At 43.3% G+C, this 62,695-nt stretch overlaps 1 protein-coding gene across 1 annotated transcript; it reads left to right on the top strand.

The window, feature by feature from the left end:
* The first annotated feature begins 28,981 nt into the window (after positions 1-28,981).
* On the top strand, positions 28,982-62,014 carry LOC311515316 (lysine--tRNA ligase-like). Its single transcript, XM_084618308.1, has 14 exons — positions 28,982-29,040; positions 34,590-34,665; positions 40,891-41,056; positions 43,283-43,376; positions 44,806-44,992; positions 46,399-46,524; positions 50,184-50,303; positions 51,179-51,341; positions 51,758-51,931; positions 55,526-55,611; positions 57,092-57,177; positions 58,059-58,185; positions 59,668-59,811; positions 61,361-62,014. The coding sequence occupies exons 1-14, from the start codon at positions 29,003-29,005 to the stop codon at positions 61,427-61,429; spliced, it is 1,656 nt and encodes a 551-aa protein (XP_084474434.1). The 5' UTR covers positions 28,982-29,002; the 3' UTR covers positions 61,430-62,014.
* The last annotated feature ends 681 nt before the right edge of the window (positions 62,015-62,695 follow it).

Below are 62,695 nucleotides of genomic sequence, written 5' to 3'. Positions count from 1 at the left end.
CCAGTAAGTTTCCACTGCTTCTACCTTCCCCCTCCTTCCTCAAGAGGAATCATCTAAACCGTTTTTTCTAACGGTACAGCTGCTTTTTAAAAATAATCTCTGTGAGGTCTAAGTACCGTTATTAATCTTAAGTATTTCCCTTTGTATTAGCTGGTCTCTGTGTACATGTTACAGACTATGTCAGCAATGGTGGATCCACATATGTATAGGCACTCATAATAGAGCAGTATTTCATCATACAACTTCACAATATCAATCAGAATTCATGAGTTGTACAGATAGAGCCCCATTCATCACAAGTAGTAAACCTGAGCTAAATTGCAAGATCTCTCTCTCCTCTCAATCTCTTCCCCCTTCTCTCCCTATATATTTTTGTTTGAAAAAATGGAGTACCATATAGAGAGAATGCCTCAATTATTAATGATTTGGAGTGTGACTGATACCTAATTCAGAATTGATTTGAACACAATTCCAGCCTCCTTAATACTTTAAGTTTCTCAAATATTGGCTCTCAAAAAAAGAATTCATAATGATTCAAGTAGATTTAAGTAACTTAATACAATTTGTCTAAAAAACAAATGAAACCTTTTAAAATGCAACACAATTAAATATAAACAAAATAAACATTTACAACTATTAAAATAAACTGAAAGCCCTCTCCTAAATTCCTTGTGTATCCAAACTTGTAGTGAAATCAGTGAGAGTATTTGGTGCACAGAGAATGCAGGATCTGGATTTTTGGAATACAGTGCTGGCTTGATACTAAAAAAGGAAAACTATGAGAAATGTAATGAACAGAAGTCACCATCATTGGTGATCCCTTGATTCAAGGATAATCTCTCCCATGGATTTACATATGGGCTCTGAAATGACTCAGGAGCCCAATCCTGGAACCACAGATCCGCCCTCAGTAGTAATATTTCAAATCCTCTAAAATAGTTTGCCATTTATCTTTTCTGGTGCGGGAGAGGCAGGGCTGGTTTGTTGCCAAACATGCAGATGTTTCCTGGAGGCATAGGTGCTGGAACAATTTTTATAGAGGGGCTGCTGAAAGTCATTGAACAAAACTGTAAACCCTGTATACGATAGAAACCATTCTGCTGCACCCCCAAGACCCTAGTTCTATGCCTGGTGGGTCAGCTGCCCACTGAAAGAAATTTTTTATTCTTCCTTCCTTCTTGCTCTCTTTTCAGCTTCGAGGGCAAGGCACTTTTCCTCAAAGCAGCCACTGCCTGATGGAGGATGTGGGGCCATTGAGGTTGGTTGGTGGTTTGCTCCTCCCAGCTTGTGATGTCAAGAAGTAACCTACAGTATGCGTCAAATGACCTATGTGTGCAAAAACAAAATAGGCATGTGAGTAGAAATCGCATACCTCATGCATTCATATTTACTTTCATATAATACAACTTCTGAAAAGTTATTCTAGGAAAGAATTTCTGTCCCATCTGGGAGTATATTCAGCTGGTTTCTAGTCAAGTATTCCCTGCCCTCTAAAACAGTTTGCAATATATCTTTTCTGATGGGCGGCAGGGCTGGTTCCACTGTTGCCAAACTTGCAGCCAAACCACACCAGGGACTACTGGAAATACTAGTGTGGTGGTTGCTGTCCATGCTGTCGTGCCACATGGTGCAGAGAATGAACTGTTTTGTGCTGAGGGCTCTGGAGTGATAACTTAAGCCCAACTGGAGAATCAGGATATCTCTGCATCTCTTGTGACTCTCACACAAATGGTAAGTCCTATCCTCTTCCTGTGTAACAGAAAAGCTCTATTCACTGTTTCTCTTTCACCGTAGTCACTACTTGTACTGCTCCTGGTTATTGTCATCCTCCAATTCATTTCCCTATCCCTGAGTGACATTCGGAGGGGTTTGCCCAAACAGTCATTCCCAACATATGCAAAGGAGGGTTATACAAGTTGTGGACCAAGGGCATGTCTGCATGGAGACACTCAGGAAAGTTAAGCTGCATTAACTAAAGGTGTGATGTTAATTTGGTATTAAGCTCCTGGTGGGTGCTTTCATTCAGAAGTAAAGTGGCCTTAGTTTGCTGTAGCTGAAACTAAAGCAAACTTAGGCCACTTGAATGAGTATGTCTGAATGAGTGTGTCTACACAGGGATTTAATGCACTTTAAATTCACACTTTAATTTGGCTTTACTTCCTATGTACACAGACCCCTGCAGCTCCGCATGGGTCTAAGACAGCTCTTGGGGTGGTGAGGTCTTTGACATTTATCCTTAACTTGAGGCTTGTTTTGGGGATTATATATAAATGCATGCTTTACCCTTCTACCTTCAACAGGGCAAGTTAAGGCAATCCAAAGCACTATGTACTCCACAATGTTCTGTCCCTGCAGGCCTGCTTGCATGCTGGAATAAGTTTTGGCCCCATAGCAGGAGCCCCGCAAGCCTGCGTCACTTGATACAGGCTCTGAGACTCTGCTGCAGGTTTTTTACTGAATTATAGACATCCTTTAACAAAACCAAACATTTTGTCAACATATTAAACTTACCATGGCACAGGGAACCTGAGTAGAGTAGAGGGGACATTACCATGTGTGGACGTGAGGGTGACAGTCTGTCATAAATATAAAGGGAAGGGTAAACCCCTTTGAAATCCCTCCTGGCCAGGGGAAAGCTCCTCTCACCTGTAAAGGGTTAAGAAGCTAAAGGTAACCTCGCTGGCACCTGACCAAAATGACCAATGAGGAGACAAGATACTTTCAAAAGCTGGGAGGAGGGAGAGAAACAAAGGGTCTGTGTCTGTCTGTAGTCGTCTTGGCCGGGGATAGACCAGGAATGGAGTCTTAGAACTGTTAGTAAGTAATCTAGCTAGGTATGTGTTAGATTATGATTTCTTTAAATGGCTGAGAAAAGAATTGTGCTGAATAGAATAACTATTTCTGTCTGTGTATCTTTTTTGTAACTTAAGGTTTTGCCTAGAGGGGTTCTCTATGTTTTTGAATCTAATTACCCTGTAAGATATCTACCATCCTGATTTTACAGGGGGGATTTCTTTATTTCTATTTACTTCTATTTTTTATTAAAAGTCTTCTTGTAAAACACTGAATGCTTTTTCATTGTTCTCAGATCCAAGGGTTTGGGTCTGTGGTCACCTATGCAAATTGGTGAGGCTTTTTATCCAACATTTCCCAGGAAAGGGGGGGTGCAAGTGTTGGGAGGATTGTTCATTGTTCTTAAGATCCAAGGGTCTGGGTCTGTAGTCACCTAGGCAAATTGGTGAGGCTTTTTACCAAACCTTGTCCAGGAAGTGGGGTGCAAGGTTTTGGGAAGTATTTTGGGGGGAAGGACGTGTCCAAACAGCTCTTCCCCAGTAACCAGTATTAGTTTGGTGGTGGTAGCGGCCAGTCCAAGGTGTAATATTTTGTACCTTGGGGAAGTTTTGACCTAAGCTGGTAAAGATAAGCTTAGGAGGTTTTTCATGCAGGTCCCCACATCTGTACCCTAGAGTTCAGAGTGGGGGAGGAACCGTGACACAGTCCTACCCAAGTCTTGTAAAATAACTGTTGGCCAGTGGGTCAGATTCTGGGATATGTCTGTCTCAGGTCAACTTGTCATACAGGGTTGAGATGCAGTGGATTTCAAGCCTTAAGCTAACTTTCTATTCTACAACTGAATAGGAGAAAAGGAATACACTGAGTTTTCAGCAGAGGGAGCCATTGGCACAATGTGTAACTCTGAAATGGGAAATCCAAACAGACTATTTATTTTTTCAGTAGTATGCCATAATCATGTGCTATACCGCATCTGGTCTCTTAGGCCTTGTCTACACTACGAAATTAGGTTGAATTTATAGAAGTCGGTATTGTGGAAAGCGTTTTTATACAGTCGGTTTTGTGTGTCCCCACACAAATGCTCTAAATGCATGTAGTCGGCAGAGTGTGTCTACAGTACCGAGGCAACTGTCGACTTCCGGAGCATTGCATTGTGGGTAGCTATCCCATAGTTCCCGCAGTGTCTGCCGCCCATTTGAATTCTGGGTAGAAATTCCAGTGCCTGATGGGGCGAAAACATTGTCGCGTGTGGTTCTGGGTACATATTGTCAGGCCCCCCTTCCCTCCCTCCCTCCATGAAAGCAAGGCCAGACAATAGTTTTGTGCCTTTTTTCTTGAGTTACCTGTGCAGACGCCACACCATGGCAAGCATGGAGCCCGTTCAGGTAACCGTCACCGTATGTCTCCTGGGTGCTGGCAGACGTGGTACTGCATTGCTACACAGCAGCAGTTTATTGCCTTTTGGCAGCAGACAGCGCAGTATGACTGGTAGCCGTCGTCAATGTAGTCCAGGGTGCTCTTTTAACCGACCTTGATGAGGTCAGGGGCTCCTGGGCAAACATGGGAGTGACTAAGCTAGGTCATTTCCCTTTTAAGTTTCGTCTCATGGCGATTCAGTCCTAGCGGCAGAGCACTGTCTTTTTGAATCTGCAGCCAGCAGAAGACGGTGGCCAGCAGTCACACTGCACCGTCTTCTGCCGAGCACCCAGGAGATGACAATGGCTAGTGGTCATACTGCACAGTCTGCTGCCAGCAAGATGTATAAAGATAGATGAAAGTGGCTCAAAACAAGAAATAGACCAGATTTGTTTTGTATTCATTTTCTCCTCCCTCCTTCCGTGAAATCAACGGCCTGCTAAACCCAGTTTTGAGTTCTATCCTTCAGGTTTTACATTCTATCCTTGAGGGGGCCATTCTGTTTCTCGCAAAGCCATCCCCTTTGCTGATTTTAATTCCCTGTAAGCCAACACTGTAAGCCATGTCGTCAGTCGCCCCTCTCTCCGTCAGAGCAACGGCAGACAATCGTTTCGCACCCTTTTCCCTGGATTGCCCGAGCAGGAGCAGATGCCATAGCACAGCAAGCATGGAGCCCGTTCAGCTCACCACAGCAGTTATGACCATTGTAATTGCCTCGCACATTATTGTGCAGTGTATGCAGAACCAGCACCTGAAAAACCAGAGGAGGAGGTGACGGCATCCCGGTGATGAAGACATGAACACACTTTTCTCTAAAACCTCATTCCCCTGCAATTTGGAGATCATAATGTTAATGGGGCACGCTCATGCCGTGGAACGCCGATTCTGGGCCCGGGAAACAAGCACAGAGTGGTGGGACCACATAGTGTTGCAGGTCTGGGATGATTCCCAGTGGCTCTGAAACTTTCACATGCGTAAGGGCACTTTCATGGAACTTTGTGACTTGCTTTCCCCTGCCCTGAAGCGCAAAAATACCAAGATGAGAGCAGCCCTCCAGTTCACAAGCTAGTGGCAATAGCCCTGTGATAGCTTGCAAAGCCAGACAGCTACCGGTCAGTCGGGAATCAATTTGGAGTGGGCAAATCTACTATGGGGGCTGCTGTGATCCAAGTAGCCAACGCAATCACTGAGCTGCTACTATCAAGGGTAGTGACTCTGGGAAATGTGCAGGTCATAGTGGATGGCTTTGCTGCAATAGGATTCCCTAACTGTGGTGGGGCCATAGATGGAACCCATATCCCTATCTTGGGACCGGACCACCAGGGCAGCCAGTACATAAACCACAAGGGGTACTTTTCAATGGTGCTGCAAGCACTGGTGGATCACAAGGGATGTTTCACCAACATCAACATGGGATGGCCGGGAAAGGTTCATGATGCTCGCATCTTCAGGAACTCTGGTCTGTTTAAATGGCTGCAGGAAGGGATTTACTTTCCAGGCCAGAAAATAACTGTTGGGGATGTTGAAATGCCTATAGTTATCCTTGGGGACCCAGCCTACCCCTTAATGCCCTGGCTCATGAAGCCATACACAGGCACCCTGGACAGTAGTATGGAGCTGTTCAACTATAGGCTGAGCAAGTGCAGAATGGAGGTAGACTGTGCATCTGGACGTTTAAAGGGTCACTGGCGCAGTTTACTGACTCGCTCAGACCTCAGCAAAACCAATATTCCCATTGTTATTGCTGTTTGCTGTGTGCTCCACAATCTCTGTGAGAGTAAGGGTGAAACGTTTATGGCAGGCTGGGAGGTTGAGGCAAATCACCTGGCCACTGAATAAGCACAGCCAGACACCAGGGCGGTTAGAAGAGCACAGCAGGAAGTGCTGCGCAGCAGAGAAGCTTTAAAAACCAGTTTCATGACTGGCCAGGGTACTGTGTGGCACTTCTGTTTGTTTCTCCTTGATGAAAACCTGCCCCCTTGGTCGATTCTCATTCCCTGTAAGCCACCCGCCCTCCCCCCTTCAATCACAACTTGCTTGCAAAGGAAATAAAATCACTATAGTTTAAAAAACATGTATTCTTTATTAACTGATAATAAAAATAGGAAGATAAGGGTGTGGGAGGAGGGTAGGAGGGAAGGAAAAGGCCACTTTAAAACTCGTTGAATGACAGCCTTCTGTTGCTTGGGCTGTTCACTGGGGTGGAGTTGTTGGGTGCCCGGAGCCTCCCACTGCGCATTCTTGGGTGTCTGGGTGAGGACACTATGGAACTTGGGAAGGAGGGAGGGCGGTTAAGCAGGGGCTGCAGCAGCAGTCTGTGAACCTGCTGCCATTCATGAACCTCCACCAGATGCCAGAGCACGTCCATTTGATCCCACAGTAGCTCCAGCGTTTCCTCATGCCTCCTCTGATCTTCCTGCCGCCACCTCTCCGCATGTTCATCGGCCACCGTCCTGTACTCTGCTATTGTGTCCCTCCACACAGTTCTGTCAGTGCCGAACGACTGCATGAACTCAGAGAACATGTCATCGCGCAGGCGTTTTTTTCACCGCCTTATCTGAGATAGCCTTTGGGATGGAGGAGGGAGGCTTGAAACATTTGCAGCTGCTGGAGGAAAAAAAGGGAGTGAAGTATTTAAAAAGATACATTTTACAGAACAATGGCTATACTCTTTCATGGTGAACAACACTACTCACATTACATAGCACATGTGATTTTGGTACAAGGTCGCATTTTGCATCTTATATTGAGTGCCTGCGGCTTTCGTGTTAGAGATCACACACGCAGGGTCGGGCAACAGAATTCGGCTTGCAGGCGGCCATGGTAAGCCATAGTCTTTCAGCTTCTGCAACCTTCATAACAGCAGCTCCCTCCTTTCCCATACCAAGCAAAGCCCGTTGAGTTGGCCATTTACTGCTGCAGTTTTCCTGTTAACATGCAGCAGCAGAAACCAAACTAACCCCCTCCTCCCGATCCAATTCTCTGGGATGATCACTTTTCCCCTCCCCACACCGCCGGGCTGGTATCAGGGAAGATCCCTGCTAGCCAGACGCGAAGAGCTCAGCGCCAATGGCACCCCCTCCCACCGCATGTCTAACTGTGGGGAGGATTTCTTTTCAGCCACCGGCAAACAGCCCAGCAGGAACACCCATCTCTCAATGTCTCCTTAATAAAATTCCCCTATTTCAACCAGGTGACCATGAATGATATCACCCTCCTGAGGATAACACAGAGAGATAAAGAATGGATGTTGCTTGAATGTCAGCAAACACCGGGACCATACGCTGCCAGGCTTTGTCATGCAGTGATACCAGATTACTTGCTACTAGCATGGCGTGGTAAAGTGTCCTACCATGGAGGACAGAATAAGGCTGCGCTCCCCAGAAAAGGCTGCAAAGGCTTTTAGAGTACCTCCAGGAGAGCTTCATGGAGATGTCCCTGGAGGATTTCCGTTCCATCCCCAGACATGTTAACAGACTTTTCCAGTAGCAGTACTGGCCACAAATGCATCCCGAGTCCTCAGGGCTACTTAATCATTAAAAAAACACTTGCTTTTATAACATGTATTATATTTAAAAAGGTACACTCACCAAAGGTCCCTTCTCTGGCTTCGTCGGGTTGGAGGGTATTTCAGTCAGGGTGATAAAAAGATCCTGGCTGTCGGGGAGAATGGTGTGCTGTGTGCTCTCCCCAAGCTCGTCGTCATCCTCCTCATCTTCCCCATCTGCAAAATCCTCAGCCATGGCGGACAGTATCCCATCCTTGGAGTCCACGGACAGGGGTGAGGTAGTGGTGGTGGCCCCCCCAGAATTGCATGCAGCTCAGCCTAGAGGCAGCATGTTTGGGGCTCTGTCCTGGAGCATCCGTTTGATTCTTTGGTTTTCTGGTACGCTTGTCTGAGCTCCTTAAGTGTCACGTGGCACTGTGTTGCGTCCCTGATGTAGCCTCTGTCCCTCATGGCCTCTGAGATTTTTTGACTGATAGCACAGATTCCTCTTCCCATACAGTGATCAGATCTAGTACCTCCCGTTCAGTCCATGCTGGAGCTCTTTTTCAATTCTGGGACTGTATAGTCACCTGTGCTGATGAGCTCTGCATGGTCACCTGTGCTGATGAGCTTGCCTGGCCAAACAGGAAATGAGATTCAAAAGTTCCCGGGGCTTTTCCTGTACACCTGGCCAGTGCATCCAAGTTGAGACTGCTGTTCAGAGCGGTCACAATGGTGCACTGTGGGATAGCTCCCGGAGGCCAATACCTTCGAATTGTGTCCACACTAACCCTAATTCGAAATGGCGATGTCAATTTCAGTGCTAATCCCCTCGTTGGGGGGGGAGTACAGAAATCAGTTTTAAGATCCCTTTATGTCAAAAAAAGGCTTAGTTGTGTGGACAGGTGCAGAGTTAATTCGGATTTAACACTGCTAAATCCGACATAAACTCGTAGTGTAGACCAGGCCTTAGTCACCCACCACTTTTTCCACCCTCTCTCTCTCTGGGCGTGTGTCATAAATATAAAGGGAAGGGTGCCCTCCCGGCTAGAGGAAAAATCCTCTCACCTGTAAAGGGTTAAGAAGCTAGGATAACCTCGCTGACACCTGACCAAAATGACCAATGAGGAGACAAGATACTTTCAAAAGCTGGGGCGAGGGACAAACAAAAGAGTCTGTCTGTGTGTGTGATGCTTTTGCCGGGGACAGAACAGGAGTGGAGTCTTAGAATTTAGTAAGTAATCTAGCTAGATATGTGTTAGATTATGATTTCTTTAAATGGCTGAGAAATTAAGCTGTGCTGAATAGAATGGATATTCCTGTCTGCGTGTCTTTTTGTAACTTAAGGTTTTGCCTAGAGGGAGTCTCTATGTTTTGAATCTAATTATCCTGTAAGGTATTTACCATCCTGATTTTACAGAGGTGATTCCTTTTATTGTTACTTCTTTTTTACTATTAAAATTCTTCTTGTAAGACCTGAATGCTTTTTTCATTGTTCTTAAGATCCAAGGGTTTGGGTCTGTGGTCACCTATGCAAATTGGTGAGGATTTTTACTAAACCTTCCCCAGGAAGTGGGGTGCAAGGGTTGGGAGGATTTTGGGGGGAAAGACGTTTCCAAACAACACTTTCCTAATAAAATAAACCCAGATAGACGTTTGGTGGTGGCAGTGGAAGTCCAAGGACAAAGGGTAAAATAGTTTGTACCTTGGGGAAGTTTTAACCTAAGATGGTAAAAGTAAGCTTAGGAGGTTTTCATGCAGGTCCCCACATCTGTACCCTAGAGTTCAGAGTGGGGAAGGAACCTTGACAGTGTGTCTGTGTTTCTTTGAGCTACATTATTCTTGAACATAAATATATAAAAATGAGAAACAGACAAATATTTAAAAAGCAAGCAATGCATCATTATTTTTTTTTAAAGAAAATCTCTAGGACATTTCCAGGGTGCTTGTTAGTGTGATTATTAAACAGTGTTTGTACTGAACAACATCAAAACAATGACAATAATATCTTGATAGTACCCCTTGTAACCACCTACATTAATTTCTATATGTTGTACTGCAGTCATTGTGAGGAAAAAAGAAAAAGGTGATTGTTTTCATGTTCATTAAATGTTTGTGAAAATATATAACACAATAAACACATCTATTTAATTTAAAAAATACTGAACATCTAATTCCACCATTAAATATTTAAACAACTCTGGTAAATTTTAATTGTATGAAAGTGAATGTAAAACTGGTCCCTTCTTAGGATATGTCTACACTACGAAATTAGGTTGATTTTATAGAAGTCGATCTTTAGAAATCAATTTTATACAGTCGATTGTGTATGTCCCCACTAAGTGCATTAAGTTGGTGGAGTGCGTCCTCAATACCGTGGCTAGCATTGACTCACGGAGCCGTGTGCTGTGAGTAGCTATCCCACAGTTCTCGCAGTCTCCACTGCCCATTGGAATTCTGGGTTAAGCTCCCAATGCCTGATGGGGCAAAAACATTGTCGTGGGTGGGTTTGGGTACATGCCGTCAGTCTCCCTTCCCTCCCTTCATGAAAGCAATGACAGAATCGTTTCGCACCTTTTTTCCTGGGTGACCCATGCAGACGCCTTAGCATACCAAGCATGGAGCCCACTCAGCTCGCCACTGCTGTTGTGAGCATTGTAAACACCTTGCATGTTATCCTGGAGTATGTGCAGAACCTGGCTAAGAAACACCAGCATGAGGATAATTGTGAGGAGGACATAGACACAGACATTCCTGAAAGTCCGGGCTGTGGCAATTGGGCCATCATGGCGGCAGTGGGGCTGGTTGATACAGTGGAACACCGATTCTGGGCCCGGCAAACAAGCACAGATTGGTGGGACCTCATAGAGTTGCAGGTATGGGATGATTCACAGTGGCTGCAAAACTTTCGCATGCGTAAAGCCACTTTCCTTGATCTCTGTGAGTTGCTTTCCCCCACCCTGAAGCACAGGAATACCAAGATGAGAGCTGCCCTGACAACTGAGAAGCGAGTGGCGATAGCCCTATGGAAGCTTGCAACGCCTGACTGCTACCGGTCAGTCGGGAATCAATTTGGAGTGGGGAAGTCTACTGTTGGGACTGCTGTGATCCAAGTAGCCCATGCAATCACTGATGTTCTGCTATCAAGGGTAGTGACTCTGGGAAATGTGCAGGTCATTCTGGATGGCTTTGCTGCAATGGGGTTCCCTAACTGTGGTGGGGTGATAGATGGAATGCATATCCCTATCTTGGCACCGGACCACCTTGCCAACCAGTACGTAAACCGCAAGGGGTACTTCTCACTGGTGCTGTAAGCACTGGTGGATCACAAGGGAGGTTTCACCGACATTAGTGTGGGATGGCCGGGAAAGGTGCATGACGCTCGCATCTTTAGGAACTCTGAGCTGTTCAAGCAGCTGCAAGAAGGGACTTACTTCCCAGATCAGAAAATTACCATTGGGGATGTTGAAATGCCAATAGTTATCCTTGGGGACTCAGCAATTCACAGCAGGAAGCAATTCACAGCAGACAGCACATGTGCTTTAGGTACCAGGTTGCATTTTGACTTTTATATTGAGCGCCTGCCAGTATGGTGACACATCACACACGGCTGGGGAACAGAATTTGGTTTCCAGGCAGCCATGGTAAGCCAAAGGGTACGCAGGGTTGGCTTCTTATGCCTTCATAACATGTGGGAATGATTTCAAACTGCAGCGCTCTCCTTTCCCATAGCAAGTAATGCTGGTTGGGTTTCACATTTAAAAGGAGGGGCTGTGGTTTTCAGGCGGATGTGCAGCACACACCTCTCTCCACCCTGCCGTGTGGCTATTCTCTGGGATGATCCCTTTTAGCCAAGCGCAAACAGCCCAGCATGAACGGGGTCCTTTTACTATTCCCTTACAAAATTTCCCCTATTTCAACCAGGTGACCATGAATGACATCACTCTCCTGAGGCTAACACAGAAAGATCTAGACCGAATGTTGTATGAATGTGACCCAGGACCATTTGTTGTCATGCTTTGTGCTGCAATGATTCCAGACTACTTGCTACTGGCTTGGCGTGGTAAAGAGTTCTACCATGGAGGACGAAATAAGGCAGCCCTCCCAGATAGCTCCCAGAGGTCAATAACGTCGAATTGCGTCTGCACTACCCCAAATTTGACCCAGCAAGGTCGATTTTAGCACTACTCCCCTTACTGGGAGGAGTACAGAAGTCGATTTGAATAGCCTTTTAGGTCAACAGAACGGGTTTGGTTGTGTAGATGCATTCATTTAAAAATTGACCTAATGCAGCTAAATTCGACCTAACCCCGTAGAGTAGACCAGGGCTTAGTCAACAGATCTGCTCCTAGGACGTATGCAGAGTCAGTTCTGCTTAGTTTAGCAATTGAAATAGATTCTCACTGCTTTTTATTCCTGTCATAATCACAGCACCAACATAACAAAGGTCCCATTTCAGTTAGGGAATCTTAGCAAAATATTCCCTCTGATGAGATCATTGGTTCAGATGCTAACTCCTTCAGCCTTGACGTAGAGAGCTTCAGGGCTCCAGCAGCTCATTCCAACACCATGTCGGAATAAACCTACTCTGAGCTGCAATAGTTAGAGTAACAATGGGTTTGGCTAAAATTCCTTGTGCAGTTGCTGTCTAAAAGAAAGAGAGGACCGGAATTCTTGCTTAAGTATTAATAGAACTGAGTGCTAAGGGCTTGACCCTGAACCACTGAAGTCAAGGGGAATTTTTTCCATTGAATTTGGTGGGAACAGAATCAAGGCTTTAATTGCAATTATGATACCAGGGAAATATATCCAAGCAGAGCTATGGTCTTTACTGGCATCAGGGGGCAGAATTTGGACATAATAGGTTTACACAGATAAAAATGAGGTAATTTGTCTTGCAGAAATTAAATACTGATGATGCAAGAGAAGGAAAGAACCCACTATGATTTTCAGCTTCCTGGTTGAATTGCAGGGCTGACAATTGAGATAAAATCTATTTGACCTTTTAAACTCAACAAATGTGCTAAGGCAATTGAGAGACAATCACAGCTCTCCAGTATATTTATCGAAGTCCCTTTTTAAAGATGTTAACATTTTAACATACTTTCATATTTACATTATATTACAAATATTACAAATATATTATGTGAGAGAGACACACAAACACATTTGCAATGCTGTTATGATTTAAAAAAATACAAGAATTGTTCTATCAAAATAATTTTGCTTTAGGGCACACTCATGCATTCCTTGCACAGGCAAACTCTCACTGACTTCAAAATCCTTTCTCAGTTCAACTTTAAACTTTAGATGCAAGACGCCAAAGCATCTTTGCTTCTTTTGTCTGACTATTGCTAGAAATAAATTGGACTAAAAATGGACCACAAAAGCTTTAGGAAAAGGAAGAAGAGGAAGTCTTTTGTTAAATGGTCTGCCGATGGATAGTTGGTTGTGTAAGTATTGTAGGGCATGTAAAACTGACTTAAGTAAAAAGAAAAGGAGGACTTGTGGCACCTTAGAGACTAACAAATTTATTTGAGCATAAGCTTTCGTGAGCTACAGCTCACTTCATCGGATTCTGTAGCTCACGAAAGCTTATGCTCAAATAAATTTGTTAGTCTCTAAGGTGCCACAAGTACTCCTTTTCTTTTTGCGGATACAGACTAACACGGCTGCTACTCTGAAACCTGACTTAAGTAAACAACTCCACAGATGAATGGGTCCTCCTCAGAGCCCATTACAGCATGTTTCTCTGAAAAGGAAGCAAAATGAAGCAGGGTAGAAGGTAACCTGAAAGGATTAATCATGACCAGTCCAACTGAGGTAGAGAATCCAGAAGGAGCCCTGTCTGAACTCATTTTAGATGACAGCCTATCATATTTCTCAAGACTATCTACTGCCAGATAGCCTGACAATTGATCACTGTTGGCCTTGGAGCAAATCAAAGTGGCTAGAAACATAAAAGAAGAATATGTTTCTTGGCCCAGATCTATCGTGTCAATCAAATGTAAAAAGATACAGCACACAATTTTTTTGGTTTGAGATTTATTCTCCTTCCTCTCTCAGTAAGCTGGCTGCCTTCCTGAGTCTTGATGGAAGTTAGAAGTACTGGACCAAGGCAACTGCTTAACTCCAAGGGGCATAGTGGAGTGAAGATTAAATGTTGCAGATTTTTCTTTGTTGTTTGGCAGCACATACAACTGCAGTTCAGCTACAGAGGGGGCACATTTTTACAGCAGCTGGCCAATAGAAGTTCATGGTGAATTTGAAATAAACTGTTCACTGCACAGGAAAGAATCTCTCTTCCTGCAGTTGCAGACAGTTATTTGGGGTATCAGAGCTATGAACTCAGTGCAGAGGGTTTGCAGCCAGAAGGACTAATTTCAACTTCCTAGGAAGCAGTTGATGTTCATCATTAGTTGGCATGAATATTTAGGGATGCAAAGTGAGTTTGTTCACAGCTGAATAGCACAAATCATACGTGTGCTGCAGAGTGTGTATTGGAGTGAGCCCCCTCTGAAATGCACCAAGGGACCAACGCTGCTAGATACTGAACTCTTCCTTGCAAGGTGCTGAGCGTGACTTCAGTGGGATTTGAAGGATCTCCTTATATTACCTAATTTAGACTGCAACTTCAGGTGCGCATAGATACAAAGCTATGACTAGCCTATGTTAGCTGCCTCAGGCTCGCAGGGTTTGGGCTATGGGGCTTATGATGGGTGAATTAGGCCAATTAATCTATAGGCTGCACCTGGAGGAAAGCCAGTGAGTGCTAAAGCCTAATCTGTGGCTGAAATCCAGCTGTGGGAGAAGTTGCACTGGATTTATAAAGCCAGGAAGCCGGTAACAAAGGGTGGTTGTAGTTACTATCTAGGAGTATGTTTGAGGCTATGGGCTTCAGTAGTTTGTAGTTACCCCTGAGGCGGCTGCGGCGGGGTAACTAGCTGTAGGAATGAGTCCAGGGAAGGTGCAGTGAACAGTTGCCAGGGTCCCTGGACTTGAACCTGGAATAGTGAGTGGGCTTGGGTCCCCTACCAGCTACTGGGGAAGTGCCAGAGAAGACTGCCTGAGACCAGTTGTGTGGAAGAACTTTTGTATGCCAGAAGGAGAACATGCGCTGAGTCACCTGGCTGGAGTCCAGAGTCCTGAAGAGGAGGCACGGGTTTCTGGAGCAAGAGAGGGGCCATAGACCATGAAAGCGACAGTGTGTGGTGGAGTGCAACCGCCAGAAGGGGTGTCAGCTGCCCAGAACTCATCCCCCAAACCCCCAGGAGCTGGAGGGGGTGCCATCTGTGGTGAGTAGAGTGCCCTGTCACAGGGCTGTTTAACTGCAGTGTGGATGTTTGGGTTCAGGCTAAGGCCCAGGCTTGGAAACCCTGTGAAGTGGGAGGGTCCCAGAGCTTGGGCTGCAGCCCAAACCCCTACCCTGCAATTAAACAGCCCCTGAGTTAGCTGGCATGGGCAAGCCATGTATGTCTAATAGCAATGCCCTCAGTTAGTATCTGCTATACAGCAGTAAGACATGCTAGCAGTGACTCATGATCAACTGATAACTTCTGAAATAGCAGAAGTTTAATAATAAACCATCTGCTTTTCCCATGAATACAGCGATTTATCTTTCAAAACTGAAAGCAAATAAGCTGTTGAGTTTTATAGCTACTCTGTGCCTTGATTGTGTTTACTGCCAGAACCTTTTCAAAGGAGTACAAATTATTTTAAATTAGCAGGCCTGGGAGCAGGGCACATTAAGGTTGCTCTCCTTGTGCCCCACCCCTGGATTGTCTAAAGTTCACTCTCTCTGGTGAGGAGATGTGCAGAGGGTCAGCTTACCACTTGGCATGTCCCTGTGGCTGTGTGTAGCTTGATAGCTTCCTCTGTTTCTCAGAGCAGCACCTGTAGTTTGGCATTTAGCTAGGTCACTTCCCAGTCTCTCCCCTCATTAGGAAGTCCACAAACAAAACATGTTTCAGAGTAACAGCATGGGGAAACTAACACAAACAGCCCATAGGAGGGGCAGGGGACACTCTCTCAGGGTGCATCTGCAGCAGGTCCTCACTTCCTTAGAGATGACAACCTTTGGGTAGCTGTCCTTTGGTCCTTCTTTCCTGCTCTATCCCCAAGTGAGCTGTTCTGCTCCCTTTTAACTCCTCCTCCAGCCTGTTCATCTTTTGCAGGTGTGGCAGGTCAGGGCTGGCTGAGCCCAGAGCAGCCTATTAACCCCTCATTGCCTACTGTGGGGGTTTGTATACCCCATTACAGCAAGTCATTCACTCCTCAGTGAAGAGGTGGTACAGCATTACCAAAAGAGGAGGTCCTGCCCCATCCCCCATCTCCTCCTCCTCCTGCACTTGAGGCCCCACCCCCGGCTTAGCCAGAGCAGGCTGGGAGCCTCAGACTCTCTATCTTCCCAGGGTGGGGGAGCCAAGAGAAGCCCTGTGGACCCCCTCGCCCATGGCAGTTGGGTCTGTGGCTCCCCACAGCTGCCCGTGTGTCTTACTCCAACCTGAATCTGGCTGGGGAGGGGGGCGCAGCCCAGCCATGGTAAGAGCTGCACAGGCAGCTGTGGGGAGCCGCATACCCTCCACCTGCCAGGTGTGGGGGCCTGAAGTTGGGAGATGGGCTGGGGGTTGCTCTTGCCCACTCACCCCAGGCAGGTGGAGAGTCTGCGGTGCGGCATCCCACAGCTGCCTGGACTCCCCAGCTGGGCTCCAGCCGCTGGCCTAAGCGGGGCCTCAGTGGGGAGAGGAGGAGTGGGGCCTCTTGGCAAAAAGTGGATGGGCCAAGCCTCCCAAAAAGTGGGAGGACCCTGGCGCCGCCCCCTCCCCCCATTCCAGCCACTGCTTCAGTGCCTGTGTGCCCACCTACTGTGCTCATCACCATGGTATCCGAGTGCCTTGCAAGAAAAGAAAGGAAGAAGTTCATCCTTTGCCATGTGTTTTTTCTCATAGCTGCCCTGTGCCAGTGAGAGGTACTTTGTTAGCTCTTGTGGTGGTGGTTTTGTTGTAAATCACTGAAGGAAAGCTACGATATAAAGATGGGTCTTGTTCGGAACAGCAAAGCATACGATCACCCTCCTCTCAGGAAGGGAGTTCAACAGCCATAGGCAAAAAGAAAACGAGTACTTGTGGCACCTTAGAGACTAATTTGTTAGTCTCTAAGGTGCCACAAGTCCTCGTTTTCTTTTTGTGAATACAGACTAACACGGCTGCTACTCTGAAACCAGCCATAGGCAGTTGCTGCAAAGCTCTGTCCTCGGCCATCATTAGTCATACTTTGTGTGGATAGCTCCATTGCTGAGGAGCAGAGTTGTTGTCGTGGTTGGTCCTGACCTGCTATAACATAAGGATAATGCTTTCTCTCTATATATAGGGTTTTTATAAGGCTTCCCAGCACTGTGATGAGTGCCTGCCTAGTGGGTGTTATAAAATTCTGTAAACATTTGCAAGTACTGATTGTGTAGTGCCTTTCCTATGAAGCTCCTAAATACCATGGAATTTTCAAAAGCCAATCTTGTCTTCAGAGGCAGTGTTAACTTCAATGGGAAAAGTTAGGTTGACGGTGAATGCTTTTTAAACCCCCACTTACAATATATTGTATCCCTGCAAACCTCAATGAGCATCAATTATATGTTGCAGGTATTTTAACAAGGGCACCCACAAAAATGTTACCTGTTATCTTCTGATAAGCACTGTGACCAGCAGGACACGTGCTGTAATCAGGTGTATGAGGGACTGGGAAATCAACAGTTTAAATGTAAACATTTTCTCAAAAAAGTGCTTTTTATCTTGGCGGTTTATGATAGGAAGGAAGACCTGTGGGCTAGCAAATATATGTTAACTAGCTTTTGCCGGAAATATTCTGTTTCCGGAAAGTACATTGACAGTATATATTCAGCCTGAACTGTAGGGGGCTGTAATGGGGCATGCTCTGTCCCCACCCTCTGATACACAGAAACCTTTTAGCAGCTCCAGTGAGTGGTACCTCTGTTATTAATTTACATTCCCATCACCAGCACCAATAGTCTTGTGCAGCTAAGTATTTACACAGGTTTCTTGCCCTTTCCTATAGGGCTACAGAGATCTCCCTTCCTTAAGATCTTGGAGCATACTGAGCTCAGCTAACCCAATCCTCTCTTCTTCACTGCCTTTCTATGGCTTTGTATAGCCCTCAGCTGATGGCTAATTGGTTCATCAGCCCCCAGACTGATCAGCTAATTAGCTGCATATTTCCCTATCAGCCTTCTCTAGGGGAACTAATAGGTGCCTAAGTGATCAGAGGGTTGGCTTACTAATTAGCCTCCAGCACTCTGTCACAGAGGCTAAAGAACTATATGGGATCCAAGGATATTCCCCTGTTATGTAACTTCAAAGGCAAAATATTTGCTCTTCAGCAGTACCATTGAATCCAGGGTTAAGTCCTTTCCAGCAGAGATGATTTAATATTATCCAGTGATGGAGTCAGCTCCTTGGAGGCCGGGAAAACATCCCCACCTTCCTGTCACAGAGTGGACTAGGCCTTCTAAGAGAGAACTGCTCTAGCTCATCTGTACTTCATTAGCAGCTTTGATGGGTCCTCACAGGGAATAGGTCTTCCTATCAAGAGCCAGAAGGGAAAAAGAAACAGTAAGACACTGTCACTGAGAGAAGATGGGCAGGAATTCCAATCACCTGAAAATACTTTTGTGACTCAACCACCTTTCAGCTCATCTATTCCTTGGATAACACACAAGGAGAGATGCCAACCATCTTGGTCTTTTATCATTAAAAGAATTGACCCTCAATAGTGCTGAAAAACATCAGATAACCAGTCTCTATCAGTTTAATCAAAGTTAGCCTTATATGTTACGAACCTTGAGAACAGGCTTACGGTGACTACATCGTTACTCTACTCCAAATTATGAGCTCAATTTTTCTTATTTATATTTGTCTTGTTCAGGACAGATCAACAGTTCTACAGACCTTACACACTTTTATCTAGGTTTTGTATCTAACATTTTAGATGTTAGTAGACCATAGCGTACAAGTAGCATTAGACCATAGTGACCTTTCCACTAACTGTACATAACACACAGTTCATATATGGAAAACCTTAACAGAGCACACCTTGCGTCTAACAGATTTCATATGTACAAAAGTTACAACAATTTGACTGCTAGTAAATTTTCACAATAAACTACAAGGTGTTCTGGGAATACAGTTTGTTATACAACTTAGCCTATAGACAAAGCATTCTGGAAAGAGAAACTCTGCCCATGTCCTTTTGACTGAAAATGAAAAAGTAGCTTATATTCCATAAAGCCTTTAGAACCTCTCCTTTGAGGTTGCAGGATTCTTTTCTCTTTGGGTACCAATTGTTTGAATAGAAGGTGCAGAGTTGGTTCTGAGTGGGCAAAACAATGTTAGCTCTCCTGAGTTTTACTACTTTTATGGAAAGTGTGACATGATTGATGCAACTGTTTGCAACTCGAGGCAAGTGAAGTCAAAAGTAAAATGTATGCTTACATTTCATGCTCTGGCTTTTTGAGCTGGCTTTTGTTTTACAAATACAATGAAAAGGAAAGGTACAGTTTTGAAAGGCCTTTAATGATCTCAGCATGTGTTTAAAACTTCCTGAAATAGTCCCCAGTCCTTGCCTCCGGGGTTATCCTTTGCAACAGAATGTCTCAGCTCACTGACCCATTTACTTATCTTAGGTTTCAGAGTAATAGCCGTGTTAGTCTGTATTCGCAGAAAGAAAAAGAGTACTTGTGGCACCTTAGAGACTAACCAATTTATTTGAGCATAAGCTTTCGTGAGCTACAGCTCACTTCATCAGATGCATTCAGTGCAAAATACAGTGAGGAGATTTGGGAGGTCCTAGTGGATCACAAACGAAACATGAGTCAACAGTGTAATGCTGTCACAAAAAAAGTGAACATCATTCTGGGTTGTATTAGCAGGAGTGTTGTAAACAAGACATGAGAAGTACCGGTAATTCTTTCACTCTACTCAGCGAAGAATAGGCCTCAAGTGGAATATTGTCTAGTTGGGGGTGCCACATTTCAGGAAAGATGTGGACAAATTGGAGAAGGTCCAGAGAAGAGCAACAAAAATGATTAAAGGTCTAGAAAACATGACCTATTACAAAAAATGGGGGAGGGGGGGAAATTGGGTTTGTTTAGTCTGGAGAAGACAAGACTCAGGGAGATATGGGGACATAAAAGGAGGAGGGAGGGAAAAATTGTTCTCATTTAACCCGAGGCTAGGACAAGAAGCAATGGGCTTAAAGTGCAGCAAGGGAAGTTTTAGACTAGACATTAGGAAAAGCTTCCTAACTGTAAGGGTAATTAAACACTGACAAATTGCCTAGGGAAGGTGTGGAATCTCTCATTGGAGGTTTTTAAGAACCGGTTAGACAAACACTTGTCAAGAATGGTCCTCCCTTGAGTGCAGGGGGACTGGACTAGATTTCTCAAGGTCCTTTCCAGTCCTACACTTCTATGACTCTAATCTATGATTTACAAAAAGCAAGATAACATTGGACAAGATAGGCCAGGACCATAAAGATGTACCTGGCCACATGTGAACAGAGCACACTGTACAGAGATTTGTTCCTACAAAGTAACCAAGTCAATCCCCAAATGTGTAAAGTAGGGCTGTCAGGCAATTAAAAAAATTAAACTGTTAAAAGAAAACCATTATCTTAATATTTTTGGATGTTTTCTACATTTTCAAATATATTGATTTCAATTAAACACAATGTACACTGCTCACTTTATATTTTTTGATTACAAGTATTTACACTGTAAAAAACCTGAGTATTTTTCAATTCACCTCATACAAGTACCATAGTGCAATCTTTATTGTGAAAGTGCAACTTACAAATGTAGACTTTTTTGTTACATAACTGCACTCAAAAACAAAACAAGGCAAAATTTTAGTGCCTGCAAGTCCACTCAGTCCTATTTCAGGCCTGTACTCACTTTCCAGTGACACTGTAAATAAAAGGGAAGCATTATCTCCTGTAAATGTAAACTAACTTGTTTGTCTTAGCGATTGGCTGGACAAGAAGTAAGACTGAGTGAACTTGTAGGCTCAAAAGTTTTACATTGTTTTTGAATGCAGTTATGTAACCAAAAAAATCTACATTTGTAAGTTGCACTTTCACACAGGGATTGCACTACCATACTTGTATGAGGTGAATTGAAAAATACTATTATCATTTTTTACAGTGCAAATACTTGAAATAAAAAATACACACTTTGTATTCTGTGTTGTAATTGAAATCTATATATGAAAATGTAGAAAAAATCTCAAATATCTAATACATTTAAATTGGTGTTCTAGTTAACATTGTGATTAAAACTGCAATTAATCACTATTTTTTTAAAAAGTAATCACGTGAGTTAACTGCAATTAATTGACAGCCCTAGTGTAAAGCAATGTAGAGTAGATGCAATGTGATGTGTAAATGTATATAAAAGAAGAGGGTTTCTGTGTAACTTTGGATCTGTGATTTACTTTGCATCCACTCCTTGTGTTTGAATCTGATCAACTCAGCATAGCCTTGGTGTATGCCAAATAAAATACATAAGTGACAAAATCTGGAGCCAAACTAAGCATTTGGGAAGGAATCCCAACACACCTTAGCACCTCTCCTTTTGAGGTTGATGGATTCTTTTCTCATTGGACAGAGTGATTGTACTTTCACCCAATAGTAGAATTCCTTAACATGCTTTTATGAAAAGTAGAGGGGGAAAAAGGAACTAAACCCAAAGAAATGGCTACTGTATCTCCTGTATACTCCTCTTAAGCTAAACTAGAGAAGGTACTGTCAGCTTAGTTATAGGAAAGCCTTGGGTCTTTTAAAGAGCGAGTTCCAGCTTTTCTCTCTCCTGAGGAGAGTTAGTGTCATGCTATGTATGTAAAGAGAAGTATTATCTAATTCCTGCTGCTCGGTCAGCTTCCGGCTTGCACATGCCTTTTCCCTTTTTATGTTTGCTTGCAGTGAGACATGAAATTTTAAACCTGCCTATTTCTATGACTGAAGGAAAGTTTAACTGGGTGGAAGGCCCTGAAGGGATAATATTGATTACTGGTTAAATGGATTCAGCCAGGTTTCACTAGCATCAGGCTAGTCACAGATCAATTGCTGGTAGAGGAAAGAGAATCTCTGCCCAGCTGATGATTATCAGGCCCCACTTCTCTTGAAAATTAGCTCGAAACAAGGTCATCTTATCATATGCAGCTTGTGCAGAAATGAGCCAACTCTTAAACTGGTATAATGAGTAATATCCCCAACCCTTATCACCTTGAGCATGCAACCATGAACCTACATATAAGGGAGGGGGTCATTCAAATGTATGTACATCCCACAAGGAGATGTGGTGGCTGGGCCCTGAGAAATTCAAATGGAAGCACTAGTATATGCTCTCATACTTCAGGCCTGGTTTTCAGCACCTAGCAGAGAGGGGAATTAGAAAAGTGGTTGAAAGAATCATACCATTTCTAAGTACATTTACTATTTTTTCCTTTTGTACTTATACCAATCTCAGTAATTAGAAAATCTCTGGCCAGCTGAGCTATTGATCAAGCGAGCTAGGTAGCCATTTTATACATACATTCCTATTATATGTCTGTCTTTTTAACATTCACAGTTGTATGACTTTGCTTTGTACATTGCTTGTGAATACTATAACTTAAGTACTCTGCTATTTTAGTCTCCAATGCTTTTCTGGAGATGTTACCCTTAAGTGAAACAATTGCTCATGGGGAAGATCTTTCTAATCCCCTGGACCTGGATAGAATAGAAACTGTTTGACCATGCTGGTTTACATGAGTTTCAATGGAGTTATGCTGATTTATGCCAGCTGAGGATCTTCTCTTCCCTCCTCCCTTCCCCCCAGTCTCTAGTGTATTGTGATGTGAATACTTGTCTAATTCCAGAACAAGCTGAGGAGACTGCTTGAAGAGTGCAACTCACAGGGTTGCACCTCTAAGGATATGTCTACGCTACAGAACTAGGTCAAATTTATAGACGTTAATTTTTTAGGAAGCGATTTTATACTGTCAGTTGTGTGTGTCCCCACTAAGCGCATTAAATCGGCGGAGTGCGTCCACAGTACTGTGGCTAGCGTTGACTTTAAGTGCATTGCACTGTGGGTAGCTATCCTGCAGCCTCCGCCACCCATTGGAATTCTGGGTTAAGCTCCCAATGCCTGATGGGGCAAAAACATTGTCACGGGTGGTTTTGGGTACATGTCATCAGTTGCCCCTCCCTCCTTGAAAGCAACGGCAGACAATCGTTTTGCGCCTTTTCCATGCAGACGCCATACTGCTTTCAGCAGACGGTGCAGTAGGACTGCTAACCATTTTCATCGAACCACAACTTCTGCTGCAGCTTGGCTCTCCTGGTGCCATGAATCCACCTTGCAGGTCCTCTATATGACCGTCGTCATCCACTGCTTCTGCTGCAACTCTGCTCTTCTGCTCTTGTCTTGCCATACCACAGCAAGCATGCAGCCCACTCAGCTCTGCTCACCGACACAACCACTGTTGTATCCTGGTGGTGCTGGCAGCAGACGGTGGAGTAGGTCTGCAAAACTGGTTCTCTAACCACTGCTTCTGCTGCAACTCTGCTCTCCTGCTTTCATGAATCCACCTTGCAAGTCCTCTCGTTGTTCTCTATAAATATCTATTCTCATGGCATCCATCGTCAGCCACCACTGCCACTGCAACTCTGCTCTCCTGCAGATGCCATACCACAGCATGCATGGAGCCTGCTCAGATCACTGGCAGTTATGACCATTGTAAACACCTCGCACATTATCCTGCAGTGTGTTCAGAACCAGAACCCGCAAGAGGAGGCAACAGCAGCATGTGACGAGAGTGATGAGGACATGGACACAGACTTCTTCTCTCAAAGCACGGGCCCTGGCAATTTGACCATCCTGGTGGCAATGGGGCAGGCTTATGCCATGGAACTCCAATTCTGGGCCTGGGAAACAAGCACAGACTGGGACTCCATAGTGTTGCAGGGCTGGGATGATTCCCAGTGGCTGCAAAACTTTCACATGCGTAAGGCACTTTCATGGAACTTTGACTTGCTTTCCCCTGCCCTGAAGCGCATGAATACCAAGATGAGAGCCGCCCTCACAGTTGAGAAGCGAGTGGCAATAGCCCTGTGGAAGCTTGCAACGCCAGTCAACTACCGGTCAGTTTGGAGTGGGCAAATCTACTGTGGGGGCTGCTGTGATCCAACTAGCCAACGCAATTACTGAACTGCTGCTATCAAGTGTAGTGACTCTGGGAAATGTGCAGGTCATAGTGGATGGCTTTGTTGCAATGGGGTTCCCTAACTGTGGTGGGGCAATAGATAGGGATATGCATGCTATCTTCAGACCAGACCACTAGGGCAGCCAGTACATAAACCACAAGGGGTACTTTTCAATGGTGCTGCAAGCACTGGTGGATCACAAGGGACATTTCACCAACATCAATGTGGGATGGCCAGGAAAGGTATATGACACATCTTCAGGAACTCTAGTCTGTCTGAAAAGCTGCAGCAAGGGACTTACTTTCCAGAGCAGAAAATAACCATTGGGGATGTTGAAATGCCTATAGTTACTCTTGGGGACCCAGCCTACCCCTTAATGCCGTGGCTCATGAAGCCATACACAGGCATCCTGGACAGTAGTCAGGAGCTGTTCAACTACAGGCTGAGCAAGTGCAGAAAGGTGGTAGAATGTGCATTTGGATATTTAAAAGCATGCTGGCGCAGTTTACTGACTTAATTAGACCTCAGCAAAACCAATATTCCCGTTGTTGTTACTGCTTGCTGTGTGCTCCACAATATCTGTGAGAGTAAGGGGGAAACATTTATGGCAGAGTGGGAGGTTGAGGCAAATTGCCCGATTGCATGTAGCCAGACACTAGGACAATTAGAGCATAGCAGGGCACACTGCGCATCAGAGAAGCTTTGAAGACCAGTTTCTTGACTGGCCAGGCTACGGTGTGACAGTTCTGTTTGTTTCTCTTTGATGAAAACCCACCCCTCTGGGTTCACTCTACTTCTCTGTAAGCCAACTGACCTCCCCCACCCCTTCAATCACCTCTTGCAGAGGGAATAAAGTTGTTGTTGTTTCAAATTCATGCATTCTTTATTAATTCATCACACAAATAGGGGGATAACTGCCAAGGTAGTCCAGAAGGGGTGGGGGAGGAGGGAAGCACCAGGTGGGGTGGTGGAGGGAGGAAGGAAGCACAAGGCCACACTGAACTTCAAAACTTATTGAATGCCAGCCTTCTGTTGCTTGGGCAGTCCTTTGGGGTGGAGTGGTTGGGTGCCTGGAGCCATACCCCCCATGTTCTTGGGCGTCTGGGTGAGGAGGCTATGCAACTTGGGGAGGAGAGCTATGGAACAGGGGCTGTGCTCCTGCTGCCTTTCCTACAGCTCAACCATATGCTGGAGCACCCTCCAGTAGCCTCAGCATTGCATCCTCTCCTCTTGCTCCTGCTACCTCTCCTCTCACACATCCCTCCTGCCCTCGCATTCATTTTGTGCTTTCCTAGACTGACATTGCTTGCCTTCACGCATTTTACTGAGCTCTTTCAGTGCGGGAGGACTTGAGCTCAGAACATTTCATCATGAGTGTGGTTTTTTCACTACCTTATCTGCAGTAGCCTCTGGGATGGAGATGATAGGAGGAGCGTTGAAACATTTGCAGCTGCAGGAGGGGAAAAAAGAGACACATTTTAGAGAACAATGGGTAGACTCTTTCACGGTGAACCAAGCTCTTAACATTACATAGTACATGTGCTTTCGGTACAAGGTCACATTTTGCCTCTTATAGCGAAGGCCTGCCGGTATGGTGTGAGAGATCACACACACACACACACAGGCCTGGGCAGCAGAATTCGGCTTGCAGCCATAGTCTTTTGGCTTCTTTAACCTTCATAATATGTGGGAATGGTTTCAAACAGCAGCGCTTTCATTTCCCATACCAAGCACCCCTTGAGTTGGCCATTTAAAAGGAGGGGCTGATGTTTTTGGGCTCATGTGCAGCAGAAACCCAACTAAACCACCCCCACACACCCAATTCTCTGGGATGATCGTTTCACCCCTCCCCCACCATGTGGCTAACAGGGGGGATGATTTCTTGTCGGCCACAAGCAAACAGCCCAGCAGGAACGGCCATCTCTGAATGTCCGCTTAATAAAATTCCCCTATTTCAACCCCACCTCCCGCATTCTTGGGCATCTGGGTGAGGAGGCTATGGAACTTGGGGAGGAGGGTGGTTGGTTACACAGGGGCTGCAGTGGTGCCTTTCCTGCACCTCAATCATATGCTGGAGCATATCCGTTTGATCCTCCAGTAGCCTCAGCATTGCATCCTGCCTCCTCTCATCATGCCGATGCCACTTTCCTCTTGATCCCGCCACCTGTCCTCTCACGCTTCCCTCCTGTCCTCGCATTCATTTTGTGCTTTCCTGGACTCTGCCATTGTCTGCTTCCACACATTCTGCAGGGCTCTTTCAGTTTGGGTAGACTGCATGAGCTCAGAGAACATTACAACAGGAGAGTGGGGTTTTTTTTCACCTTCTTATCTGCGCTAGCCTCTGGGATGGAGATGCTAGTGGCAGCGTTGAAACATTTTCAGCTGTGGGAGGAAAAAAAAAAAGACACATTGGCCATTTAAAAGGAGGGGCTGATGTTTCCGGGTTCATGTGCAGCAGAAACCCAATTAAACCACCCCCACACACCCAATTCTCTGGGATGATTGCTCTACCCATCCCTGCACTGCATGGCTAATAGCAGGGATGATTTCTTTTCAGCCACAGGCAAACAGCCCAGCAGGAACAGCCATCTCTGAATTTCTCCTTAATAAAATTCCCCTATTTCAACCAGGTGACCATGAATGATATCACTCTCCTGACGGTAAGACAGAGAGATAAAGAACAGTTGTTGCTTGAATGCCAGCAAACACCAGGACCATACGCTGCCATGCTTTGTTATGCAATGACAACTGGCCTGTGTGGTAAAGTGTCCTACCATGGAGGAAGCAATAAAGCTGCCCTCCCCAGAAACCTTTTGCAAAGGCTTTGGGAGTACCTCCAGGACAGCTTCATTCAGATGTCCCTGGAGGATTTCTGCTCCATCCCCAGACACGTTAACGGACTTTTCCAGTAGCTGTACTGGCCATGAATGCATCCCAAGTCTATAGGGCAAATTAATTATTAAACACGCTTGCTTTTAAACCGTGTATTATATTTACAAAGGTACGCTCACCAGAGGTGCCTTCTCTGCCTTCAAGGTCCGGGTTGGGAAGGTATTGGCTCCAGGGTGATAAACAGTTCCTGGCTGTCAGGGAGAACAGTTTCATCTTCCTCCTCATCTTCCTTGTCCCCTAAATCCTCACCCCTGTTGTGTTAGACTCCCCCCTTTTTAGGAGTCCATGTACAGGGGTGGGGCAGTGGTAGGGGCACCCCCTAGAATTGCATGCAGCTCATCATAGAAGCGTCTGGGGCTCTGACACGGAGAGGCCATTTGCCTCTTGGGTTTTTTGGTAGGCTTGCCTGAGCTCCTTAATTTTCACACGGCACTGCTGCCAGTCCCTGTTATAGCCTCTGTCTTTCATGCCCTTGGAGATACCTTCCCCCCACCCCCCAATATTTTGGCATTTTGTCTTTTGGAACAGAGTTCTGATAGCACGGATTCATCTCCCCATACAGCAATCAGATCCAGTACCTCCTGTTCGGTCCATGCTGGAGCTTTCTTGCAATTCTGGAACTCCATGGTCACCTCTGCTGATGAGATCTGCATGGTCGTGCGATGCTGGCCAAACAGGAAATGAAATTTAAAAGTCCCTGGGGCTTTTCCTGTCTACCTGGCTAGTGCATCTGAGTTGAGAGCGCTGTCCAGAGCAGTCACAATGGAGCACTCTGGGATAGCTTCCGGAGGCCAATACTGTCGAAGTGCATCCACACTACCCCAAACTCGACCTGGTGAGGTCTATTTCAGTGCTAATGCCCTCGTCGGGGAGAAGTACAGAAATCAATTTTAAGAGCCCTTTAAGTAAACAAATGGCTTTTTCGTGTGGACGGGTGCAGGGTTAAATCGATCTAACGCTGCTAAATTCGACCTAAACTCGTAGTGTAGATGGGCGGTGAGTTATATACACTCGTGGTGCCTGGGCTCAAGCAATATTCAGGGCATGGGAGCCCAGCTCCACCGGCATTTGGGACCGGGTCTCTCCCCAGGCCCTGCATGCTGCCTCCCCGCACCTCCCCTGAGTGTTCCCCTGGCCCCCACTTGCTGCCCACGCTCACCTCCCCAGGCCTCAGAACCTGCAGCTCATGCTGACTCTGCTCCCCCAGCTCCCCTCATCAACTGCTGCCACAGGGTCCTAGTACCCCCCATTCAGTAATGGCAGGGCAGGCTGCCCTTCCGCCTTAGCCCTGAGCCTCTCCAACACCCCAGACAGAGCCCTTATCAACCCCTCACCCTAATCCTCTGCCCCAGGCCTGAGCCCCTTCCCACACCCCAAACCTCTCATCCACAGCCCTCACCCCTGCACCCCTCCTGCCCCCAAACTCCCTCCTAGAGCCTGCACCCTTCACCCCCTCCTGCCCCATCCCAGAGCCTGCACCCCTCCTGCACCCTAATCCACAACCCAAGGCCTGTACCCCAGACCTCCTCATCCCACCCAAACTCATCCCAGAGCCTTAGGCAGGTGGGGGGAGACTTTGGGGGGGGGCTGGGTTCTGGGTACCTCCAAAATTTCTACAAACCTGCCACCCGTGAGTGTAGACAAGGGCTAAGAGTCAGAGTAAAACATAATTCCTGTAAGCATTTAACAACAGGAAGTATGTTTCTTCCTACTCCTCTGAGCTGAATACGTAAAACAAACAAACAAAAAAAAACCCTGGCACTGTGACACCACACTGTATTGAATTAAAGGAATCGGACTCTTTTCTGGTAAATGGGTGGTGGCTGCAAGTCTTTAGATAAGTGTTTATATTTGGATAGGGAAGGTGAAAGAGGAGATATTTTAAACCTGAGTCATTTGGACCCCAATTAAAAATCCCCTTATATGTATTATCCCCTCATTTTCAATTCATTAATCTTTATAGGTGCCCATATAATGTCTTAAAAAAACAAGAGCAGTCACAAATCTAGGGTAGAGCATGAAGTTTAACTTTCACTTTCTAAATTTCTGACACTCACGTGACTACCTTCAAGTGTCCATATAAAGCTAAGTGAAAGAACAGATCAAGCATTCCATGCTGTAACTTATGCTGTAACTTCATCTGCTCTCAGCTTTGCAAAGATGACAGATCCAGGAAAGACTTCAGCTGTCTCTTCAGGGTAAGCCATTGTTGCCAAACAGGCCATCATTATGAGGAGTGTTGTGAAAAAATTGAAATTCAATTTTTTTAAATGATTTTTTTTTAGTGAAAATATTCCTGTTCTAATTTACGTATTGTTTGCAAACTAATTGTCAGTTCATTAACATATAAAGCACTCTAATAAATGCTACGTGCAATTATGATTACACTTAATGTTTTGTCGTTGCCTTCTCTCAATTTAATATTTTGTCTTGCGATATATTGCATGAGGAGTTCCAGTAGTATCCGTTATGGGATTGCAAGCTGGAAAAGAGAAAATCTTTCTCTTTAATTTTGCCGGTAGAAAATGTAGTAAATACTGTTGTTTTTTCCCCCCACACCTTGATATTTTCAACTGCTCTGGAAAGAAAATACATGTTTTGAGACGAATGGGCCATTTCTTGCTTTAGTGTGGGGGATAGGTATCATTCAGCTCTACTTACTGTATTTCTATGATTCGTGGTCACCTCTTTGTGATGCAACACATTAATTGCTATGGCTGTCCGTATTTCTATTTTAAACTTCTTTCTCTTGAGGTAAGAATAGTATCTGTCTACTGACTTTCAGGGATGAATTACAGGCAATTCTGCAATTTTACATAATGTCATGGAATGAGTCACCCGACTGCCGACTGGAGTCGGCATCCCAAGAAGCCATCCCAAGTTTTACACGGGGCCCAGTCCGTGAAGGAGTAGACCAATGTGGGAAATAGTTTCAAGCTGGTACAGTAACTCCTCACTTAATGCTGTAGTTATGTTCCTGAAAAATGTGACTTTAAGCGAATCCAATTTCCCCATAAGAATTAATGTAAATAGGAGGGGTTAGTTTCCAGGGGAATTTTTTTCACCAGACAAACTATATTTTATTTATATATATATATATATATATATATATATATATATACACACACACACAGTATAAGTTTTAAACAAACAATTTAATGCATTGCCCCTTTAAGTGTGCTGACCCAACTCTAAGTACATTGCCTTTAAAAAGATCAGGAGGTTGAGACAACAGCTGTGGTCTCTCTGTCCTGTCCCCACCCTGCTCTATATGGAGAAGGGATAAGCGCGGGGCAGGAGTAGGGGAGAGGGGGACACCCTGACGTTAGCCCCCCTCTTCGCCCCTCCCCTGCAGAGCAAGCAGGAGGCTCTGGAGAGCAGCTCCAAAGCAGGGGGCAGGAGCAGCACATGGCAGTGGGGGGAGGGACAGCTGAACTGCTGGCAATTGATAGCCTGCTGGGTGGCTGCCGCACAGGAAACTTAGGGGAGCGGGGAGCTGATGTGGGAGGGGGGGTGGGCGGGGGCTGTCGGTACACCCTGGTTCCAAGCCCCCACCAGCTAGCTGCAATGGGCTGCTCTTCCTGCAAGCAGTGGACAAAGCTGGTGACTGCCAAAGACTTCTAAGGGAGCATTGCACAACTTTAAACAAGCATGTTCCCTCATTGATCAGCAATGTAAGGTTAACCGGGATGACTTTAAGTGAGGAGTTTCAGAGTAACAGCCATGTTAGTCTGTATTCGCAAAAAGAAAAGGAGGACTTGTGGCACCTTAGAGACTAACCAATTTATTTGCGCATAAGCTTTCGTGAGCTACAGCTCACTTCATCGGATGCAAGTGAGGAGTTACTGTACCTAACAATGTCAGGTGTATCCAGTGAAGCGGCTTCTTCTTTCCCCTAATAGTACATCTTAGTGTATTAAAAGGTCCTTTCAGATACACCAGTAAAAATATCAACGGTTTGCCCAATCAGCTGGTTTGATTGATTACAAGCATAAGTATGGAAGTATGACAATTTTAGATGGAACCCATTATTCCAGTTTTATGTCACTAGAGTAAAAAAAACCAAAACTTGTATATGATGAAGGAAGAACTATAATTTTGTTATAAGACTCCTTTTTGTAAAGGTTAGCTGGGCTACAAGTAGTTAACTTTTGGATGGAAGATGTTTCTGGTTTAGGAAGACTGAGAAAACAAATCCACAGAGATCTTTCATCTGTTTTTCCTTTGCCATAATTTTGGGATAAAGCGCCGGTGTGTGCAATACTGTAACGTAGTGTGAAGACACTAGACAGTTGGAAAACAATTTCAGAGGCCAAAGGTGCAATTCACAGGGATGATACTACATCACCTGCAATAATGCATTTTTGAAGAGAGCAGAGCAACAGCCGATTTCAGATATTCGGTTTTATGGTGGTGAATGCTAAGGGTGGCAATGGACACAAATACTTCAAGCAGTTTTGGATTGGTGGTTTTTTTTTGGTTTTTTTTTTACAATATTTGATTTCTAGAGGAATCATCAAAGACAAGGAAACTTTCCATTCCTGGTGAAGGAATGAATTTAGAACAGTGTCCAAGATTATCTCTTGGCAGATAAGAATGTGTCCATTCCTTACATGTAACCTGTTGGTTCTGGGCAGCAGTGCATGGGTGCAGGATGTTGTGTACATTCATTGGATTGTGAAGAAATCAGAGTTTTATATGCTTGCTTTAGAAATTTCTTCCCCATTTATCTGATTTCTAGTTATGGGTCTCTTTTGTGGTAGCTATTAAGAATTCTCAGGGCCAGATCCTCCGCTGATGTCAATCAACATAACTCCATCAAAATTGATGGAGATTTAACTGGTGTAAATCAGTATATATCTAACCAACATAACTCCATTGATTAGGTGATCTACAGAAGCTGAGAATCTGGCCCCTATATACCAGTGGTTAATAATAGGTCATTGCTCCAAAACCACAGCTAAGACTTGGTGTTGTCACTTATCACAAATAGTTCCTCAGGGGTACAGGATGTTGATGCGGGGCAGTGATTAAATATTTCTCTAGCCTCTCTGCATTCCTGTTCTGAGGCGTTCCTCATCTTCCACTTGATCATGTTGTCATAGGTCTTTGCCACCCCAGCTCTCTCTCAATTTTTAGAGTACATCAGTGTTTTTTCTTTGAGGTCAGTGCCTGAAGAGAATTGTCCTGAAGGAAGCAGATTCTCCAGGATCACTGGCATTTTTTGTAACTCTGTAGCCTGCCACAGTGGTATTTTGGGGTAAGGGATTTTCAGAGGCAAAGCTCTTTCTGGACTTCTGCCTCTTGGGTGGTGGAATGTGACCATGCAGTGGATGTCTTAGATCATCACCTATTTTTTTGTGTGTGGTTTTTATTGATGGTATGCTGTCTCACTGATGATACAGTCCCAGTGAGGCAGTCCACTGACAGTGTGGGAGTCCATTTCATAGTCCCTGTGATGGTGCTACAGGACTGAATTTAATATCAATTTTCTCTGCATGGCTTCTTTAAGCAGAAAACTTAAAGTAAATCCACTTTGGTTTCAGATGCAAAGAATACTCCAACATAATAGCTCTGAAAATCCACTACTCTGAAATCCAACATAATAGCACCATCTAGCTGTTATTTAGTGCTATTATGTTGGAGTATTCTTTGCATCTGAAACTAAAGTGGATTTACCCTTCAGTTTTCTATTCACGGTCAAACTGATTCAAGGATCCAATAAGGCTGCTGATGTGAAGAGGCTGTCTGTGGTTGAGACACTGCAGAGTTTTGAGCCGATGTCAGTGCCGTAGGTAGCTGATTTATTTTCAGTGCAGGCAGAAATTTGCAGTTGATATTTATGGAAATTCTGCTTTGAGTCCTGCAGGGCAAGACAGCCCTGGCAATAGTGGCTGGCAATCAGTTGGGGATGAATCCTCCAGAAAACTCAACACTTAAAACTTTTTAGATCAACTCACTAGTTGATCATTAGTGAACGGTACTGGATGTTGCAACCTGAAGTCACCTGCAAATCCACTAGCCCTGACCAGGGCCAGATCCATCCCTGCGCAGGCACCAGTGCAATGGACTGTGCTACTGTAACTTGTGCCCCTTTTGCAAAGGCCCTTGTGGGGCTTGGCAGGGACATAGACTTGCCAGTGGAACAGATCTTCCCCAGCAACACCTTCCCACCCCCAGTCTGCCTCCTCCCCCTGTACCCTGCACCTGCTGTGCCCAGCACCTGCTGTGCCCAGCCTATGCTCAGGTTTGGAATAGAGCTGACAGTGCTAGTAGAGCTTTCTGTGCCGGGGTATTGCCCAAAGGTGGGGGCCTTACACCGGCCCTAGGTTCCCTTTGTGCTAGCCTCACTGGAGTAAAAGGGCCACAGGGCAGGGGTAAATCAGGGCCCATTTTGTATTCATAATTTTTAAACATTAACGAGCCCGAATCCTCAGGTTTGATAAGAGCAGCCCAGCTCCCACTGACTCCTGGCTCTCAGGATCAGACCCATTGTTACTAAACATCATGACTGATCTTTCTCTACAACCTTTCATCAGTGGGCCCCAAAGAAGTGAACAAACCACATCTGCAGGAACTGAGTTTCAGATCCCAGTGACATGCTGCCCGTTCTGTGGGAAGGCAGCCATTATACAGTGAACAGCAACATTTAAAACACCCCCCATTTCCTCCTCCTCTCAGGAAAAAAACAACCAACAGTTAGGACGTAAATGCTTGGCCAGGATAAATAACTTTTTTTTCCACTTGAAACTTCAGGAGAAATTTAAGTGAATGGAATGTAACTATCTGATCTGAATTTGGCCAGAACCCTGCCTGGAGTTAACACCCTAATTTCTATAGCAGTTTCCATTGGATCTTTAATGACTACAAAGGGCAGGACCTCAGATTTGTCTGAAATATATCACCCCTAGTTGCATACTAGGGCATTGGTTCACTTGCTATGTAGTCTTTGTGTAGCCACTCAGATATCTAGCATGATCTGTAACACATTTGATTAAATCTCCTCAATATGACTAAAAACAAAAGCTTGATTTTAAGTCACACTGTTACATTAAGATTTCATATATAAAAAGCCTCACTTGTTACAAATGACTAGATATTTAAAATATTTTCATCTTACTTAATATAATGAATGTACTAGTCCATACTTCAACTTTTTGGTTCACTTCTTGCATTTCATTAGGCTTGGGCAATGGTAATTTGCTTTTGTTTATAGTCTTATTCTTTTCAGTTTCACTTTGATCCTCATGAACAATGCTGCTGTGTTTGACCCTAAATAAAATACACTTATTTTTCTCACTGTTGCCAGCTCTCATGATAAAAATCATGAGGCTTTATTCTTCATAAAGCCTCAGCTTCTGGAGTCAGGTGATTATCTAAGAATCTCAGCTTCAATTTAAACAAAAGCACATTTCTAACCCACACTGTTGTAGAGGAAAGCTTGCAAGCATGAAACATAAATGCTCAAAACCAAGAAGGCAAATAAAAACCCTGCATTTATTATTTTTTAAATCTTATAAGTTTTCGGAGCCTGAATCATGATTTTTGAAAGCTTGGGGTTGGCACTGCTGTTTCATTGATATAAAGAAATCGGGGTGGAATTCATTCATATTAAGGTTTGTAACCAAGCTCCTTTAAAAACATATTTAGCTTTTTTGGGGAAAGTGCAGCATATTGGGCCTACAAGAACTGGCAGTGTCCTCTGAAAGTTCAGTGTGAATTCACTGTGGAGATTCTTCTTTTGCAGGGATTTTCAAACAACTAAGCCCAAGACTGTGTCTGACCAGGGAAAAGGAGAACCTGAAGAGGAATATGGACCCCAGGTGAGTATTCCCTGCTGAGCTATAACTGACTATAAGCAGGACTGGACTTAAACTGTTTTGAATCTTTTGAGATGTGCTGCTAATGGCCATTCAAAGAAGATTTTGTCTATTGCTCCTGGGGGAATTGTGCCACTGCATAATGCAGAATTAATGTTCTGCACAGACTTTAATTTTTCCCGCAGAATTGGCGCTGCTGGCTGCTGCTAGGGGCTGCTGGACCTAGCAGAACCCAGCCCTGCTTGGTCACATGTGCAACCAGGCCCTCTCTCTGCATGGTAGCTGCCAGAACCAGTGAGCTGTGTCCCACGGGGAGAGGCAGCAACACCTGGGAGCAGCAGGGAGGGGGCTGCTGCTTTCTGGGAGGGGAGACTGGGGTGGGGAGGACAGCTGGGCGGGGGTGTGATTCAAGCTATTCTGCGGGTGATCAAAACTTTAAATTGTGGTCCTCTCCTCTCCTCTCCTCTCCTCTCCCTCCCCTTCCCCCTCCCCCCGCTTTCAGGAGGTATAGGTCATCTGCCCAGCGGGACAATAATGAAGCTGCTCAGAGCCTGCAACTGGGCTCTCAGTGGGAGGGGATATGGGTATCTGGCCCTGTGGCTGGGCTCTGGTGTGTGTGTGTGCAGGTGTCTGGTGTGGCGGGGACCCATGCAGCCCTCTCCAGCACACCCAAATACCCTGAGCCGCCCAACAAAAGCATAACCGAGAAACAGGAACGGTGTAGTCATAGGCATTTCTTTAACACTCTACTCTTGGGACACTCTCTTTCACTGCCTGTGTTGTTACAGACATACTTGCTGACAGGTATTTTTAAGTTACCAAAAAATTGAAACTGGTGTGATTATATTGTGGTGTTTTGACACACAAAATATGCAAAATTTTTAATTTTGGGGGATTCTACTCCAAAGAGTCTATACCCAATTGGACTGGTATAATTACAATTCAAAATCAGTTTAGTTGAACTGGTACAAACCCCTGTATGGACATCCTTGAATCCATGTAATCATGGTTTACTTACCCCCACCCCGGTCTGTGAAGTGACAAGTAAATTATGGTACCATATAAAAACTCATTTCACTATTAAAACAAACAATATGACGCAGAGGCAACTTTTGATATTCATTGTGTTTTAATTGAATCTCACAAGATGTTTATCTCTGTCTCTATTATATTGACATCAGAATCGGTCAAAATCACCACAGCACCAACTCTGACTCCTGTTCCTACTTGTTCTGCTGTCTTGGTACAAAGCAGGAAGAAAGCTGGCTACCCTGAGACCACTACTAATTGATTTCAAATAGATTCTATAGTCCACTACCAATTCACCTTAACTTTAGGTACCTATATTTGAAAATTTTGGCCAACATTTTATATAGTAAAGTTGATTATATGTAACCCACACACTTTCTGGGTGTGGTTCTTGGTTTCATCTAGTGGCACCAAGACCACTTAGAGAGAGTTAAATGAGTCTGCTCTATAGCCTTAGCAAACAGCCAGTTGGCTTTTAGCTCATGCGGTAGAAGCTCATGCACTAAGCTCCAGAGGTCCCCAGTTCGATCCCACCTGCTGATGACCAGGGTCTATCGGCATTTCATATACACATTATTATAAGCCGCTATACAAATTGTAGCATAGCAAGACAGTGGAGGTAGTAGCACTGAGACATACAGCTTCACTTTTCTAATGATGAGACTCCACATCCATGAAGAGAACAAGTCCTGAATACTCTGTTCCTTAATTAGCCTCCAATAGTATTAAATGTAATCTTGAATACATCACTTTCAGTTTAGCTGTGAAGTGTTCTCAAAGGTTGGGGTGCAGGAGGAAGCTAAAAAGGGAGGGGAAGCCAGTTTTTCCACCCCAGCATATGGGTACCTGTGGAAGAAGTGATAGTACAAGCGATTACTCAGTAGTTACATTAGAAAGAAACGCCCTTGGTTCATTCAATAAAGCCAGCTGCCTTGCAGAGGTGAAGGAATTAGTAATGTCACAAGGTAGAATATTGCTGCTCATGAGCAATATGTGGAGATAATGAGCAGATCTGTATGTCTCAAAATATATTCTTTGGTCCTCTTTTCCTCCCCCCTTGATTGTACATTGGCTTCAAAAGGACACAGTAGTTGGTGGAATATTAGCTCAGAGTTCTTATTCATATGTTACAGAAGGTATTTGTGTCCCATTGTGATTGACTCTGCTATGGTGGCCATCCTATTCTGATGTTTGCCTTTTAGCTCTTCAACACTTCAGCTGTTTGGAACAGATGATAGAACAAATATATATGTATTTTTTTGTTCAAATGAAATTTTTTTTCCATTGATGCAGAATAGACATCCATCTCCAAATATTTCAGATTTCCCCATGTATCCTTGTGAATTATTTGGAATTCATGCCATTTAGTGCTCAGGCTAGTTAGAACTCTACCAGAAGGTGAATACAGCCCAATGTACAATAACCATGAGGGATATAATAAGATTTACACCTGAATTACATCAACAAAATGTACTGTTGCATGGTGAATGGTTTTTGGTTGAAGAACAAGGGATATAGCTGTGTTAGAACAATCTGTAAGAATCTACTCAGCAGTTGAGGCCCATTGCTCAAGCTTGATATTATAACTCCACTTTAATCCAAAATGTCATCTGTGTGGCCTCATAGATGTATGCAACCTCCTCCTATGGAAGTGAGTTGACATATGCTCATATGGCTCTTCATTTTTATAGAGGCAAGCCTAGAACAAAGCAGTGTTTTTGTTTGTTGGTTTGTTTTTTAAATCATCAATGTCTTTGAGACCAAGGCTGGATTTTATAGTAACATAACTGAAGTTAATGGCAAAAGCTGATTTACCGTAGTCAGTTGCTCAGCTGACTTTGCAGTTTGAACATAGTGGGTGTGTTGATCTTTTGGATTGTAGAAGAGTTTAGAATCATGAACGGGAGTTAAATTAAAATCTTAACCACTACATAAAAGCACTGTGAAGAGCAGCTACTCCCCATTATCTTTTATTGGACTAACTTCTGTTGGTGAGAGAGACAAGCTTTTCAGGTGATACTGGGTTCCTCTCTCTGTAAGCTCAAACTTTTGTTTCAAACAGAAGTTAGTCCAATAAAATATTAACTCACCCACCTTGTGTCTCTAATAGCCTGGGACCAACATGGCTACAACAACACTGCATACTCCCTGTTATGTTGTTTTTTTAACTAGTTTTTAGGAAAGGCGTGGAGTTTCAAAAGTAAAACCTTCAAAAGGGCTCTATCCTTTCCTTTGAATCCCACTGCTGTTTAATAGATTGTCCAGTGTTCCTTACTGCCAAACAGATGGTTGATGTCACAGGAGACATTTAAGCAGCAACTCTCAGGTAAATTCAAACAGTAGGCCAGCTGAATGATTGCAATTATCTTAGCATTTTGAGTTTAACATGTGAAGTCCCTCTTTGTGGAGGCCTTAATAATAAAGGGTTTCACTTCCATTTCCACTGCTGTTGATTCTTAGCAAATTAGCAACCGATTGTATAAACTGCAACCTTGTGATTCCACGTATGATTTATAGCCAGGCATCAAGTCAATAGCCATCAAAGGGGAAAGTTTAATCCAGCCTATAAATCAATTCCAAAGTCCTCTGTTGAAGCAAAACAGTCTGTTCTTTATTCTGATGAACTGCAGACGTATGCTAGCTCAGGCATATTACAGGAGTGGGAGCCTGGTAATTGTTGAAAATATGGAAAAACAGCATGCTAAAAGGGTAATCCTGTGTATTTCTAAACTCAAAATAGTATGCTCATCTATGCGTATATAAAACACAGAGACCAACTTCAGACATCTGATCTCTCTCTCTCTCTCTCTCTCTCAAACCAGATCCTTGACAGATTTAAATCAGTGTTGCTCCATTGATTTACACCAGCTGAGAATTTGGCCTTTTATTACTAAAATAAGTAGGAAGCAGGAATAGGCTATAACATACATGTTTAATAATGATGATCAAAGGATAGATACCTACCAGAGGAAAGCGATTCCATGGTGCAGCTTGCTTAAGAGACCAGTAGATGGCAATATCCCTTATCTTTATCAGAATTAGAAATACCTTGAATCAGTATATGCCAAGGAGTTTCTCAGTGATATGGAGACCCTATTATCTAGCAATTTGTGTCTCCAAATATTGTCTCACTTCAAATTCCAGTTAGCATGAGGATAGAGAAGCAGGGTGGATAGATCTAGACAGAATGTCAAGATAAATTATTCAATTTCTCCCAAACTGAAACTACCATTTAAGAAACTGTGAGCCAGATTCTCAGCTGGTGTAAATTGACATAACTCAGTTGAGGTCAATGTCTGTGCCTGTATTAGAACAAATGGCTAGCCGCACCCCCTAGTGTTAAGTTTGCCAAGATTAGCTCGTTACAGCTTCTGAAATGTTTGTAGTTTGTCATATGAGAAGCGGTCATTTTTAGGACCCAGAATTATTTCTGATTGTGCTGCTTTGGAAACCACTGTGTAAACTGGGACTGGCCACGGAATCATCTAGAATCAGAAAGAAGTGGAGTTAACACATTGCTATCATCCTTCTTGTTTGGTATTCGGTCAAGGAGGGTGAGGCTGATGGCTGAAAGTTCCTGTTTTTGGTAACATATGCAGGAGGAAGGCATGTGGTGACCAGTTCTCCTTGTTGCCATATAATTCTCAATTTCATGTAACAGATTTTATTATTTGTTTGTGTTAAACAGTAGCACTGACAGGCCTCATTCTGGGATTGGAGTCCCATTGTTTTGGGCCGTGTGTGCGCGCACACACAATAAAAGACCATCCCTGCCCCAAAGAGTTTACCCTTCTTTTCGCGTGTCAAGCTTTAGTTGACAAAAAAAAATTGCTCCTTGTTTACCTGCTTTTGAATATTGCTGATTGTTGGGTAGGTTCTCTTAAGAGTTTCTGATTTGGAGAAAGTTTGGCTTAAGTGATTCACCCAGAATCACACAGGAACTTTGTGGCAGAGGCAGGGATAGAATCCAATCCTCCAGGGCAGCATTCAACTGCCTTAACCATGAGACTGTCCTTTCTCTTTCACTAAACACCTTCCAACGTCTGCAACAAATGAGACATGGATCCTACAGTCAGCCTTCTTCACTATCCATTCTTGATTTCATTTCCTGATTCAACCAGGCCCCATCTACTCTGGCTCCTCATCAGTTCTGTCATGTCTCACATCTTTCCAACTGGTTCTGAGTCTCTGGCCTAGTCTATACTGAGTAGGTTGGCGTAACTACCGCGCTCAGGGGTGTGAAAAATCCATAGCCTTGAGTGTCAAAATTAAGCTAACCTATGTCCCCGTGTAGACAGTGCTAGGTTGATGGAAGAATCCTCCCATTACCATAGGTAGCGTTTAAACTGAAATGCTGTGCGGCGCTGCTGTAGCATTTTAAGTTTAGACAAGCCAGTCTCTCCTCCCCCCCAGCTCCCCATCCCCATCTGCACTTTCCTCCCTGCAGGTTCAGCTTTTCTCCCCTGTGTAATCGACTCTGATGGCTTCCTCCTCTATGCTGCCTGGGCCACGTAGGGGGGTCACTGAGAGCACAGGAGAGACAGGTTCCTTGTTCTCCGTTCCGGTGTCTGGAACTGGAGATGCAGCACAGAGCTGCAAGTTCAGAGGAAGTCCTGCTCCGTGCCAGGCTGCAGCATGCCCAGTGTAGACCGCATCGGCAGGGAATTGTAGCTGCTAAAATCTAAGCAGCATGCACAAACGGCAATATTTTTCAAGGGCTTATAACTTGGCCACACTCTGGCAGATTTTTGTGGGGATGGCAAATAGCACATACCTGACACACAGGCCTCCCGCAGCCAGATTTCTAGTTCCCTGCTCCCAAGCATGGGGATACTATAGCTTTTCAAAGAAAAGCTCATCTGAATTTTTTAACATGTTTTAGCTAAACAATATCTAGCCTTGTTCTCAGAAACAGTCAAACCATTTTGGCTGAAAATCTTTAAAAAAACAATTCAGCCTGAGGCAGACACTTGGCACGGGAAAACTGCAGCCCGAACAGTTAACGTGTGGCAAAGTTATAAGCAACTGAAAACCAGGTCTTATAATGAGAAGTATCATGGAACTTTAATAATAGGAGGTGCGACCAGCCCCCCTCATAATAATAGTTCATATTGCAGCACATAATATAAAGTTATACTATTGACACTGGACTCTAGATCATTTGTAAGTCCTTCACTCTGCTCCAAATCTTCATTGCAGCTATACCATTTGATTCGAAGTGGTTTTGTCCAGCAGCTGAAAGAAAAAGGGGAACAGCCTTACCCACACAAATTCCATGCAGATACGACACTTGCTGAATTCCTTGCCAAATTCAGCTACCTCGGAAATGGAGAGCAACTTCCTGACAAACACTTATCTCTGGCAGGTTAGTACATGACAGGGTAGTAATTTCTAATTGCTCCCAAAGCTCCCATTTTATTTATTAGTTGTTCATATGGAAGGGTGAGTTGCAGTAGAGCATACATTTGAATGAGGTCCAATTACTTGGTCATATTGTGTGTCTTTTCAGATTATGTACTACTATACAACAAAAGTAAAACAAAATGTCATCTGCTCTGATTTTGGAGAGGACCACATGCTTTTTACTCTATTTCTCTAATGCTAATGTCCATTAAGCTATCTGGTTCTGGGCATCAAGCAGTCTCTGAGATAGCTTGGACTTAGCCTGTAAAAACCAGCATCTGAAAATCTCTGCAAATGGGTAGAGAGCCAGGGAACAACATAAACTTGGACATAATATTTTTTTCCTTTTAAATAGAAGTTAAGTTTACTAAGTCTTTCATCCTTAGAGACCTGCTGTTACTGTTGCAGATGACAACATCACGTATATACATCTGATGAAGTGAGCTATAGCTTACGGAAGCTTATGCTCAAATAAATTTGTTAGTCTCTAAGGTGCAGCTTCTAGGGTGCAGCACGGTGCTAGGATAGGTAGGGACTAGCCTGCCTTAGCCCCCCAGCATCGCCAACTGGACTTCTAGCGGCCCATGGTGGTGCTGACCGGAGCCACCAGGGTCCCTTTTCGACTTGGTGTTCAGGTCAAAAACTGGATGCCTGCCACGCTATCTTAAACCATTACATTAATTAGAGTAATATGTAGCTCTATAATATTTGAGACTCTCCGAACACTTCACAGACTAATGCATTTAGCTTTATAAAACTGCTTTGAGGTAGGGAAGTATTACTCTACTGATTTTACAGCTGTGGAAACTGAAGCAAAGAAAGACTAAAGGACTTGCCCAAGGTTACACAGCATATCTTAACTAGAGAGTGACTATAAACTGATACTGGAATTTTGAGATGGTCCCATAGGGATCAGCCCCATGGTGTTCCTTGCCATCTTGATTGTGCTTGTGTACTGAAGGGAAGCATGGCTGTCAGCACAGATGGTTAAAGTATAATGTCACAGGAGGTGTCATACTGGATGAGATCAGTAGTCCATCTAGTCAGTATCCTGTTTCTGGCAGTAACAGCTGCTTCAGAGGAAGGTGAAAAAATGGTAATGAAAATGGTTACAGAATAATTTGCCCCAGGGAAAGTTCCTTCATGGCCAACTTTAGTTAGGGGTTGCCTTATGTCCTGAGGCAGGAGGATTTATGAGTTGAAGCTGAGGTGTGAGTCATACCTAGTAACCTGACCTCCCTCCCTGGATTTATGGGTACAAATCCTGAACTGTGACTGAGGAGTGCTCAGGTTAGCAGTGGCAAGGGCATGCAAAATTAAGTTTAAGCCACCTTTGTCCTCCACTCAATCCCTGGTCATGTCATGCGGACTGGTCCCTCCCTGGAACTAAGAGCAGCTGCAGGAAGTGCAGGGGTACAAAAAAGAGAGAATTCCTTTAAAAAAATAAGTCCCACTCCAAAACAAAACAAAAACTTGTCTTCAGTTTTGATTGAAGGTTTGGGTTAGTCATATCTGAAGCAGATCAGTTATTCCTGCATTCATCACCTGCACCGATTCTAGTATCGCCTCCTTTGTATCGTGCGGAAGAGTGTATTTGTTCTAAATCATGAGCCGGACAGTCTGTCACTGATATCAATCTTCTTTATTTTTCGAGGAATCTCTGAAACTCTCTATGAGCATGCAGGTGTCCTCTCACAGGAGGCTGCTAACCACTGTAATCGTCTCTTGCTTTGAAGTTATCCAAGAAATAGATCAAGCCCTATATTAGAACAGAGAATTTCAAAATCCTGCACCTTGATTGGAAAGTGCACTTAGTCTGCTCTGTGATTATGAATAATCCTAATGTCTAATAGAATGTGGCACTAGACATACACTTCTCCTATAATTATTTTCAGGCTTTGCAACTCTACATCATAAGTTCTCAAACTATATTCTGATTATTGCCAGTGCTCAACAGAGCCTTTTCTGGTAGTCCAAACTGGGGTTCTGGGTGGGGAGATGGGTCAATGAGATGGTCTCTCTCTTATCAAATAGTCCAAAGAAAGAAAAGGCTGGATAACCCCAGCTCATCCGTACAGACACCTGTGGTCTGAAGCACTCGGGTTAGTCGCTAGACATGGAATTCTCCCAGCAGGTTGCTTGTAGATAAATGACCAAAAAACCCTCTATTTTATTTATTTATTTACAGGACGAATTCATGCCAAGAGATCTGCTGGTGCAAAGCTCTTCTTCTATGATCTCCGGGGAAATGGATTTAAATTACAAGTTATGGCCAATGCTAAGTGAGTAAATGTTACTTATGAATAATGTGGAGCCTATATATACACATGTACACACTGCTTCTTTAAATCTGTTGCAGGGAGCCTGGGAAGGCTGCTGGCAGAAGCTTTGCAGTGAAGCAGAAAGAGAGAGAGAGTAGCTTTAGGAATAAAGCTGTTTACCTTATTCTAATGGAGTTCCTTGTTCAGTGTTAGAAGTAAGCAAACCTTTCTGTGGTCCAAACCTAAAATTCAGATCCAGATCCAAACTACCCTGAACTTTGTGGTTTTAACCCCTTATTGATGGTGCTCTTCCAAGCAGCTGCTCAGCAGTTCCTAGGAAGCTTAATTAGTTAATATTTGCACAATGCTTCAAAAGGAATAAAGCTCTATAGGGGTGACCCAAAGTACACTGATGTGATGAGTCTCCCCACTCACTTCAATGGGCTTCTAACCATAGCCTAATTAAAGGCTAAGCATTTTTACTCTTTGGCTGGGCAAACTATTTGTTGTGAATAATTGTTAGTCTTATTTGGCTCTTTTCTGCTCATGAATTCTACAGCAACAGATTAGGGTCTATACCTTTATTCACACTTAGCATGCAAACATTCAGCAAATGATTTCTAACAGATTTCAACGTGTTTGTTGTTCTTGAACTGTTTGCTGTGATGTTCTATTTTGATTGGACACATATGGGGGAGGTAGCGCCTTAGCTGGGGTAAATCAGACATTGGATGTCAAAGGAGCTATGCTGCTTTATCCCAGTTGAGGATGTGTTTCCTGAATGCAAGTGTGACTCTTATAAAATCCAGTTTTCTGGCGTGTGCTTGGGAATAGGAATTTGAAATTTGCTTTCTGCAATATTCCCTTAAAATGTTCTAGTTGGGCAAATATTCCTGCAAGAAAACATGTTAGACTATTGGCAGAGAGCAAATACAAAAGGGATGTGAACATAGTCAAAGTGAATGCATGTGAAAATCTGAAAGAATCTTTGTGGCTATTTGCTGTACTTGTCTATCTATTTTTTTGATTGCTTACATTCCGAAAATGATGATTTTAATTTCTATTAACCAACCCAGTGGTTTAGTGGAGAAATCCTTTTTTTGAATAGTTACAGTATCAAGGGGCAAAAAAATGCAATATAATTCAAATTTGGGTAGTGTAGTTAAAGTTGACTGATCTTTTCAATCACATTTAAGCAGTTAGTTACTAGTGTAAATTCATAGTGTACTTCACTTAGGTGACTTTTTATTTAAATTATTATTGTAATCTATTATATCTACCCTCAATAACCATAAATAACTATATTTCAATCAAGAAAGAAATATCTTAAACTAAAACCATCCTTGTAAAAAATTATCCTAACTGCTAAAAGTTATTTTCTACCTTAGACAGAAAACTAATGGTTTGGAAAGGAGTCTACATTTCTAAGTCAGCTGCTTCTTTTTGTCAGATTTTTTAAGTCTGAAGACCTTTTCACTAAGACCATAGATAAGCTGCGGCGAGGAGACATCATAGGAGTTTTGGGATATCCTGGGCGAACCAAGCATGGAGAACTTAGCATCATAGCTACAGAAATAACGCTGCTGTCACCATGTTTGCATATGCTGCCTCATCTTCATTATGGATTCAAAGATCAGGTAACTTCAGTCAGGGACAATGGCTGGGGAGCCCATCAGTAGCTGCCTGGAAGCAATTGTTCCATGGGATTTACTTTAGGTTCTTTTGTACAGGTAAATTCATGTTGGCCTGTTTTTGTCTGTACAGTTTAAACAAAAAGCTATGGATCTCATTATCATACCTTGAATTAATATAACACTTTTCAGCCCAAACTGCCACAAAATGCTTTATGAAGAATATGCATGCAAACACCATTACTGAATTTCAGCCACTACTGGAGTGCGGGAGGGCAGAAGCCAGCTTGTACAGAGAGGGAAGGGGCAATTTTATACAAGGATATTTGGGCAGTTATTTCCAAACAAAGCTGATAGAGTGTGGGGGGCCAGGGGCAGCCTAAAGGAAGGCAGACAGACTGTATCCACTGAGGCAGAGCAATCAACCCGGAAAGGACGAAACTCTGTGAGTAAGACTTGGCTGGAAGCCTGACAACCCCTTCCCACCTCCCCCCCCCCTTTTCTTTGACTAGGAGCAACAACTGGACTCTGAGTTGGGAAGGCCCCATCTCCCACCATCTGGGGCTCTGAATTATTGAGACTTTTTGTTTTCCCTTCAGTTTGGGGCATGGCCCCAGCCTTCTGCTTGCAGTGAAGGTAGAAAGCAGCCCAGAGGAGGCTAATCTGGATTGGCAGCCAGAAGGGATAGAGCCACCCCATCCTCTCTCCCCTTGAGCCCCCAGATAGGACATGGTGGAGAATGAGGGCCTAGGTCCCCCTATACTTCCCTTCTCCCTCAGCCACCTGAGAGATCCCAGAGGACTTCAGGGGACAATGAACTGTGACTTGGCTGCTGGGCCCTCTGGACTGCCCAGAACAATAGTCCCAAGACTCGGAGAGAGAGAGAATTTGGCCATGGCCTGACCACTAGGCCTGATGGCCCCCAAATGAAGCTTGCTACAGTACCCAAAAAGATCCCATCTCAGAGTTCTTCATGGCACTCAATATACTTACTGTGAAGGCTGAGTCAGACTTGCCTAATTTGAATCTACAGTTCAAGGGAGTCTAGGTATGCCAAGGCTGATGCTTAGACCACAAATACATCCCTGTGTTGTTTTTTTTACACTTGGTTAATGTTATGTTTCAAAAGGAAGAATTTGGGACAGTTAAACTGAAACATAAACTTCATTTTAAAAAAAATGTGGGATTTTATTTTTTAATTTGGATTTCTGTTTGGCAGGTCATAACATCTGCTTTCTTCTCGCTCCTTTCTGGAATAGGAATGCAGGTTATTCTTCCTACTGAGGGAAATATCTGAATCAAAAGAAATGCATACTATGTAGTAATTTTGATTTAATTTTGAATGTTGGTTTAATAGCTGGATACAGTGCTTCATCAGTATCTATATTATCATTTTTTGTGATTCTTTGTAGGAAACCAGATACCGTCAACGTTACTTAGACTTGATCATGAATGACTCTGTGAGGCAGAAGTTTATTACCAGGAGTAAAATTATCACTTACTTACGAAACTTCCTGGATAATCTTGGATTTCTTGAGGTACAGCCTGAGAAGATGATTGATGTGATGGTTGCATTATGTTATGACATGTTTCATAATTATTCAGATACTTTAATATTTTAATGGCCAAGGCTTTCAAAAGTGATGCATGATTCTGGGTGCTCACTCAACCTGAGACATGTTTAATGGGTCTCGTTTTCAGCTGCAGGATGCTCAGCGCTTCCTGAAAATCAATCTCTCTCAAGGTGTGTCAAGTTGAGCACCCAAAATCATTAGCTGCTTTTGAAGACTTTAGCATATGTGTTCAAAGCACTGTACAGACATTAATTCTCACAACACTCCTCAGAGGTAGGTGGGTAACTATTCTCCATGCTTTAGGGGGTGATACTAAGAGAGAATGGTTAAATGACTCGCCCAAGGCCAGTATCTCCTGACTCCATTTCTGTCCTCCTTCCTCTAGATCACACCATCTTACATGGTATAAAAAGTATCTTGTTCATTACTGGAAAAGGCTTGATTTGCACTGATCTGAATAACTAAGTGAAGGATATTCACATGCTAAATGAATCGAAGTATGTTTGATTGGTGATTCGTAGGCAGTTATATCTTCCATAAAGATACATGTTGTTCCTGGTGTTTAAAATTCGAAGGCAGGTAATAGTGCCATATATAGCAAGCCTAAAGTGTGGCCTGAAGGCTATGCGTGGCCTACAGAGTTCTAAAATGGAGCCTGCAGCTTCCCTCCAACTCCCCATGTCTTATACATAGAAGAGAGGTCCATGGAGAGGAGTGATTCCCCAGCCAGATGCAAATTCATTTCAAATGGTTCTGTTTTCTTCGGTGGTGAAGCAAAAAAAGACCAATCTTTCTTGACATATGGTTAGATATTGCTTATTAAAGTGCACGTTACTGTGATGATTGTGTAGGTATGTTTGGTTTCTAAAATACTGATCTGTAATTCATGTCCTTTACCAGGCAAAGCTCACATTGAAATCAATAAAGACTGTAGGGGCAGGCCTGGATGTAGTCTCCAGGCTGCCATCAAATTGCCAGTGTGGCCCTCGGGGTCACCAAGTTTTTAGGGCCCCTCAGCTGACACTGTGTATGTGTGCATATGTTTAAAAACTCAACACATAATTAAGGAGTCCCAACAAGTGCCTCCATTGTGTATATGGACACATGCTCAAACAACATGGACATAAAATCTTGTCAGTGTTGTCTTGCAGCATGTTAATTCAAATGAACATACCACAATGGAATATACAGAGATATTAGTTGCTGGAAGGTTATTGTACATGTTGTTAGTTTATGCTGAATTCGCATCTAGTTACTGTGCCAATTCGGAGGTCTTTTGTGATCTGTGCCAGTGGAAGTCAGAAGAACTGGGCTGGGCTTCATCCCATTCTAGACCCAGAATATGGCCCCAGTTCTGACAGAACCATACCTGGGTACCATTGCTACTTCATCAAAATCAACCTTTCTCTGTGAAACATTTTTGATGAATCTGCATTCTCCGATTGCAACAACGTTCTGTTAGACTTTCCAACCAGCTCTAATCCTAAATCAGTTAGCATAGGTCTGGGAGGTGGGATTCCTGGTGAGTAAAAGTAACACTAGCTCAGCTCCAGCTAGCACACTAAAAATAGGAGTGTGGAAGTTGCGGCGTGTGCTTGAGCTAGACACCTGAGTCCAAGCCTTCCCAGCCCTGGCTCTGAGCTTGGCTAGCTAGCCCAAGTCATTGCCTGCGCTGCAACATCCACACGGCCATTTTTAGGGCTCTAGTGCAAGTCTGTCTACTCATGCTAGGAATCGCACCTCCCAGATGCAATGTTGACACATCTTTAGGCACTTCTGAAAATGTTACCCCAAGACAAGTCTGTATCTTTTTCTAGTTCTAATCACCAAGATCAGGGGTGGGCAAACTATAGCCCGGGGGCCACATCCGGCCCTCCAGACATTTTAATCCGGCCCTCGCGCTCCCACTGGGGAGCAGGGTCTGCTCCGCACAGCTCCTGGAAGCAGCAGCATGTCCCCCCTCCAGCTCCTACATGTAGGGACAGCCACGGGGCTTCGTACATTGCCCCCACCCCAAGCGCCTGCAGACAGGGCAGTGTGCAGAGCCGTCTGGCTGTGCCTCCACGTAGGAGCTGGAGGGGGGACATGCCGCTGCTTCTGGGAGCTGCTTGAGGTAAGTGGCACCCAGAGCCTGCACCCCTGATTCATAGATATTAAGGTCAGAAAGGACCATTATGATCATCTAGTCTGACCTCCTGCACAACGCAGGCCAGAGAATCTCACCCACCCATTCCTGCGATAAACCTCTCACTTATATCTGAGCTATTGAAGTCCACAAATCATGGTTTAAAGACTGATCTCCCCCACCCCCACCTCCGAACCCCTCATCCCCAGCCTTGCCTGGAGTCCCCTCCCACCCCTGTGAACTCTTCATTTCTGGCCCCACCCCAGAGCCTTCACTCCCAGCAAGAGCCCACACCCCAACCCCCAATTTCATGAGCATTCATGGCCTGCCATACAAATTCCATATGTGGCCCTTGGGCCAAAAAGTTTGCCCACCCCTGACCAAGATAATAGTTCTGAGTGTGCCACTGAATTTTCTTCCATTCTGATTCTTTTTTGGGATGTTCTAACAAAAAAGATGCATCTTATAGTGTTACCTGAATATAGGGCCTCATCCAGCACAGACTTAAAAACACGTGTAAATTCAAACTTGTGAGTAGTCCCTCTGAAGCCAATACTTACTTCTACTTGAATTGTTAGTTACACATGTACTTAAGAATGTACTGGATCAGAAAAAGAGTGAAGCTGGGTCTTGTCCTGTCCTCGTCTGTGACAGTGTTCTAGAATATTGTGCTTGCAACTGAAAAGTCTCTACTTCCCGCCCCCTTACATCTTGGCCTTCAACGCCATTTTTTTTAGTGCAAAATTCAAAAATGTGGATTTGTGCTGTCACGAATTTGGCACATTTACAGAAAAAACATGAACAGTTTCTTTCTGCGGGTGAGAAATTCACCTTTTACTTTTGTGAATAAAAGAGTCATGATTAGGACAAATCATTTTGGGGGAGGGTTGCTTTTTAGTATAAACTAGTGGCAATATTGGTGAGAATCATTTTGTATCGCTGATGTTACTGTACTTTTCTCTCTTTTTACAGATTATGGTTTAGAAGAGTTAATCTATTTCTTGACTATAATAGGCTGAACTCAAACTCCCATTAAAGCATCCATGTGGAAAAATGTAATGTGTTTCCAATCTAAATGGCTGTCTGTCTGTCTCTAGTTCATCCTTGTGCTTCTTATCTGCTCGGCATGTTGTAGGGGAATTGCTCTTTCATAAGGGGGAGGGATAGCTCAGTGGTTTGAGCATTGGCCTGCTAAACCCAAGGTTGTGAGTTCAATCCTTGAGGGGGCCATTTAGGGATCTGGGGAAAAAATTGGGGATTGGCCGTGCTTTGAGCAGGGGGTTGGACTAGATCTCCTGAGGTCCCTTCCAACCCTGATAGTCTCTGAGCCTAAGTCTTTAAGGCAAGAAGGGACCATTATGGTCATTTAGTGCAACTCCCTGTATATAACACCGGCCATAGAACATCACCCAATATTTCCTGCATCAAGCCAATAACTTCTGTTTTGAGCTTCAGAATATCTTTTAGAAAGACATCTAAGCTCTTTCTTCTTTTAAAGGTGGAGACTCCCATGATGAACATGGTAGCAGGTGGTGCAGCAGCCAAACCTTTTATCACACATCACAATGACCTCAACATGGACTTGTATATGAGGATAGCTCCTGAACTATACCACAAGGTGCAGCAACTGTATGATGTCTGCTTATGTGCCTAACAATGATATGCAATGCTCTCACTTTCCCACAGGACAAGATTGTCCATATATTTTTGCATTCTAGCGTTGTCTGTATAATACTATACACAGGTTAAGCCCAAAAACTTGCATTCTTTTATACGAATTACATAGCCTTCATTTTCTAGCTATCAAGAGGTTCTCACAGGTAAGTAGATTACTAATGTTTTTAATATATATGTAAATGAATAAAAATTGTACTGCTGGCAATGACGGATTGTTCTGGAAATGTTCTGTGATGACTAAGTATATCCATTTGGCTTAGGAATCAGTGTCATTCCTCTGTGGATAGGTAGGAGTTATTGAATCATATCTCTCACACTGGTGCTGCAGCATGATTTAAAGCTACCCAAGTCTTCATGGATCTGCCTGTAACATTTGCAGTTCATTTATACTTAAGAAAAGCAAATACCTGCCAATTGCAAAACATCTCTTAAAAAAAGTGGGTTTAGATTGTGTTTTATATATTGGTTCTCAGTCCCAAATACTAAGGACTCCCCTTCTGTAAATCCTCTTCCACAGCAAACCAGCCATTGGAAAGCAACAGGCAGTCACTGGGAGTTGCATATACAGAGGGCTTGCAAGACTGGCTGGCTCTTATTATTTCAATGAAGGACTGCAATACAGAATTGGCAGGAAAAACTGGCAAAGATCACATCCCCATATATACTGTTTCACCTAACATATGGTGAATAGTATGGCTAATCATCCATTGTTAGACACTTGTAATGTAGAATTATTTTCCCCCCTCCCCCCCATCCTCTTCCCCCTATCACCCCAGAGAAGAAAGTCACTAGGGAATATCTGGATCTTTTTCCCAGATGCTAGTAGTTGGAGGTCTGGAGAGGGTATATGAAGTTGGACGTCAGTTCAGAAATGAAGGAATTGATCAAACCCACAATCCAGAATTCACTACGTGTGAATTCTACATGGCTTATGCAGATTATAATGATCTCATGGACATCACTGAACAGCTGCTGTCAGGTATGTCCTTGGGTGATGATTGTATACATTCGCTAATGAGTAACTTCAATGGTTTGGGTTGGGTGACGCTCAAAGACAATAAAGCTGTGGGAAAATGTACATAACTTTTATTTCCCAAATAAAAATGCAAGCAATTGACAAATATAAATGGGAGGAGGGGGGATAATACATTCTTGATTGGATAATATTGAATAATTAGACCCAGGGAACAAGATCTGAGGGGACAGGAGAAAAAATTTCCCTGGTTTCCCTCTTGCAAATAAATTGCTGTATATAATTATCAGGTAATCTCTGTTCTGATCAAGAGATACCAGACAATATGTTGCAAATTATACTGCAGCTGCTTGTGTAAAAGTCCAGGAATTCAATCAGGTTAAGATGACTTCTCTGACACCTCACATTTTACTTACCCTAAGGCATGGTGAAGCATGTGACAGGTGACTACAAGATCACTTACCATCCGGATGGCCCTGAGGGAAAGGCAGTAGAAATTGACTTCAGTCCTCCTTTTAAACGAGTGAGAATGATGGAAGAATTGGAGAAAGTCACCGGAGAAAAAATGCCAGCACCAGAAAGTCTGGATACTAAGGGTACATTAAATCTGTCCGGGCTTGTCTCTGGATTTTGAATGGTGTAATGAATTAAGTAGTAAAACATTTTCATTTTAAAGTTATTTGACATTTCAATGATCAGTAAAGAAATTTTTGTCTCACAGGATTTGGAATTGCATGATATTCTCTCGCTTCCTGTTACAGTATATTTCACATCCTGGTTAAGTTTCACCTCTATGGTGAGGAAAGAAGTCTCTGTGTGTGTCTCTACCTTAATACCAATATTTATCATAAAGTGTATGGTTTTCCATTTAGAGTCCCTTTCCCCCCACTTATTTACACCTTTCTCTTGAATATTCCTTTGATACAGGAATGTTCTATTCTCTGCTTTCAGCCCAAAGATGATTTTTTTTTTTTAAAGTTTGAGCAAAATTGGTTCCACTGTATTTAAATGATGGAAATGTGAGAACACTTTCGTATTGCAGTGAAAAATTACTGACTACAAACATGCCAGGCCTGGCATATGAATAGGCCTCAGTAAGGGATGAGTTGCTATTCTGGTGTTAAAGAAAAGTGATTTAGTAATGTAAAAAGGTTTTTATATGGTTGCACAAACACACACGTTTAATTTGCATGATTATATTAGCATGAATTACTTCCTGTCCACTCCAGGGTGTAGCATCAGGAATACATACCAGTGTATGTTATGTGAAGTAACCTATATCTATATGAGGACTCTGATTAGGGGGCTCTTTATTCCAACCCTGTGGAAGAGGAGCCACAAGGCAGGAATGAAGAAGTAGCTGGCTTCCTGCCAGGGGAGTCCAACTCCTGGGTAGGAATGAGGTGATATTCTTGGGCAGGGATCCCAGACCCCAATAAAGGGAAAAGAAAGAGGAGCTTCCTCAGTGCATCTTATTTGACACATGCTTCTGGCTCTAAAGGGAATAGCAATTCTTCTTAGAATTTTTCCTGTGAAACAAATTTTGAGATGCTGGTGAACACTGCTAAGAGTTCCCAGACGCCAGCCAGTGGAGGAGGTGTTAATAGTTTCTGCTATTTGCTCACACTGCTTTCCTCCTTCTATTAGAAGCATTTGGTGGATGTTTCTCTGTTCAGAGCTAACTCTTTAAGCCAAAAAAAAAAAAAAGTGGTGTTTGGTGTGAAATAACCTGAATAGAAACACATGTGCAATGAGATTTAATGGAGGGAGGAGGGGAATAAAAGCTTATGCAGATAAGAGGAGTGAGCCAAGGATGAAAGAAAAGACCAAGAATAGGTGGAACACTGGATGAGAGGGGAGAGAAGAAATACAGGTGTGGCTGTTAGAGAATGGTGGGGGAATGATGAGAGGTGGCAGAAATCCTGGAGTAGTGGGGAAGAGGTGAACTTCAGGCAAAAGAAGGGGTGGTTGGGAAGAGTATAAGGAACAAGAGAAAAGTGTCTTTGTAGGATACCTTACATAGTGTACACTGGGGGAGAGGAACAGTCATGGCTTATACAGATGGTTCTTGTAAGTGGGGTGTACAGGAAGGTTGCTGACAGAAGAGCACCTTTCTAGTTGCGGTCCTGGGATTCTCAGTCATTGCTTTCTGTCCCTTTTAACTTTTGTTCTCCCACATTCTGACCTAGCAGTGGTGTAAAAGGAAACATAAGAATTGTACACAGCCCTTGATCTAAATGTCCATCGTTATGCAAGGAAAGCAACTGGGCATGTCTAGGGGATAGATATATTTCTCCGTTTGCAACTGGCTTGTGTTAGGAAGTGCAGGCTAATGGACAGATTGAATACAAAGCTACAGTTCTCTCAAGCTCCTCTCCTCACATAACGGTAATGAAGCACAGCAGAACTCTGAGGATGAATTCAGCCATGTGTTTAGCGTCTATGCATGGGAGCTATTAAAACACATCAGTATGACTGAAGTTAGAGTTTTCAATGGAACACAGAGGTATCACTGGACAATTAAGATTGCAAATGCAGTACAACCTAGTTTATATCCCAAAAAGTGCAAGGACAACACATTTGGATAAATGGAGGTCAAGTAAATTAGGGGCAGCAACTTAAGAAAGCTGAGGAACATAATTGTGATTCAGATAAAAGGGAGTTGTGCTCTAAATGGAGGTTGGACAAACATGATTATTCTGTAAATTATTATTATTTTCAAGAATGTAGCAGGCGACGTGATTTAAGATGAGGGAGCCGAAACATGAGCCATATGCTGGAACTAGAGGAGAATTGGAATTAACTCATTGTGCAAGGACAGCTCCACTTATCTACACTTGTGTTAACGCCTCTCCAGTTAGCCTACCTCTAGTGAGAGTGGCCTCACTGTGAAATAACACATGAACTGCACAGTTGGTATCAGCAGCACAGAGTAGCGGTTCTCTGCCTACCCGCCTCCCAGCATTACTTGCCCCAGCATCAGCAGCACTCAGACTTCAACCCACCCCCCTGATGGGCCAGCTAGAACAGGAGCTTACGATTTCTGTTGATAGGCGGGAGTCAGATAGGGGCAACACTCACGTTATAGCTCAAGCTAACACTGCGGGGAAGACCAACCCTGAAATTCAGTTGTCTTGGGGAACTAGTGATGTGGTATAGGGTCATTCAGCTCAGTCACAGATTCAAATGGAGCCTGGAATCCAAGTGACAGAAGAGAGTTGTCTCTGTATCAGATGACAGTGGTGCAGTGGCCTACCTGAATAAATTGGAGCCTTTTTGGATAGGATATGGTATTGCAGAAACTGCTATCTTAATTGGCACCTTTGTCCTTTCAGCTGAGATTCTCAACAAAGAGTGAATAGGAGTGGAGATTGCCCTACACAGTCTCCCCTGACCTCCACGCTCGGGTAGAGTTCTACAGGGGCGGGGGTGGGGGGAGGGAATTGGAGGAAGCTGTTGCCTATGATTTACTTGGTCTGTGGATGGATGGTTAGATTTTTTTTTTTGTGTGTGTGTACATGACAGATCTGGCCTGAAAATCTGACACTTTTTTCACTAACTTTAAATTTTCTCAAAAAGAAAAGGAGGACTTGTGACACCTTAGAGACTAACAAATTTATTTGAGCATAAGCTTTCGTGAGCTACAGCTCACTTCATCAGATGCATTCAGTGGAAAATACAGTGGGGAGATTTATATACATAGAGAACATGAAACAATGGGTGTTACCATCACTCTCGTTACAGTGTGTATGGTAACACTCATTTTTTCATGTTTTGTGTGTATATAAATCTCCTCACTGTATTTTCCACTGAATGCATCCGATGAAGTGAGCTGTAGCTCACGAAAGCTTATGCTCAAATAAATTTGTTAGTCTCTAAGGTGCCACAAGTCCTCCTTTTCTTTTTGCTAATAAAGACTAACACGGCTGCTACTCTGAAACCTTTAAATTTCCTGACACTATGCTTTTCTAGCTCCTGTTCCTATCTTCTTTATGGAGACAATTACAAGCTTATTTATTGGGCAGTTTCCAGAGTTTGTATTTTTCTGTTTGTCAAAATTTAAATTGAAAGCAGCAGTTGATACTGAATGTTGAGAGGAAATGTACCTTTCTTTTGTTCCACTGCAAACAAAATTCATTTGTAACTGAGCTCCTTTATTGACACACAGTTATAATTATTTTCATTTACAGAAGCCCAACAGTTCCTTGACAAGCTATGTTTGAAGAAGGGAATCCAATGTTCTCCTCCTCGGACTACAGCAAGACTTCTAGATAAGGTTTTCTTGTATTTTTTTTCCCCCGCTTATGTATAATTTTTGCTACATTTTCCAATGTTTGGTTATGTAATACTTAAAATCTTAATATGCTAGGCTGTGTGTATTGGGGTGACATCAATTCATATTTCTGTATGGTTCTTTATATATAATACTGTATATATAAATCACAGATGTATATCTTATATTAAAAACTTGGCTGAGATCAAAGATATTTTCATCATACGATTCTTCTAGAAGATCTTTTAGTGGTGTTTTAGTTAGCTTTGAATAGATGTCAGTAATTTCAGAATTATTCTGGTGTATTCAACTGTATGTTTAACAACATTCCAAGTAGCCTAGACAGTGTGTACATTGTGGTTTACCATAGTGCATATAATATGCTATAATATAGTAACTAACTAACTAGAGTGATTAGAGCTGGGGTTTTTAAAGATGAGGTTTTTCAAATGTGAGTTGTGTGCTTAACTGCCTGAGATCGCTTTGAAAACTTCAAAATATTAGAATGGATTATAGATTTCTTTTTTCCTTTTTGTTCCCACTATTGAGGAGAAATAGTGATATCTCTTCTTCTGAAGCTTAACTTCTCCTCAACTGTACTCACAGTGATCAAATTGTGTGGTCTTTACTCCATTCTCATCCTCTGAAGACTCACTGCCATCTTTGATACAGTGAAGTGACTCTTATCTTTGAGTCTTTCTACCCAGTAGTCTTTGAACTCTGTTCTCCTGGTTCTACTACTGCTTTAATGTATTTTCAAAAAGAAAAGGAGGACTTGTGGCACCTTAGAGACTAACCAATTTATTAGAGCATAAGCTTTCGTGAGCTACAGCTCACTTCCTCAGATGCATATCGTGGAAACTGCAGCAGGCTTTATATATACACAGAGAATATGAAACAATACCTATTCCCACCCCACTGTCCTGCTGGTAATAGCTTATCTAAAGTGATTTCCAGCACAAATCCAGGTTTTCTCACCCTCCACCCCCCCCACACAAATTCACTCTCCTGCTGGTGATAGCCCATCCAAAGTGACAACTCTTTACACAATGTGCATGACAATCAAGCTGGGCTATTTCCTGCATAAATCCAGGTTCTCACATCCCCCCACCCCCATACACACAGAAACTCACTCTCCTGCTGGTAATAGCTCATCCAAACTGACCACTCTTCAAGTTAAAATCCAAGTTAAACCTTAACTCTCATAGCTCCTCATCCCCTCTCATATTTTCTGTCAGCTTCCCTCTCCCAATGGGACCCAAAAGTGGGCTTGGACTCAATGTCCACTCCAATATGCCTTCAAAGTGGTTTTAGGACCTGCCAATATCCCTGAAACTAGTTGGTCCTGACAAAATTGGAATAATCTCTCAAATATTGGGATGAATGGAAATCCTACTGGTGCCATCTGGGATAATAAGATGACACTGAGAAAAAAATGAAATGCAAGTAAAAGGGAAAAACAGAATCCTCTGTCTCTTTGCAGTTGGTAGGTGAGTTTATTGAAGTTTCCTGCATCAACCCCACATTCATTTGCAACCATCCCCAGATCATGAGTCCTCTGGCTAAATGGTATGTAACTTCAGTGGAAGTGTTGGATTTTTAAACTTGAGCTAACCATTTATTCAATTCATTTCAGGGTTCAGTAAAGCTATCTATTCGTCACAGTGTTTTTTCTATTGAAAGCTAAATTATGACTTCTGTTCTCATTATTGTTTTGTGATACTATGGTATAAAAGTTAGTCAGCTGCTGCCGCTGTAGTTGAGGTTTTTGAGTTCCAGCAAAATGAATCCCATCAAGATACATTAGTTTCATGGACCCACACTCGGTCACAATTACAGTACGTAAGGACATAGGACTCAGATTTTCAAACAATTGTTTATGTGCATGTAATTTAGGGCATTAATATATCAAAGTAAGGTGATTGTTCCCAGAAACCAGCTACATAGATGTCTGTTACCTGTACTATGCTCACACTTATTTGCACCTACAAAACTGAGGGCACAAAAGTGGAAGTCTGGTTAAGGCCAGGATGCAAATATGTCTCAAAGTCCATTTTAAATAATCCATGATACATTTTTCTGGAGGAAACAGCCATTTTCACAAGCACTTTTTCATCCCTGCAACAACCACTTTTCTCTCCTTCAGGGGAAGAAAAAAATGTTTAATTTCCATGACAATTTCACTGTTTTGGCTCTAATTTTCTGGTAGTGAGTTTTTTTTTCTTGTCACAGCTCTAATAACAAGTATGAAATAGTTTTACTTCAGAAAATAAGTGGCATATGGTATAATTAAGTGGCTTTCTACAGAACTAGAGGAAAGATGTTTGAAAATGAAGTCAAAACCCTAAATTGTTTGTATGGGTTGAACTCTTCATTGCAATTTTTGATCCTGATCTGCAGCAGGACACCAAAATGTTAAATTGTGTCACATGATTTGTCTTTCTAACCAGGCATCGTTCACAGACAGGCCTGAGTGAACGTTTTGAACTCTTTGTGATGGAGAAGGAGATTTGCAATGCTTACACTGAGCTCAATGATCCAGTGAGGCAGAGAGAGCTTTTTAAGGACCAATCGAAGGTAACATCTTTCAAAATTACAACACTATATGAACTAAAACAGCAATGAACGCAAGCTCTTGCCTTGAAAATTAACAGCCACAGGGCAATATGTTGTTGAGCCAAATGCTGAACTGATCTATGTTCTCTGCACTGCAGCTGAATTATTGTTTGGGCTAAATTTGCTGCACTTAACTCAGAGGAGGCTTTCATCTAAACGTTCATCTGCTTTCAATTGGGTTTGGGTAAGATATAATTTAAAAAATCCTTTGAATCTTTTGTCATCTGTCTGACTTTTAAAACCCTGTGGTATTACAGAAGCATGGTTAAAGATGGGTTTTCTTTTCACATCCACAGACATTTTTGTCTACATTTATTTAGCATGTTATGAGCTTTTTTCAGAAGGCAGGAAAGTGGTTTTCTCTAACAACCCAAATTATAAAGAGAAATGTTCAATTTCTATTTTTTTTTCTTTCTCTTGCTAGTACCAATGCTTCTAGTTCGTGACTGGCTGCAAAGGGAAGGTTTAAATGTAGTGCTTAGTCAGTTCTTCAGAATGTTTTTGGCCCATGACACTCATTACCAGTTACTTTTTTTTTTAAGGGGTCCACAGCAGAAATCATATTGAGCTTTTTGACTTCCTAGCTATACTGTATTTGTGTGACCTTCCCACATGATGCTGCATTTGGCTCACATTTCCATTCTGAGACTTGGAGGTGGAGTGTGCTGACTGAGTGTACAACCATCTGGATGCCTTGTCTATTTCCTCAGTTAAGTCTGCTCTATGGAAGTGCCTGAACTATCTCCTAACTTTACATCCAGGGATTAAGAATCCTCCCTGCTCAAACAGCCTCACCAAGGACACTTTAGCGAGCTGGAAAGTAACTAGTATTACATGGTGAATTGTCTAGCAGAAGGCCTTCCTCAGCGCTTAAATTCTCAGAGTATTTCCTGGAGGCTTTGGGCTTCTGCCCCACAGGTTTGAAAATGTTTGTCAGAGCTCCGCTACAGCTGAATTTTAAGCCAGGTTTTCCTATAGTGAATGACCATCTTGTATCCTGCCATCATCAGCCTAAGGAATAATTCACTCATAAGTCACAACCAAATCTCTGCCCTTCTGAGCTGCTGCTAAGGTGATGATATATTTTTTTAAGGATCTTCTTTGTCATGGGGAGAAGCTAATTGTAGGTCTATTTGAAGAACATGTTTATACAGCTCCAGAAGGACTGCAGCTCTGCTACACAACTGTGACTTGGTCAAGGAGAGAGAGACAGACAACAGCCACCCAGACTGAATGACTAAACACCAGCCTCTTCCCGGCTGACTGAAAATGCTGTAGCTTCAGCAGCACTTGTCAGTAGAATATCAGGGTGTTACTTGGGACATTCAGCAGCACTAAATACAGCTGGAACTGCACATCTTTTACCACCGAATTACAAGCACCTGGAGGCTTGCTGAACAGGTATTTGAAATACTGTATGTTCATTCTGTTTTGGGGCCTTAGGCTAAAGCAGCAGGTGATGAAGAAGCCATGAGTATTGATGAAAACTTCTGCACAGCATTGGAATATGGACTTCCTCCTACTGCTGGCTGGGGGCTAGGAATTGACCGTCTTGCCATGTTCCTCACAGACTCCAACAACATTAAGGTGGGTTAGGCTGTAATTAGAAAACAGCAAAAGGTAGACCAGTAGTTTTTATGCCTATGGTTACTGTTCCGCTATTTTTTTTCCACAAAAGGCAAAATATTGTTTTGCTTCCCTGCAGCTCTTTGCTGTTTGTAAAGCAGGCAGAAATGAGGATGTGGAATAGGTATAAAATGTCCTGTACTGCAACTTTCCCCAACCTGTGAGATGTCTCCTATGCCCAGAAAACGTGAGGGGGCTAGGGGTGGGTGTGTGCGTGCAGGGTTGCATGTGCATCCTTACTGCAAGTGCTGCTGCTTAGGGCATGTTTGCATACGCCTCCGCTTTCCCCTTCCTAACGAGCGATGGGGTGGAAAGAGCAGCCAGGCTGCTGTGAAGCCCAATGTCACTCTGGCAGCCACCCGCCAACTTCTGAGTATTACTGCCCAGGAAAAAGGTAAGATGTGGCAGTTGCAACAGAGTACAGCTTGATCATGTTGGGGGTGGATTGAATCAAAACAAGTTTGGAACCCCTGCCCCATCTCTTTCTTTGTGTATTCTACAGCTCCCTGAAAAGCAGTACAGTACGTAAAGCTCCGTACTTCAGTATTAGACACCTACAGCTTCTTGCAGTAAATTACAATAGGTGACTAGCATTAAGGTCAAATTCAAAAAGCACTTATCCATCTATTTTAGAAGTGTGTCTCCCTCCCCCAGTATCTAAGAAACCAGGTGTGGTCCTGTCTCTTTACCCTCATCTGGGCCAAATTTGTATGCCCCTTCACTGGGCAGCCACAACAACTCTATTACCCTTTTAAGTACCTCTTTTGACAACTGTATTTATAGCACTCATCCTTAACTAGGGGGCAGGTGACTGGGCGTGGAGGCAAATACCAATGCTGGTCCAGACCATGAATTAGGAGAGCAGGAGTTGTCAGTGTAACTACAACTTAATGTATGTGCCTTAACTCTACCTCTCCGGCCAATGGTGCTGAGATGCTTAGAGAATTTAAAGGGCCTTCAGAAGACCCAGGGCCTGATTCTCACTTACACAAAGGCTCTCTTACATTGATCTGTAAATAAATAATATTTACTCCCTCTTTAGGACTCCTTTACTACTAGAACAGGATAAAAGAGCCTTGACTGTGAATAAGAATAAGGTTGAGAGTTTGCTTTTATCAAATTAACTGAAGTGAATCTAAAGCCAATAATTAGTGTTGACAAGTCTTGTAATCTTATTGCAAGTCTTGTGGTAGTTGATGTTTAACTTACCTCAGCTCTTGCAGACAAGTGTTTTTAGGTGAGAATCTCTGCTTTCTTCCTTTCCTCTCTCTCTTTCTCCCCCCCCCCCCCACCGCCCCCAAGTTTCTAGTCCTTATAGTTGCAGAGAGAAGCTTGAAAAACTAACGTAAGTGCACTGAAGAGGCTCAAAAATTGAAGGACTAATAAGAACCAAACTTTTTTTTGTTTTAATCCAGTTTCATGACTTTTTGGGAACCTAATGATTTTTTCAAAGTTTTGGGTTTGGCAACACTGACTTGTGGTGTGTGTGTTTCTCCCTACTCTGCTTTAGGAAGTGCTGCTATTCCCAGCAATGAAGCCTGTTGAAAACAAACCTCAGTCTGAGAAACAAGAGAACTGAAGTGCAGTTTAGAGCTAAAGGGCGAAGAACTAACCTAATATCAGAATTTCACATGGAAATTTCCAAGAGTGTTGAGACAATGTGTTAAAGAAAAATACATTAATACAGCGACTCTACTGCAAAAATATGGCATTTTACTAACTAGACTGACAACATGATGACACATTTTGTAAAGGGAAAGTGCTGCATAGGGACAAACCTTTGTCAAGGTAGAATGCAGACTCAAGGTTAGCAGACTTAATATTAGATATGCCAGCTGCATGTGCCTAATGGTTTTCCTTTGCTGTGGATATCTGCTCTGTAGTTGTACTGACAATAAAACCCTTGGAGAGCAGGTCTCTTGTAAATGTCAATATTGTGCCTGCTCACAAGAATGGAACAGATAGGCACAAGCAGGGAAACATTATATGCAACTCTGAAGCTTGCACATGACCATTATGTCTTAATAGTTTACTTTTTATTGCTGTCGTGATAATGTAAGAGTGATTTGAAGATTCTGCAATAAAGCAGAATGTTAAAAGTTGGGGAGATGGTGTGAAAGATGCTGACTGCATTGCTTTCAGTGAAGTGACATGAGAGATGAATTTGGACCATTGCCTTTATTCTTGAAAGTGACCCTTTCAAGATTGACAAGCATATATTTTTACCTACCATTAAAGTTACCACATGGTGGAATCTCAGCTGCCAAAATTATCCCCTGGTACTTTGAATAGGAGAGCTGTAGAAACAGCTGGCAAAAGTTCAGTTTAATGGCTTCTGCTGTAGGTAAAATAGAATTGTGGGGTTCTTAGCCTTGACGAGCTTCCTTTAAGGAACAAAGGAAATGAGTCCAACTTCTAAGGATAAATCCAACAAAGGAGATTACTTCAACTACCTTCTCTCGCTAATATTGGGGGATCAACATGGCTACAACAATCCTGCAAACAACTTATTCTCTGTCATTCCACTGAAGGTCACGGATGTGAATTTGGTTTGCTCAGTCTTGGTTGATACTACTAATCTTGTAATCTGCCTCTTTTCTTCAACATAACCAAACTCTACTTCATATAACTAAGTAAAGACTAAAATGCTTTAGTGTTAATCAGATTTGTATCAATAGCTGCACACCTATGATTTGTACCCATTATTTTTTATTAGCAATGTACAATATATATAATCGTTGTGATGGATATGGGGTTGCTATGTATTAATTCATGAATACTGTATTTCCTATATGGCTGTGCAATTGCTGTAAGGGATGTTTTCTGTCTGACAAGTGTTAAGTCA

Source organism: Lepidochelys olivacea (assembly GCF_965140295.1).
Source record: "Lepidochelys olivacea isolate rLepOli2 genome assembly, chromosome: 2".
Taxonomy (NCBI): domain Eukaryota; kingdom Metazoa; phylum Chordata; order Testudines; family Cheloniidae; genus Lepidochelys; species Lepidochelys olivacea.
The sequence above is the reverse complement of the archived record's forward strand: the minus strand, read 5'-3'. Positions and strand labels throughout refer to the sequence as shown.

What these genes read in the sequence shown, in the direction of transcription:
- LOC311515316 (XM_084618308.1), top strand. Translation starts at nt 29,003, where the DNA reads ATGACAGATCCAGGAAAGACTTCAGCTGTCTCTTCAGG. An exon ending in CTCCTGAACTATACCACAAG is followed by an intron (nt 50,304 to 51,178) that starts GTGCAGCAACTG and finishes TCTTTTTCCCAG; the next exon opens with ATGCTAGTAGTTGGAGGTCT. An exon ending in ATGAGTCCTCTGGCTAAATG is followed by an intron (nt 57,178 to 58,058) that starts GTATGTAACTTC and finishes CTTTCTAACCAG; the next exon opens with GCATCGTTCACAGACAGGCC.